At 39.8% G+C, this 60,871-nt stretch overlaps 3 protein-coding genes and 1 non-coding gene across 6 annotated transcripts in view; 1 reads left to right on the forward strand and 3 right to left on the reverse strand.

Annotated features, from left to right (window-relative positions):
- ppm1bb (protein phosphatase, Mg2+/Mn2+ dependent, 1Bb) overlaps positions 1-17,064 on the reverse strand; it is a 23,829-nt gene extending 6,765 nt beyond the window's left edge. For all 3 annotated transcript variants that reach the window (XM_078278497.1, XM_078278496.1, XM_078278498.1), the window contains exons 1-4: positions 16,679-17,064; positions 4,468-5,304; positions 1,546-1,663; positions 828-939 (exon numbers count right to left, since the gene is read on the reverse strand). In XM_078278497.1, the coding sequence (XP_078134623.1) occupies positions 828-939; positions 1,546-1,663; positions 4,468-5,292 (1,055 nt within the window). In that variant the 5' untranslated portion in view covers positions 5,293-5,304; positions 16,679-17,064. The remainder of the gene's footprint in view (positions 1-827; positions 940-1,545; positions 1,664-4,467; positions 5,305-16,678) is intronic.
- Positions 17,065-22,983: 5,919 nt separating this feature from the next.
- On the reverse strand, positions 22,984-23,077 carry trnai-uau (transfer RNA isoleucine (anticodon UAU)). The gene is made up of 2 exons: positions 23,040-23,077; positions 22,984-23,019 (listed from the first exon to the last, which is right to left on the reverse strand). It is a non-coding gene; the product is annotated as a tRNA-Ile (tRNA).
- Positions 23,078-26,154: 3,077 nt separating this feature from the next.
- On the reverse strand, positions 26,155-54,666 carry mta3 (metastasis associated 1 family, member 3). The gene is made up of 19 exons (XM_078279146.1): positions 54,397-54,666; positions 52,061-52,128; positions 50,011-50,104; positions 44,752-44,878; positions 43,531-43,594; positions 42,722-42,839; positions 41,762-41,864; positions 41,066-41,165; positions 40,766-40,954; positions 38,781-38,855; positions 37,526-37,584; positions 37,272-37,390; positions 36,274-36,431; positions 34,363-34,585; positions 32,548-32,640; positions 32,262-32,423; positions 31,668-31,699; positions 31,458-31,576; positions 26,155-26,341 (listed from the first exon to the last, which is right to left on the reverse strand). The coding sequence occupies exons 1-19, from the start codon at positions 54,422-54,424 to the stop codon at positions 26,170-26,172; spliced, it is 2,103 nt and encodes a 700-aa protein (XP_078135272.1). The 5' UTR covers positions 54,425-54,666; the 3' UTR covers positions 26,155-26,169.
- A 551-nt stretch (positions 54,667-55,217) lies between these two features.
- On the forward strand, positions 55,218-59,662 carry kcng3 (potassium voltage-gated channel, subfamily G, member 3). Its single transcript, XM_078279796.1, has 2 exons — positions 55,218-56,115; positions 57,404-59,662. The coding sequence occupies exons 1-2, from the start codon at positions 55,490-55,492 to the stop codon at positions 58,047-58,049; spliced, it is 1,272 nt and encodes a 423-aa protein (XP_078135922.1). The 5' UTR covers positions 55,218-55,489; the 3' UTR covers positions 58,050-59,662.
- Positions 59,663-60,871: the final 1,209 nt, after the last annotated feature.

Genomic DNA, 60,871 nt, shown 5'->3' on the forward strand with positions numbered 1-60,871 from the left:
TCTAGCAATTGTTTCAGTTCTATGTATGACAGTGCTTCTTGTGAACGTTAATAATAATCACGTTATCAGCGCTACATAAACAAAGTGATGAATTTTGGGTTGCTTTTCCAAGTCGCAAAATTCAACAATGACATCATAAAAAAAAATTAATCCAGGTGTGCCAACAACATTTTTTTGCCCAAAGCCTGTGCAATTTCATGAGAAATATGCATGGATAAATATTAAACCAATCATAAAACAGGTAAAAAGGCCATTCACACTTTGAATGAATTACCATTCACAGCCACTTCTGGTATTTTCTTTAAAGACGGCTTAAAAACATCTTTTTGAGCTGGCTTCTATCAGGCTATTCTTGAAAGTAATTTTAATACATCACAGTGTGGCTGTGGAAAGTTAGAACTGACATTTTTTGGCAAAGGGATAATTCAAGAAAATAATTGGCAATTTAATCGATAATGAAAATAATCTTTAGTAACAGCCCTATTTATCTGTTTTTTTGTCTTTTCATTGTATAATCTTTTTCTGTCTCTTATATCCTCTTTCAAAGCACTTGCAACTATGTTAAAAAAAAAGTGCTGTACAAATAAAGTTATTATTATTGTCAACTTGTGAAGTTAGAGATCAAACTTCCAGTTCAACACATCAAATCATAACTTGTGTGTACATTAGGATACAATATCCTGGTGGTAAATTATGCATTTACAAGTTTCTAAGCCATTACAAAATAATGTATGTGGATAGTCAAGTCCAATCATATTTTAACAGTACGTTGTGTGTGTAAAATGCAGTAAAATCATGTTAAATGTTGTTCCGGGCTTTGTATTTACTTGCTGGCCAGGCCGCCGCCAGGTGGAAGGTTGGGGATGTTCTCTGTGGCAATGCTCCTCAGGACAGACACCAGGTCAGGGACTCCCGCCTCCCCACAGTTCCCCAGTAGCTCTACGCACAAACACAAAGAGGACCATTGTCAGAGGTTATGTGGTATACTGAGGCAAGATTATAGTATTTTATACTCCAAGTTTAGGCGTTAAACCACAGAAATGACCCATAGTAGTGGAAACATTAGATACACCACTACCTGCCATTTGCAGCACCACGGTGTAGCAGACTGCTTTCAAATATTTGTACTACCTAAAGAATGTTTATTTTGGTTATGTACACAGAAACTGAGCACAGTATGTGGCCACTTGTTTCACTTAACCTTAAAAAGAAAGAAAGCATGGGAAAGTGGCTGGGCCAAAAGAACAGTGTGGGCATTAAACTACCACTTAACAGTTACATGTTTATAACAATCTACCACAAGTTTCAAATACAGCATATCAGCCAATGATAGTGTAAAGATAAACAGTATTGACAGATATTCTGTTCATCAAAAAACACTGATAATAGCTAATATGTTTAAGACTATAGCATTTTTAAAATCTTTGTAATCTATCTAATTTTAGATAAATGTAACTGTGATCTCCTGAATATCATGATAAATGCATACTGACTGGCTATTATGTTCGTATGTGTGAAGGTGTAGCGTGTTTTGCGTGTGCTGACCCTCAACACGGGTCTCCAGGTACTTATCCAATTCCTCTTCTTTCTTCACAGCCTCCTCTGATATCTTGGGAGCTCCGGGTAAACACACCACCACCACACTCATATTGTCCCTGCTCCCCTGCAGGACGAAATAAAGAGGCCATTTAAAACTATGTGGGACATAAGCTATATTTTGCTGTTAATAGTACAGGGATTTTGATGTTGTTGACTAAACTAATGATTACCAATTCTTTCTTCTTTTTTTTTAAAACCCCCCACCCAGACAAAAATCAAGAAAACATGACACAGTAACTACAATATTCAAGACCATTCAACAAAACAGTAACAAAATAGACCAACACCATGAGCCCATCATACACTGCTCTCCCCAGCACAAAGCTTCTTAGCCCTCCAGAAAGTCCAGGTACTTTCCCCATTTTCTAGTATAGACATCCAATCTGACAAACCGTTTATATGACTTTTTTTTTTCCCCCCCAAACGTCGCCACCCTAGCCATCTCACAAGCCCACAGAAACTTTATTAAACTGTAACTCAACTAAATCACAACCCTTAAAAATCAGCCGAGCAGTCATAAAGTTCATAATTCTTCAAAAATAAATTTTTCAAAAACTCTCTTTTGCATTTCTTTTCTTCGATTTCTTGTCAGTTATCGGCTGACATATACGCCGAGATCTATATATCTGCAATGAGCCAATTTCGGCCGATATATCAGCGGGCCAAAATATACTTTTGGACAATTTCAACATTTTTGACCTCTAGTAACGCAATGGAGCAGTTTTTCAATGAGTGGGTCCCTGTTCTGTTTCAGCACATGGTGGATGCAATACACAGTCCTGCCAGTGGTTTCAAATGATTCTACAGGCCTACAAATGGCAGTAACAGCCAAGATCTGCAGCAATTTGCCAGCAAATACAGCGGGGAAGAAGACTGCTAGCAAGTAAACAATGCAGGTCTCAAAAAAGAAAAGAAAAAAAATCGGCTTTACATGTTATATGAAGAAGGAAATGTATTCAACATGCTTGTTAGACCTTAACACAGTGAGTCTTGGTGAGTAACACTGAATGTAAACATAACTTTTGTTTGTTTACAAGAAAACATCTTTACCGTAACACTGCAGCTCCTGAGCCATTTTTCGAATTATAAAAAAGCTTGGGACTTGGAGACAACAGCAGACAACAACAAGCTAACATCTCTGCATGTTCTCATAGTTAAACACTTGGTTTTCTCCAGTACAGAAAAATGTTGGAAAAACAATTGTTGACATGTTGCTGACAAACACTTTTACCTTTTACACAGAAAGCTACTGGAAGACGATTCTAACTAATCATTTACGAATAAGTGTTGTGTCTTTTTTAAATGTTTAGGGCTTCAAATACTAATTGTTTTCTGGATTAATAGACTAATCGTTTGGTCTATTAAAAAAAGACAATTATCAAAATGTTTGCAGACTAATTCTCCGTTGATCGACTTATCGCTCTAAAATCTTTAATTATGAACTTAAAAACTTTTATGGAATGTATTCACTCTCAATAGGAGTATTATAGCAACAGAACAGCACAACCTCTGGCTGGAGGCCGTAGCCTGAACAGCAGACAGTATATTATTTGCAATCATAGGGCACACACTCACAGACAGTTACAGACAAGATAGAGCTGTGCCCCAAAACCAATGGATAGTCACCTTGTCATTACCTTGTAAAAGTCAATGTGGTCAGAGTAACTTTCTGTAAGTGTACAGTGTCACATACATTACAAAAAGCAATGGCAGCGGAGGAGATTTATGACAGCGTGTGTCTGTTACTTGAGATAACCCATCCAGTAAGGTAAAAATAACAAGGCTGCTGTACACTTGTTGGTTCTTGGAGTACTCAAGACACGAAATAGGCGATACATGGAAGGCAAAAGTCCAAGATGTGGAGTGGTGGATGAGTTCAGCTGAGGAAAAAAGTGCTTTTTCTTGGATCGATAGCTGAGAAGCTTGATGGGCAGGGACCGAATATAAAAGCAATAATACATTATTCATCATCTGATTTTTATGATCTCTCACTGTGAGATGTTAAGTTTTATTAAACAAACATTACATCATTTTGTTATCTTGTGATGCAGTTTTCCATAATTTATGTCAGTATTTTTTTGTGGGGTTTAGGGTTGCAAAATTCCCGGAATTTTCAAAGTTGGATCAACGGGAATTAATGGGAATAAACTGGATATTTTTAATATTGCTTGTTATAATTGTGTTAGTCTATAACAGGGAACTTAAAATGTAGTTGAAAAATAAATACATAACCCATTGCTATTATTAACCTGTGTGTTAATTGTATAGCCCACTAACCATAGTAAATCAAAATTTCCGCCCCTTTGCAACCCTAGGCAAGATTGGTTAGAAATGCATTTGATAAGCAGAAGAGCTATCTGAATCAGAATTGATGCAAACCACACACTAAAACTTCATTACCACCCACTTTATCAATACTAGTGAAGTATTAGTGAAACCAAAGACTTAACAGCTTTGACTATTCATTTGTGTCACAGTCATCAGAATGACTAGGCAAATTACTTAACTTACTTTTATTATTTGTCAGTCCACATAAGGTAATTGGCAGTTGAAATGTATATTTCGCAGAGCCTCTCTTTATACAGGCATGCAATTCGCCAATTCCCCAAATGGGAGTCTTATCAAGTATCATCATTAATACTCAAAATGATGTGTGATTAAATCAAATGTCATTATTCCTCTGACTGTCAAACTTTCTAGTCCTACTTGCAACACAGCTCTGTCCCATACACCACATTGGATTTCAACTATTTCATTGTCAAGTTAAATTTGGAATTTAGGTTCTATAGCTGTAAAATTAAAGACAAGCTGAAAAGAAGGAAAATATGCTTACACTCCAATGTACATGTGTGAGAAATAAAAGCTTACCTTATGCAGACAGGTGTCCACCACTGAGTTACAGACCTTTTCCAGGTCATCACACACCAGGAGTCGTGAGCGGACAAATTCACACAGCTCCTCGTTGGACATGACATCCCAGATTCCATCACATGCCAGCACCACAAACTCGTCTCCTTCGGCCGCCCGCTCCAACACACATACCTCGGGCTCAGGGCTCACCAGCTGCTCCGTGGGGCCTTTACCATGCACACATTTGTAGTCGTAGTCCCCCAGGGCCCGGGACACAGCCAGGGAGCCGTTTACCCTCTGGATCATGACTGAGCCGCCAGCGTTCTGGATGCGCTCCTTTTCACGGGGGTTGCAGGGCTTGTGGTCCTGGGTAGAGAAGCCCACCTTGGTGTCTCGACTCAGCACGGCCCTCGAGTCGCCGCAGTTAATGAAGTAGAGGTGGGTCGGGCTGAGCAACACGCACACGGCTGTTGATCCACTGCGGTCCAGGCCCTGCCGCAGGTCAGAGAAGCTGCGCATGTACTCGTCAATTGTTAGGAAGCCCGAGCGGATGCCGTCCTTCACACCCTCCACAGAGGCAGATCCTGAACTGAAGTCTTCTGACAAGATGTGTTCCAGCAAGTGGCCGGAGCAGTAGTTGGCCACCCGGGAGCCTGCATGACCATCGTAGACAGCAAAGAAGGACCAGTCGGTGAGTCCATGGGGGAGGCCCACCACAGCTGTGTGAGCGTCCTCCATCTCCACCCGCCAGCCCTGCATGGAGCTCAGGCCATAGCGCAGCCCATTGCCCTCACCGTGGGCACTATGCTTCTCCGTCTTCGGCTTGTCCAGGAATGCACCCATTGCTGCCTACAGCTGGAGATTAATCAAAGAAAGAAACAAAATTACAATTACACCATTCCCAGTAAGGACAAAGAATATCATTTATCCCTCACCAAGTCAGCCACTTTTATCCTAATGCACTACTGTACCATAGGTATGCTGCACAGAATTAGAATTAGAGCTAGACCAATAAATCAGCCAATATTATCCTATTGCAGATCAGTGCATATGTCAGTCCATAAGTAACAAAACATTGCAGTACAGAAACGCTAAACTAGGTTTGAGGTCATTTAGAAATAGTGTCACCAATCACCATTTGTCCAACACAATTCTAAAATGTCGCTCTTAGTATGTATCCCAATGCTTTAAAAATCAAATCTAAGGAATCCGTATCAAGAGGTTTGTGTGGCCAGGTAAGCTCAGTTGGTAGAGCAGGCGCACATATATATAGAGGTTTACCCCTCGACGCAGCGGCCGCAGGTTCGACTCCAACCTACGGCCCTTTGCTGCATGTTGTTCCCCCTCTCTCTCTCCTTTCATGTCTTCATCTGTCCTGTGGAAATAAAGGCCTAAAAATCCCCAAAAAATAATCTTAAAAATCATTTTTTTTAAAAAAGACCGTTTATGTATTTATGTTGAAAAAAAAAAGAAAAATCCATCAGTTAATATATTAACTATAGTTATATATATATATAAAATTATAGTTATTTTTTTAAGATTATTTTTGGGGGTTTTCCCGCCTTTATTTGATAGGACAGCTAGGTGAGAAAGGGGAGCAAGAAGGGGAAGACATGCAGGAAATTGTCACAGGTTGGATTCGATCCCTGGACCTCTGCGTTGAGGCATAAACCTCTCAGTATATGTGCGCTGGCTCTACCCACTGAGTCAACCCAGCCACAATTAATTATAGATTTCGAAACTCCCAAACATCGATCTTGTTCAGCCTGAAAAATTCAGTATGAGTCAGGCTATAATTATTAGAATATGTAATACCAATTCTAGTAGTTAATGTCAGTTATTGTGATTGTAAAAATAAGAACTCAGACGAGGAAGGAAGCATTATCGCAATTCTGTAGTTAACTTGATTTGTATTCATGATTTACATAAATTGAAAAAAAATGATTTTGAATTTTCCACGTATCTTATTACAAGCTTTCGTTTCCCATCATAAATCAGCGCACAGGTTGTTTTTCAATTCAATGTTTCAAACATAATGTGAGTGAAGCAAAACTGACTCCTCTTGTCAAATCACATATTTTATAGTTGGTAGAATAAAGCCATCTTTTGGGTGTCAGTAGTTTAGTAGGCTGCTTCATACTGTAATTACAGCATGTTTTAATGACTCAATGGATGGTGAGAGCCAGACAACAAGACAAAGATAGCAGAGGAGGCTCTGCAGAGTGAAGATTACACTGCAGCATTAAGCTTCTTTGAGCATTCATAGCCTCTTTCACTCCGAACACAAGGTAACTAATACTATTAGCTAACTTGTTGGCAGAATATAGAGTGTGACATTACTGAATCAGCAGGGTGTGAAACTCTCACCTGCAAAGATCTGAATGGGAATTAAATTTGTCTTTGGGGGACAGTTTTTGGCCTTTGCCTTTAACTAAACTTTGTCCATTCTGACCACCATACACTCTATCTGACCATGAACTAATCACAAGAAAAGGCTGAATACTAATGCCGATGCAGTCAGTCAGCATCTTTGGTCTGTTAGTGAGTTTCTGAGTGAGAATGTGTGTTAAAACAATTCATGGGTCTGTGTTGGTTCAGTTACTGGTGAGACAAAAAGCAACCCAGGTAGTTCAGTTTTAGTAACAGATCCATGAGTTTGAAGGCTTATCAGGTGCCAAAACACTCAGATTTTACTACACTGGAAAGTAATCATGGCGGCAATCGTTTTGTTTCATTTTTTTTTAACTGTAGAAATATATGGCAAGTCAAGTGAAGTAATGGCACTTGCATGTATTTGATTGACCAACGCAGTGCTTTGCATTTTGGACCGGCAAAGGTTGAGTCAGGTTTAACGTTTTACTGGACGACCCTGTGCCATTTTGTTACAAGCTACGAGCTAACAGAGCTAATGAAAGTGGTTGGTTAAAACATCTCCTAGTAGACAGTTTTGGCATTTGTAAAAAAAATTCAAAAATAACAGACATGTCTGTCTCATCGTCTAATAATTCAAGCTGCTCTGTGTTCATTTAGGGAGAAACCTTTCCAGAATTTTGAAGGTATGAAGGATTTGGTTGCTGAGTGAAAGAAAAATGTAATGAATCGCTTCTGAAATTAGTTGAAGTACAGAAGAATGAAACTTGAAAATAACATGGGATAACACTTCAAAATTGCTTTTGCAAGACCACTAACGTGGAAATGTTTGTAAAATATGTATATCTATCTATATATATATATAAAAAATAAGTAACAATTGTCAGTATCAGCCCTAAAAGGCCTGACTGGAGTTGTAGTATTCAGAAGGAAATTTAAAATGAGAACATAATATTTTACCTGATTCTACTGTACGAAAAGGCACAAAAAATTGCAATGTTGTATTTAAAAAAGAAATGTTTATATTATTTTGGACATTATGTCAGATATATTGTTTGTACTTATAAGTGTACATGAAGATAGTAGCAGCAGCTAATGCTCAACCGCCTTCCGCCATGGGCATTTTTGACCTGCACTATATTTTCCCATCATACCAATCAATTCTGACCTAAATGTCAGCAACTGCTGCAGTATAAAGCTACTTACAGTATGTATTGCCTGGCTGGTGTAGCGCTCATGAGATCTTGAAATCAATAAAAATCTAAGGCGCCTTAAGCACATCTTTTTTTTCCCTCCAACATATTGATTTCTCACTCTGCATTACCTCCCACATGAGCGCACACACTGCATGACAGGCATGTGCCCAAAAAAGGCTGATACATGCAAGGAGTGAGTGACAGCTGGTTTCAGAGGAACGTGTATGTATGTGTGTGCGTTTGTGTCTGCTCTGCGCATGTCTGCAGTGTCATAGTCTATGTGCGAGAAAAAGACGCTCTATAAATACGCCAGGCCAGTTTAGATTTCATGTACAGGGTGGGGCAGTGGGGCATGCCATTCAGATTTCTATTGCTTTGCTGCTACATGATTGTATGAACAGGATTCCCCCTATCAAACTCTCACCACCAGCTACTGCCACTCAGAAGTAGCCTATATGTTCATGTATGGTAATAAAGTGTTTTCACATAATGTGTGTGAAGGAAAGAGAAATCTGTTATGTTCACCAGCAGTGATTCTCTCTAAAAATAAAACAAACACACCGCCATTGCCTAGCAACCACCCACCCTGCAGGGCAAACATCCAGGCTAAGCTTCATTCAGCGACATCCCCCTCTCTATGTCTTTCTCTCATTCGCTCTAAAAGACACACATACACACAGCCGCCTGGTAGAGAGAGAAAAGGGGACTTGCATCATCCATCCATTAAAGCAGTCGCCGCAGCCAGACCCTGTAAGGAGTCAGACTGCAAGAACACATGCAGATACTATAAGATTTCTCTGGCTGACAATGGTACAATAGACTGCTGGCAAAAACATACACACACACAAAGAGAAAACCCTAGAAAATATCTCCAGAGGCATCAGACTGAAACCAGGAACTCTCAACCACTTCACCTCCGCAAAACTGCCGTCACCCGTGCTGGAACCACAGGTCAAAACCAACACCCCCTTATGCTAAGACGCGCGTCTGCCAAAAACCACTGGCTACGAAGAGGGAAGTAGAAGGTTGGGGATTACATAATTCTGCAGAGAGCCTGATTGCTGCTGTGAGAGCAGGCACACACACAAAACAGTCAATGCTATCCTGGAAGCAAGGTTAATATACAGGTTCCAGCAATATCCATGTGTACACATTAGAGATGCACCGATTACAACTTTCTAGGCTGATTTAGTTAGTTAGGCCAGCTGATACCGATTTTAGCCAATTCCGATTTCATTTTTTCTAACCACTTTACAGCACACAAATATTTATTTTCTATCTTTTCTTTAATAGAAAATGTTTTGCATAGAACATTTTTTAAATAGATAATTGATCGCTATAAAATACAACTATATAAATGACTCCTGGTGTGGGAAATTAACACACACACACACACACACCCCTAAAGTGCAATGTTACGGAAGAACCATTTCCTTCTTTTCACATCCAATATCCAACTAAACAAATGTGATATATTTAGCAAACTAAACTTCTGTATGTATGAAAACAGGGAAAACAGGTAATGGCAATAAAAAAAATAATATAAATATAGCCTTAATGCAGTATAAATATATTTCTCAAAAACACACACACAGGCCTGTTTGAACGTCAATAGTAACGTTACCTGAAAACAGCGTGTAGTTCCTTTTTTAGCAAGTTTGCTTTATGTGTCATTGTGCATAAATGTGAACACTACCGTTGCTGTCAATGGGCTTATCTGTTAACGTTAGCTACCGCCGGTAAACCTCGGAACAATCCAGCAAATAGACGGTACCCTAGAGTGCAGTTACCTGAAACAGATGATTTAACGTCACCGCTCATTTTACACACAGTTTAACAATAAAACTAAACTCTTTAAAGATTACTATGTTTTTAATGTTGGTTTTAAGCGGTATGCACCCCCACTAACCTGGAAAGCGTTTTAAACAGTATCGTTAATACAGCGTGTCGGAGGAATACAGCGTCTCTTTTTTTTGTTTACAGCGTCTCCTACAGCAGCCAGCGGGGCGTCAGAGGCAAAGGGACCACAGCGTTTGCTAACGTTAGCTTCTTGTCTCATCTGGGGTCTGATAAAGTCATCAAAGTCAGTGTGCCCAACGCTATTTTGTACTGTAGCTGTCATATTTCACGGGACCCGCGTGAGTGCGGTTTTCATGTTCCAGTTTTTCAGCCTCAGAGGGGAGAGAGAGAGCGGCTGATTGTTCGAGCCGTGTATAATTACGACTTTATGACATTTCATAAACGGCTGATTGAGCGGCAGTGCGCCGCTGCTAAATGCACACAGCAAAAACCCTGCATGTGCATGTGTGATGTTGCTGTTGCGCGATGTAAATCATGCGCCGCCCGAGTGCATTTGACCGGCATAAAATCGGCATATGGCAGTCTGACCGGCAGGTCGCCGGTCATGGCCGATGACGTGAAAATCGGCCAATTCCGGTCACCGGCCGGTCAATCGTTGCTTCTCTAGTACACATCAATGAATATGTTGCTATACACTGAGACTCACCCTGTAGGTTCATGCCCAACTCTCCAGACGATGTAATAATTGGGGATACAACAGATTGGTAAGTTAATTATATGATTTTGCGCCTGCATTAATTAAAGACCTTAAGTAAAGATAATAGAAATAAAAGGTCAATAATAATCAACTAAACCTTCCGACAAAATCCTTTCAAGTTTTAACAAACAGCTAGACATCTTTTCTGGGCTGTGCTGTTATCAGAACAAACTTAGTTGTGGGGGGGGGGGCGCCAACAAAGGACCGATCATGCACCACTAAAGGCCGAGCAAAGTAATTACACAGGGCCAACAGCCACCCCACTGCCTTCTCCCTAGCTTGGTACTACGTACTTTTTCAGCCGAAATTCCACTTTTACATTATTGCGTGTTTCCAATTTTTATTAAATTATGCATTTCTTCTAATTACGAGGCAAGGATTCATTTTGAGTTTGATGATTGTTGGCTACTTCACACAGCACTTTCACATCCAGACTGTGGAGGACAAAAGCAGTACGTTATTTTTCCGAAAAACCTGTGTTGACTTTAACCAATAGATTATTCCAGAAGGCTTGAAGGCTTAGCATTTTTCTACAACATCCCATGATTATCAACATATCCACCTGAAAAATATGACACGTTCAATTGGTAATTCTCCATTTTTATGGAGGTGAGGAGGACCACATGAATGCACCTTTAAACTAACCAACCCAGAATGGATTGTAGGATAGTGAGAGAGGACTGCAGAGATACACCGGGTCCTATTTCACAGCTGCATTTGGAGAAGGCTCCGAAACGGGACAGCCTCGTCGAACTGTTATGACGTATTCAGTCTTGAAATACGGACTTTGGAGCAGGCAACACTGAATTGGAACACCGCTCATGTTGTGCAATTCCTCCTGGTCTCCTGTGTAATGACTTCTACAGCCTCACCTTCCTATTGTGTCTATTGACTCCTGAAATTCATTAACATTTAACTCTGTCTTTTTATCTTAACTGACCTAGACTCTGATAGTGTCTCCTTTTTACATTTCTTTTATTACACACAGAATCAAAAAGGTGCAAAGATCCAACATGCAGAACGTAGACACACTTTATTGACCCTCCATTTCTTCATCTCCCCTTTGTGCGCTAATCTGCTGAGTGCTTCCAATGTCCAACTAACAACTCCTGGATCATACCAGTCAATGGTGATCACTCTTTACCACTTGCTGTCATGCATTTTTTGACAGCCAATAAGATTTTTAACTTTATGAGTGTGAGATGACAGAAAATGCTGTAAAACAAAGTTTGTGGATAAAACGTGACACTGGACAGGTGTAAAGGTGGTTCCGAAACTAGGGTGACATTGGTAAATCTCTGCAAACCTTAGTGACAAAATCATCAAAAGTGCACAACGTGGAGACCAACTACCAACAGGGTTGGGACGCTATGCTTTTGTCCTGATTCAATTCTTTCACGATACATGGGTACCGATGCGTATTGCGATTCAATAGTATTGATTGAGTATTGCAATTTTCTTTTCCCTCTTTAACAAAAAGGGTTAGGGGTTAAATAATACACTTTGAGAGACAACATATAATGAGACATTTCTAAAAATGAATTATTTTCTAAAAAGAATGCATATCACATGTCAGTCAGTCTGCCATTTATTTCATTTGTAAAGAAGTACATAACGTGTATTTTCTGCATTTTCTGCTTTCGGTCCGTTTTGCTGGAAATGGATATGATGTAGTCACCGTCAGTGAAAATATTTAGGTGAATCATTGGTAAAATAAAAATAAAAAATTGATTCTGGGGAAAAGAATGGATTTAAAAAATCCTCAAGATAAAATCACGATACGTGAATCAATTCCCCCCCCCCCCCCACACCCCTATCAACCAACACTTACAAACAACTTACAACTAAGTGAGACTCTGTCTAAGAGTGACATGGTACCACATGAAGGGAGAAACAATTAGGGCTGCAACTATTTTCATTATCAATATTATTGTTTTGATTAATTTATTATTCATGTAGTCTATGAGATGACAAAATATTTTATTTTCTATGGAGGGGCTTGTGAATTTGAACACTTTTCTATCAGTGACTGGTAGATGTTCACATTTTAAAAAGTTAATTTCCAACCCTGTGTAACAAAGGTTGTCTGAATCTGGACACTCCATAAAGATGAAACACAACTCAACTACAGCCATGGCAGCAGTTTCCTAAAATCTTTTATAAACCAAGAGTACCGACATTAACAAGTGACTTACAAGAAGATCTACGAACTAGGATACTATCAAGAAACCCAGCCAAGCTGTTAATCAAAAAGTATAAGTAACAGAAAAGAACAGGTATCAAGAAATATCTTCCATGCATATGAAGTTACTGATGGTAACTATTTATTAGGTCTGCAACTAGCGATTATTTTCATTATCGATTTATCTTCTCGATCAGTGTTTGGGTTTGTTTTTTTGCCATTTTTGCTTGAAAAATACTTCATTTAAAATTGTATCAAAAATAGTTGACATTTTCCATCAATCGACTCACTGCAGCTCTAACACATGATCTATCCTGTCTCTATTTTTTGTGTTGACGCAAACACAAATGCACATTTTTTTTCCAAGAGCGCCTTATTAATTAAAATATCGATATATGGCGCCAGCCAGGACATCGATATATTAACGTATCGATATTTTTTTCCAAAAATTTTTTTTCTAACCAGTGCAAATTCTTCCCCATTGTGTAGGACCAATGCGTGCTCTTATAGTGTTTTACATTTTTTAAAGCACCTTGTGACATCTAAAGTTCCCTCAGTGTACAGCCAATGCCTCCAAGATCTGTCAAACTCTAAAAGAAGCTTGTTGACAGTCTCAATCTCCCACTGACACTGTGTTTCATCTGCTCCTCAGTCTTTACACAGTGACTGCTGACTCAGATAAGATTATCAGCAATTGAACTCCTCCCGTATCAGGCTGGCAGGGCAGAAGCCCAACACCAAGTGATGTCATATACTGGTCACCTGGTCACCTTATTGCAATCTGATATACTGGAGAAGGTGAGTAGGGTGGCTGCTAGGCTGGATTTCAACTTTCAACAATACAAAATTGATGATGAAATGTGAATTTATCATAAGCCTTAGCTTAGATGACAAATCTCTGTAATATAGTAGGGCAAATTTAGAATGGCTTAACCATCTAAGATCATATACAATTCTTAAACTCTAAAAGGTAATAAAAAGAGATAGCAAAGTTGGTCTACTCGCACACACACACACACACCTTCACATTTTCAGCTTTACTTTCAACATAAAATCTTAGCAAACATTTTCTTTGCCATGGAACCAGGAGACATGCATCAGATGTTGGAGGAGTACTCTTTGCATTGCTGGTGAAGTGCCTGCCCATTAATAACGAAAGTCACAGTAGAACTTGCCATGATCTCGAGTATAAATAAAGGTTGAATGAATAAATTAATGAATTTTGAAAGCATAAGGGAACTCCTGTTTAGAATTAGGACTGGTAATAAGCCCTGGTTCCAACTTCAATAAATTTATATTGCAATATTGGAAAAATAAAAAATAAATACTAGTGATAAACCTATTAATCATCTCTAGTATTTATTTTTTACAGATCTAAAGTTGATGCAAACGGTGACTTACTTATCTGATCACATCGCAAACTATTTTGTAAAATACCTATATAAAGAACAGTATGCACGGTTCAAGAAGTTAGTAGCAGGAGTAAGCATCTTGCCACTGATTGCTCTCAAAACAAGAAATAAACAACAACGGAAACCCAAATTCAATGGCCATTTTTATCAATACATAATTGATTGTTGATCGCATGTGCTCATATAGGCCTGTACTGCAGTACATCTAAAGCAAAGTTAGGAGTTACCATCCAAGCCCATGTCTATTATCAGGGCAAACTGTGCCTATGGACCTGCCCCTCCCTACAATACATGCAATATACAGAAAACATTACAAAGACACAAACATATACTGTATAGCGGTTGACTTTACTGTACCATCAGTTGATTGATGGTGGAGCAAAGATAATCGCTTTATTATGTTTACGTCAACTGAGGCATTTATCACAAACTTGGAACTGTACAACTGCCAACGTGCTTGACCAGTTAAAAGGCAAAAGAACATGGTTTAAACTAAAACGGTTGTAGCTAATTATTTATTTATTTATTTATTTATATGTTTAGTTTGAGTTTCAATCTCTTGTTATCATAATTAATTTTACTGTTATTTTTGACAGTTTTCCAGCTCCACAATACCTACTGAGCATTATCAAAAAAGCAGTAATGCTATATATTGTTACATACCCAAGTATACAAGTTAATATTATACATTTCAGGTAAATAATGAGCAGCAGAGAATAGGTGAAGTGTTGGGAGGGGCAGTGCTGTTGCCGCAGTGAAACATGACTGGTTATAAACACCTTACCAGCTTGTGACTAACAACATTAAGTGTTATCTTCTCAGATTACATTTCATGTGTACTGGCTGGTTTAACAGGCTTCAACAAAGATAGCTAGACGTGGCAATGAGGGCTTGCGGTTATAATTACCTTCTAAGGTCACTGCATACATAACAGAACATACACTATCCAACTGACATTGCATGCATTCACGGTTAACTCTGGACATTAATATCTCAACATAGCTACTTATTGAAATAAATAGAACCAAGGCAGTTTGTTGTTGTGTGCTTTTTTAAATATGTTATATTGTTAGAAATACCATTAAGCTGCCAAGCTAACATTACATAGCTAACCATTGACACCTATATGACAAAGTCTGCTAAGCTGTCATTGGCTAGTTATAGCTAGTGTAACGTTAGCCTATACTAGTGTTTCTCAAATGGGGGCACTCGTAACCCTAGGGGTACTATGGAGAACTGCAGGGAGTACGTGATTTTTTTTTAATTCCTAAAATAATTATACTGTAAAACGAATTTATTTAGAGATGGATTCGAAACATGTGTTTTTTAATTACAAGGTTATTGTTTAGTAAATCAGACACAGATAGTGCAACGCAGTAATGTACATCTTCATATGGCCTTGTTTTCTACCACAGGGGGTACCTGACTGAAATAAATATTTCAAAGGGGGTACACTTTGATGTTGAAAAATGTTTGAGAACCACTGGCATATACCACGATAGATTAGCTCGCTTGGGACCACACTAAGAACTGGAGGCCAGTTAGTTGTTAGTAATTAGTGTTACTTTAAATTTGCTTCATTCAGAATTGGCTTGCTAACGTTTCTAAGTTACTTTGAAACAGCAGATGATGGGTCACGTTTTTTATATATATATATATATATATATATATATATATATATATATATATATATATATATATACATACACACACACACACACACACACATACATACAATGGTCTGTTTGAACACTATAGCTATTGCACAACATAATTTACTGGACAGGTATAATGTGTTTTTGAAACTAGGTTGACTTGGTAAATCTCTGCAGACCTTAGTGACAAAAATCATCAAAGTGCAGAACATAGAGAGCAACAAACAACACTTACAATTAAGTGAAAGTCTCAACGTGTGACATGGTAACGTCACCACATGAAGGGAGAGACAATTAGGGCTACAACTAATGATTGTTTTCATTATCAATATTATTGTTTTGATAAATAGATTCTTTATTTAGTCTATGACATAGTGTAAAAGGCCCATCACAAGGTCTGAGAGTCCAAGTTGACATATTCACATATGGGGTTTTGCCTATCCAAAACTTCATTTTAATTAACATAAAACACAGAAAAGCAGCAAAACCTAATATTTGAGAAGCTAGAATCAGAAAATGTCGGTTCGTTTCCTTCAGATGAAGGGTCAGGGTTTATTTTGACAATGGTCTGTTTGAACACTAACGTTATTGTACAACAAAATTTATTTAGCATGAACCGACTGACTCTTTTTGGAAATGCGTTTCTGTGTTAAATACCAATCCACTGACCACATGCTGAACTCCATTAACACTGCTCCCTCTACGGAAAGGCCTAGCTTGCTGGTGTGTTAATATGAGCTAACGTTAGCTAGCTTGCTAATGTTAACAGTTAGCTAGCTAGCTTGGTGCCAACGCAATTCCCCAGCTTTTCAAACTCAAGCTAATGACGTTAGCGCACATATTAGCATGCTACTTACGTTTTCCTGCTGTTGCGAATGTAGATCCAATCTTGATTATGTGCTGGATTCTGCTTTTGTGTGAAGATATGTCGGTAACCTAGCTATCTACGGAGCTAACGTTAGCTAGCTAGCTATGTTATGTTTCCTTATTTGACAAAAATAATCGAGATTGGCCTCAGATGAGCGGCGATAATTCCTTTCTCGGTGGTTCCCTGCTTGGACAGCGTTGAATTTTACGCATGTTTGACGCCAGTTCTGTCTCTCCCATAAAATGAAGACTATTCCGATCGTTCCAAAACAAATATGGACACTGAGAATTCGTTATATCATACAACACTCACAAATCTAGCACTTTCTTGAATTGAAAGGCCAGAGCTATCCTTCGACTTTGGGTGCTGAACAAGAGGAGGTGTTATTTTTGGCATATGCTCGGTGATTGGTTACAACGTCAAGACGAAACGTCGGTTAATTGGCTGCTGCTTCTGTCAATAAGCTCTGCCCCTGTCCAAAAATACATTCTCATTGGTCTATTACCGAAGTTCTATGATGCACAGGATCTGTAGAATTCACTAGTAACTTTTTTTTGACATTTTCATATGTATTGAGTAATGAGATTAAAAAACATGTTTATTTTTTGTACAGTTAATTTTATTAATGATGAAAATTCCACATTCACAAAAAGAAATGGGCGGACTCCAAACCAAACTTTGGACATTTGTATCTAGAACTGCATCAATATGGCAACACAAGAAGGCAATTAGGAGTAATTCTGTGTTTAATACATTTCTTATGGACCGATGATACATGAAAAATTCGAGCAACTAGAACATATTGTTATTTGATGAAAAGTTAAAGGTACAAACTTGTGTACACTAAAGCGTAATGTGAAAAGTTAACTACAACTCCCGATGGGCATTACTTCAAGAAACATCCAATTGCAGAGATCAAAATTCAGTTACATCGTGAGCATAGACTGTATATTAATAGGCATGCACATGTGTGACGTCACCCATTGGTTTGTGGAATGTGCTATCCATTGTCGAGTTTGCCGTTACGGGCATAGACGGTTAAAGAAGTGGACAAAGTGACGCCGTTGTTTTCTACGGAGACCAGTGAAGTATATTAGAAGCACTTTTCCGGTGATGGCTGAGCGTTACTGCGCAGCCTCCAACTGTCTGAAAGTTGGAAGTCTTCTGGTAGCTGTGCCAAGAGAAATCTCAATCATTCCCAATCTTGCAGAGACGGAGAGCCTAGGTATATGTAAGGAGACAACATGGGCAGAGGCTAATTATTGCTAACTAAAATGCTAGTTAACATATACGGTAATTCCTCTACTATGCAACAGTAAGTCGCTTGGTTATGACACAATCATTAGCCTATTTTTACAAAAACTGTTAGGGGGCCATAAAATGAGATACAAGGTAATGGAGCCTTTTATACATTGTCGTGTTTCTTTAGAAATAAACAATGGACAAATAGAGTCTTTAAACGCTTCAGATGTAAAGTTATTCGCTGTCAAAGTGACGTCAAAATGAATGGCAGTCAATGGAATGCTAACGGCGGGTGATGGCTTGTTAGCATCAAAATGGCGCCATAGGATCTATGGGTTGTTGACAGACGCTTAACCCCTTGACTGTACGGTAATTCCTCTACTATGCGACAGTAAGTCGCGTGGTAATGACACAATCGTTAGCCTATTTTTACAAAAACGTCTGCTACGTAGCCATAACATGAGATACAAGGTAATGGAGCCTTTTATACATTGTCGTGTTTCTTTAGAAATAAACAATGGACAAATAGAGTCTTTAAACGCTTCAGATGTAAAGTTATTTGAGGGAGGAGTGAGGGAGGAGCTGCTTACACTCTACGTTACGTTACACACTTTCACTGGCTATCACATCATAGCCACGCCCTAAAACACCCCCCTGCTTTATTGCTGATTTTAAAATCAACGAGACCATAATTCAAAAAATGAACATCATTCTGTGTTGCAGAAGACTTCAAACTAGCGATTGAGACCAACTCATTATGAAAATGTTTACTGAGGTAATAAATCAAGTGAGAAGTGGGTCACTTTCTCATAGACTTCTACAGAAACCGACCTCCTTTTGCAACCGCACGTGTCACCCCCTGCTGGAATTCAGATAGAATGCAGGTTTAAGGCACTAACGCATTTGCAGCATTTCCCGAACCGGATGCGTTGTCCATTAATATTAACAGTCTATGTGAGCTAAAGATTAAGGTGTAAAGAAAACTGAGAAACAGAGTTGAAATAATTACAGTAAAAGTGGTGGCCATAACATAACCTATAGAATTCTTACATTATATGGGAGACTCCCATGTTTCTTCACTGAAAAACCTTGAGAATATCAATAATAAGAAAAATCTGAAATGGGTATTCAAAATGGGAAACAATACTCCTTGAGTTTCAACTTCTCCTTCAAGCTCTCTTTTTGAATTCTTCACACGACATCGGCACTGCACAGCAGAGTGCAACACCATGAAAGCCTTTGTACAATTTGTGGCGTCGAGACTACAACGACTCGCAAAAGACACAGAGTTCTTATATCAGGGAGGCAGTGTGATGCTGCCAGAAAGGAGACCTTCAAATGAGTCCTTTCAGAACAGGTTAAACACTTTAGCCTACAGATAGTCAGGCAGGTTATTTTTATGTAGAGTAGCCTATACTGAACCCTTTACTCTGCAGTAAGGGAACAAAAAGATTACACACATTGTCAATTTTTACAGTAAGAAGCCTGGACCCATTCTTGTAAAATTCTATGTAAAGCATAAACATGACTACACGTATATAAAGATGTTTAATTGAAAAGTGAATGTGTGTGTGTGTGTGTGTGTGTGTGTGTGTGTGTGTGTGGTTGCCAGAAATGTAAAAGAAAAAGCATTCATGATAATCAATATATAATCTAAAATAATAATTCAACATTCTTTCTGAGAGTTAGATCTCTCATGTAATGTATGCTAAATATGAAGCTACAGCCAAGAGACAGTTAGCTTAGCATAAAGACTGCAAACAGGGGTACACAGCTAGCCTGGCTCTGTCCGACGGTAACGAAATCTGCCTACCAACCAGTGTTGGGAGTAACGGCGTTTAAGTATAACGGCGTTATTTTTTCGGTAACGGAGTAATCTAATTAATTACTTTTCCCATCGTTGCAACGCCGTTATCGTTACTGAGAACATAAAGTGGCGCGTTACTACAATTTGGTTGAATGAAGCGCGAGGTGTCAGGCTTTGGCTACACATCAGCTGCCTGGAGAGAGGGGTGGGGATGATGACACCGTTGCAAATGCGATGATGATTGGCTGGGTGGGCCCTGCTCACGCTGTCTCACTGCACGCTTTGACTACCACTAAACACAAGACAGCGACAATGGCGGCGAGCCAGGGAGATTCAAAGGTAGCGTTGTCGAACTGGAAGTACCGGCACTACTTCTCGCACATTGAAATTAAAGGCAAGAATGTTTATGTAACGTCCACGCTATGCCCAGGAAAAAATACTTTATCCACGTCTGCCTCAAGCAACTCGAATTTTATGAAGCACCTCACATCAACACATGCTAACACGACACTTGCTGCTGCTAACCCAACCCCAAGCCCAAATGCAGCTAGCGTGAGCTCCAGCGAATCTGTAAAACAAAAAAAAGAGGTAAAAATGGTTTTACAGAAATGATGTGTGGGAAAGAGCAAGCTAGCTGTTTCCCTCTGCTTCCAGTATTTATGCTACGTTAAGCTAGCCATTTCATAGCTGTCTAGATGGTATCGATCTTCTAACTTTTAGCAAGAAAGCTAAAGTTTCTTTCCAAAATGTTCCTTTAATTACTTCAAATAATTAATGAAGAATATGCCGGTTCCAGCGTTTTTAAATATAAAGGTTTGCTGCTTTAATATCACTTATCTTTTGGTTTGGGAATATTGGTCAAAGGAAAGGTGGCTGCACATGTGGACGGAAGCATCTGTCTTTGTGTGTGTGTGTGTGTGTGTGTGTGTGTGTGTGTGTGTGTGTGTGTGTGCGTTTGTGCGCGCGCGCGTATGTGAAGGGAAAGCAGGGCTTATCCGTTGTCATTTTGTGTTCTTCTCTCAGGATTAGACTTGTGTCTTATTAATGAAAAACTCATCAGATTTCAGAACAGTTCCCTAAGGAATCAAACAAGGTTATGAGACACAGGTCAGATTAAACACGTTTAAATACTGTGTGTGTGTGTGTGTGTGTGTGTGTGTGTGTGTGTGTGTGTGTGTCTGTGTCTGTCTGTGCGTGAGTCTGTGCGTGAGTGTGTGCGTGCGTGTTTCTGTCTGTGCTTGTGCACACGTGTGTGTGTGTGTGTGTGTGTGTGTGTGTGTGTGTGTGTGAGCATGTTACATACAGATAGAGAGTGTGAGTGAGCAGCAAAGTGGTTTTTAATTTTCCAAGATGGGGGATTATCACTGGCAGAATGTGATCATTCTGCTCTGATCGGGATGTTCAATCACAGCTTATCCCAAATATTAAACTCTCAGTCTTTTGTCCCCCTTCCCCTCAATCCCTCACCCACACACACAAACAAACACATTTCCACACGTACAGATGCTTGCGCCACAGCCTACAGTCAGGGCAGTGTGAGTGATTGTTCAGCCACCTGGTCACCTCAGGGGATGGGTGAGGAAGGGGGAGGATGAGGAGGAGTTGAGGGGTGGGGTGTCGTGGAGTCTCTGGTGGGGAGATGCTAGGCTTTAGCGTCTTATAGAGACAGCTGAGGAGAGTAAATTAAAAAAACTGTTTCGTCTAATCCGGAGCACCAAGAACAAGTGGCACACACTCCAAAATCTGATCCCTCATGTTTACATGGATGTGGATGAGCTTAAACCACACACATACACACATACGCACACACACACACACACACACACACACACACACACACACACACACACAACAACAACAACATTCCCTCAAATGATATGCACACATGCACTTACATGCATACATACCATACCACATATATTCCCTGCTGCTAAATACTCTGATTGTGTCCCGGGTCGGATAGAGGGAGAGAGGGAGGGAGGGAGGGGGAGGGCCGGGGGTGACACGAAGTACGAAGCCCTGATCTGCACTCTCATTTTCAGCCTGGAGATCTGCACCCAGGACATCTGGGTCACATCATTACTGCAATCTTCTGCTTGTTCATTCCCAGCTTTAAAGGGCTTAGAGTGACAGACCTGCATTCAAACATTCACACAAAGCACGCACACATCCAAGGACACAGATGCAGCATGTAACAGCCTAGAAGCTACAGTGAAATAAATCTAGTCTAAAAAAAAAAGATTGATGGTTTGGATCTTCAGTAACACAGATGTTAAGATGCGGTGAAGAAATTGAGCATTGTGCACAGGCTGTTTAAAGGTGTGTGTGTATGCCAAAGTAAAATATTTCTGGATGGCACGATTGAGAATGCCACTAAAATAAAATTGGTGAATAAAAATGATTATAAGAACGACCAGAGGTTGACTAGTGAAACACTGCTCTGCAGCATTCACCAGTCAACATGTTTCTTGAGAAACATAATTGCACCTCTGCAGTAAAGTTTGTTTTAGAGCTACAGAAGCTGTGGACTCTGTGGATGTCTGGTGCAGTTGCACCGCCCTCTAGTGGTGAAAAACTGGTTGCACAACAGAGTAGCAGTTCCCGCTGTCGACCGACAGGGGGCGCTGCTGAGCAACACACCTGCGAAGATGGAGGGAGACGACTAGAACTGTAAAAGAGCACTTTTTTCCACATAGTTTGTATGAAATGAAGATACAGATTATATTTTGCTTTGCTGTGTTTGTTTTTTTCCCCAATATGAACATTTTTAAATAGTTTATCTGTAGGTTTTAATGAATTCCAAGCGTTGATGATTTAACTGACAGTGTTGATGATTTAACTGACAATATAGTTATCACATTTTTATTTGATCCTTTCGCCAAGTAATATAATATATAGGCTAGGCCTATATTCGGCTGATATAGTTCTTGACATGGCAGTTACTTAAAAAAAATGAAAATTAGATTATACACTATATTATATTTCTATATTAGTGGAATATAGATTTACTTTTTACCAGGCTTGAATTATACCATATGCGAGTTCAGTTTTGTATGGCTGTTCAGTAATAATATCACAACACTTTGTTCACGTAAACACACTTGTTCATGTTGACAGAAACTACGAAGCCACTCGGTACACAAGTACAAGTAGTACTTGAATATACCATGTTATGGAGGGGATTACTGTGTTAATGCGCAGTACAGAAAGTCCCCTCATATGGCAGAGGGTTAATCTAAAAACTGTGCTCCAGGTGAGGCTCGAACTCACAACCTCGGCATTGCTCTGCTGTATACTGTCATATAAGTACCGCGCGCTAACCGATTGCGCCACTGGAGCTATGGCAAACACGGCCAGGAAATCAGTTTAAGAAAGAGCCGACTATCTGTGATTAAACAGTTATTTGTTATTTTGTTGAACTTTTGTTTTATTTTGACTGTATTTCTGTTTTGGAAAGCGTTGGACATAATGGAGACCGGAGAACTTCTAGGGACACCGATGATCACACGGAGTCTAGCAGACAACGTGCTGCGTTCATGTAACTATCACAAAGCTCAGACTTCCAATTTCCAAAGGAGTAACTATGCCGTTTGTGTTTTAGCTTTTTCTTGTTCGAAAGAATTAAAAAATTAAAAATTAAATAAAAATAATATTCTGTTAACCGCGTAAGTCACAGTTAGAAGGAAACTAATAATGAAACATAGCCTATATACCAGATACATGATGTTTGAGTCTTATTTTCGTGTTTATTTACTTTATTTATGTCAAAAAGTAAAACACATTGCTACATAAATGGATTATTTTGTAAGATTTGAATAACCCAAATAGGCTTCCCACAAAAAAGAAAATAGTAACTAAATGATCTGCCATTCATCATAACCAGTAGCAAAGTATTCTACCCAGGTTTAAATAAAAAGCAAAATCAATAAAAATAAAACAAAGGCGTAAAATTAAGACAAAAGTGAAAAAAAATGTGAGGAAAAAAGCAACTGGAAAATATAAGCTATAGACTGAATGAAAACATGGGTGATGCAAAATATGAAGAAAAACTCAGTTAATTTATGCCGTTCTTTTAAATTTCTGCTTTGCGTACCCAGGATTCAGCCCCTTAGTTAAGAAACTCATTATGGAAAATGAGTGTGCTCTCAACTTTCTGGCAACAGTTAGTGGGAGATCCTTTGCTGTTTCAACATGATGATGCCCCTGTGCACAAAGCCAGGTCCATAAAGAAATAGTTTTGCCACAAAGTTGAGAGCACACTCATTTTCCTTTGGTGTAAACTTGACTTGCCTGCACAGAGCCCTGACATCAACCCCATCCAACACCTTGTGGATGAACTGGAAGCAGGCTTTCTCACCCAACATCTGTGCCCGAGCTCACTAATGCTCTTGTGGCTGAATGAGAGTAAATCCCTGCAGCCAGATTCCAAAATCTTGTGGATTGTGGCATTTAAATGCCCATGGTTTTGGAATGACTTCAATGATCACATGTGTTTAGGTGTCCACTTTTGGTCACTGTACTTTACATACTGTGTAAAAGTGCAAGAGTCAAATGTGCAGCCGTTATAGATGACATGGTGAACATGTTAAATCTGCTGATGATTTTTTTCTCATCCCCTGCAGTAACTACATGCATATAGCTAAAAGACAAATCCAATTACAACGTGTCAACATGGTGGAAACAAAAACAAAGCAGTTGACTGTTGTCTCAACAAGCAGAGAGAAAGCAGCAAAGGGAAAAAAACACACACACACACACACACACACACACACACACACACACACACACATATGCCAAGTACCTTGAGGCAGGCTGTAAGCTTCCAAGAAACATTATTTATATCCAGAGAGCACCCCTCATTCCTCATCATTGTGTCAAATTACCAAATAACCTACTGTGGGGGTATTTTACGACACAGGCCACACTGTGTACCAGGCCATCTATTACACCCCCCCTCAAGAGCAACACAGAGAGAGGCAGAGAGACAAGTAGGTAGCTGGGAGATAGGGCAGGCTGTCAGGATGTAACACCATGAAATGACTCACTGAGACTGCACACCATAATCCGGCATTGTGTTGTTTTTTATTATTATTAGTATTATTCTCAGCATATTCATAATTCAACACATGACATACAGGAAACACTAACATAAACATTCTGAATGAAAGAGAAGAAATCCTCAGCGGAGGCTCTCACCTCAAGGACATGCTGCGGCGATGCCAGTTTTAAAACTCATAATTAAACACACCTAAAGGCTGGATGGGCAACTTTTTGAGGCAACGGCCTCTGGCAACATGCAGCAGAGAGAGAGACATGTCTAAAAACAGGATAAACTTGACTGATGGCTTTATAAGAACAATGAAAAAATTGAATATGAGCAAACAGCTGCTGGCAAAGTTGCTCTTCTTTGCCTCAAAATATTGCCGGTAGCCTACATCACAGCCTCAAGGAAGATATGACAGATCCATGCCCTTTCTGTTGCAAAGGAAGTGCTTTAGTACCCATGTCAGGGCTAGGTAGGTACAGTCGGCCATAGAAATAAGATGAGTAGATTTACAGTGCTTTAATGAGATATACAATATATAATACACTGGTTCATAAGGGAGGCTTTTGCTGTTTGATGTAAGCTAGCTCTCTATTTCTTTGCCTTGTTATATTTTCAGACCTGCAGATTTGTCATGAATAACTGACAGATTTTTGTGAAATAATGTCTCCAGATCATCATTTTTCAACACCAGCCTCAGCTCATTGATATAAACTTCAAGAAGAGCGTGAAGAAATGCAGGTAAAACACAATTCAAAGCAGCCGTTAAAAAGGGCTGCTAGTTCAGTCTACATATAGTGCATTTTCTTTTTAACGTCGGCGTTGGACATTTGCCTCTTCTTCATTGTTAAAAGAACCTCAGTCCCCACAAACACAATCCCACCCCATCCTAATCCAGCCCCATGCCCCCACCCAAAGTAACTTTATACAAACTGATAGAACTTCACATCAATTCACCATCGACACAAAAAAGTCACACAAAGTTCTGTCGTTAAGTCCATCCATAAAAATTAAGAACAGCACACGTCAACATTACCTCGCTCATTCATGTTGACATGATTGCACACACACACACACACACACGCACGCACGCACGCACGCACGCACGCACGCTCGCTCACTCACTCACATGCACCCAAATACAGTATTTACACATACAAACACATTCCCAGGATTAAAGACAGGCAGCACTTGCAGTCAGGTGTAAGTTTCTATTGCATCACGGCTCATGACATCCTTCTGTTGCCAAACAGACAGCTTGTTTAAGTGTTCAGGATTATAACAGCATTTTTAGCGGGAAAGGAATTTTAAGGAATAAAGATGGAGAATAGGAGGTGAGAATGTGTTAGTGTGTATGCAGCAGGGGTGTCAGAGGGTCCGTGTCGGGTTAGTCGTGGATGACGATGGGGCCTCGCATCCTCAGGCTGGGGTGAGGGTGCGGAGGGGCAAGGACGAGCCCCTGCGGCGGGCCCTGGGTGACCCTGCGCAGGGTAATCTGCTCACACGGCTGCCGACAAGCATGCCTCAGCTGGGAGCGGGACAGCAGCCGTCTGGCCCTCCTGGAGGGATGGAGACGAGACAGGACATAAGTGCAGAAGATACACTGATGCAAAGCTAATTTCAGTAAAAAATCCAGATTGGAAATTCATTCTTGACCTTGGAAACAGTAGTTAGTAGTAGTAAAAGTAACAGTATACAAAATAATCTTAAAAGTCTGCCAAACTACTGATTCCTAGGTCAGGAATGAATTTTTAATCTCAATTTTAAAGCCAACATGGACAAGAAGTCCGTAAAGCGCTCGGGCAAAATGGAAATTTGAATCTACAATTCAATGACGACCGGGCAACTTGTTCTGCCAAGAAGTTCTGTGTGATCGAAAGCTCCAGAACTGTTATTAAATAGACCTTGTGGTGAGATTGTTTTGTCAATCAAAATTTGTCATTCAGATCGTTTGGTTACCTTTTGACAGAGCCAGGCTAGCCGTTTCATCATGTTTCCAATCTTTGTGCTAAGCTAAGCTAAGCTAACCAGCTGCTGGCGTTAGCTTCATATTTAGCGTACAGCCATATAAATCTTCTCATCTAACTCTCTGCAAGAAAGCAAACAAGCCAAAATCAACTGCGTGCCTGTGATTTGGGAAATTTGTGAGTTTAGATTTAAGGTTTGACTTTTTCATTAATTTATTTTATAATACTTTCGCTTTCACAAGACTACTGTTTCTAACAGATTCATTTTTCATGATATGTTTTGAACATAATGTTTGATTGCTTGATATTTAAACAATACAGTCGTTATAGCCAATCATTTATGATTGCATCTACTGTATATGTTTCAGCAAGTTACAGTAGCTAAGCCTCTACTGTCTGAATACATTTATACGATGCTGACCACAGGCTTGATGCTTCGAGAACAGCCTGCAGTAAAAAGAATGCCAACACATGGAAACAATAATGAAACTGGCTTTGAGCTGTGGGCTTTATCAGACAGCTTATTTGTCATGTACGCTATTAGTTTAGAAGCAGTTTGACAATGATGCATGCAGAGCAGAATAGAATTACCATTACTGTTTTGAGGTAATACAGAAGTACTACAGCAGGATTTTCAGACTTATAAAGGAGGAGGTAATTTCTAGACTGCAGTGGGCTGTGACATGAAGGCTCTTTGGGGCACACTCACAAGTGGTGGACACAGCACTAATGGAATTCATTTGCAAATAAATGCGATATCACGCGAATATAACCACAACGTATAGATGACTCATGGTTTCCTTCGGGCGGTCAAGAAAACCACTTTCAGATTTAATGCATGGCACAGCCCTCGTCGTTTCTTCCTCATTTCCTGCTCCCTCAGCAGCACAGAGGATGTTTTTCTTGTGTTGTGAACAGGAAAACACATCAGATCCCTCCAGATCCCTGCTGTTGATAACATGAGCACTCATAAAGGCTCTGCGTACATTATGTGCCTGTGCATCCAAGTATAGTAAATAGATCCAAAAGTGCTTGTAAAACTCGTGCATATACACACACATTTTTCAAGTACAATGAACCCTGAGCAAAGCACAGACATACATAATGTCACTTAGTTAAAGCAGAATATAAACCAGAGAGGAAGAGAGCAAATTTAGCCATGGTGGCACATGATCGGTTCAGCTGGCCGCCAGGAGGAGGAAAGCAAACATTTAAATCCACACTTAAATATATCAAGCTGTCTCATTTACATTTCAGTTCATTTCAGTTGCTTTCTCCCGTTTTGTAATATTTCACATTCTTGATGCTTTGTCCTGCTTTTTTCTCTGTCCAAATACAACTCATCTCATATTAGGTACAGTCGTAGAAGAATCACACAGATGATTTACTTTAGAAAAAGTAACAATTCTACATACAATGTAAAAATACTCCATTAGAAGTAAAAGTCCTGCTTCGAAAATCCTACTTAGCTAATACATAAGTATTATCAGCAAAATATACTTTGAGTATCAAAAGTACTCATTCTGCAGAAAAAAAACGCTTCTGTGAATGATATATATAAATAGTTTGTTAAATACTGATGCATTGACGCATAAGCAGCAATAACTATTTTATGGTAGTTTGGTTCAGTGGTTCCCAACCTAGGGGTCAGCCCCTCCAAAGGGTCACAAGATAACTCTGAGGGGTCGTGAGATCATTAATAGGAGAGGAAAGAAGAAAAAACTAAGTTTTGTTGGATACATTTGTAGTCATTTTTGGACTTTTTTTCTAATCTTTGATTTTTTTTTGTAAAATATTGGATGATCTTACCATGTTTGGCCTCAAACTGAAAAGTATACAACCAGTAGTTGTATTTTATAATCGTATATGTTTCTTGATCTTAATCTACAAAGTTAGCTGTTATATAAATGTAATGACATATAAAGTACAATATTTCCCCTCTGAAGTGTAGTGGAGTAGAAGTATAAAGTAGCATATAATGGAAATACTCAAGCAAAGAACAGACACATTCAACTGTACTTAAGGGAAGTACTTGAGTAAATGTACTTGGCTACTTTCACACCAGCTTCATCATCAGGTCAAGATTTCAGTTTCTTCATACGTTCTTATGATCGTATTTTTGTCCTGTTTAGCAGTTTGAATAATGTGTAACCTATGCGAAGAAAAGTGTTAAATCTCTTTCTCTGTTTCTGTCTCTATTTGTCTCTCTTGCCTCCCTGAATATGTGGGAGTGATCTCCCACTCCTCTCTGCTCTGTGGCACACTGCATTCTTCATCACGCTGAGAAAGAGAAAGAGTGGGAGAAAGGAGAGGGGGAGAAAATTAAACTTCCGATCATCTCTCATTAGCAGCAGCCTTTCAGAGCAGATGTATTAATATCTTCAATTCAGAAAAGCATTCATTGTCTCCACTAGAAGAACAAATAACATTGTAATATAATAAATGGACAGTATTCAGAACATCTCTTGCATACACAAACACACAGCCATGTTGATCTTGGTGGTAAGTGAGTGATCCATATGAGTGCAGCCATGGTTAATGTGGTAATGATATTTCCACTCAGGGCCCAGCACTGCCTGGCTCCTCGCTGGTCCATCTGCACCAGTTAGCTACTCTAATTTTAGCCTTGATGATCAGAGGGCGGCTATAAAGACTGGGTGCCATGGCTCATACACAGGCTTAATGGAAGAACATCTTTCTCTTTCACATACAGACATGCAAACATTGACTCATTACGTGCATGTGTGTATGCGTGTGTGAGAATGTGTGTGTCTATGTATGTGTAAAATAGAAACTGATTTTCCATGTGTAAAATATAAATGCATGGTTATTCACTCATGTCTACAACAAATGTGTACTGAGTGTACAAGGAGAACCTGCTGGTTGGGGCTTTTGAGACATTTTCTTTAAATGCATTCTTTTCTAAATAAAATGCCTGTATTAAGCATTTATTTGTTTACATGAATTCCTGCAATTCATGGAGCAGTTCATTTTCATTTTCATTTGTTCAGAATCAACTGAATGCATCATCAAATCTTACATTTCTGCCTACAATTTCATTTGATTCAATTGAAAAAACAAAAATATATCAACAAATGCCGCATTTAACACTTAAAACTTTGAGTCTTATGAGTCTACAGCCATTCTAGCAGTTCTGTCAGGGTGTACTTAAGCACAGCAGTGCTTTAAGACATTGCTAACATCGACATGCAAACATACTTAAAATGACGATGCTTTCATGCTGATGTTTAGCAGGTATAATGATTACTAAGTTCACCATGTTTGTTCAGTGTTAGTATGCTAACATCTGCTAATTAACAACTTACACAAAGTACAGCTGATGCTTATGTAAATGTTATTAGTTTTGTGGGTATTTAGTAATGAACCAAAGTATTGGACAAATTAAAATATTGGCGATAGACAAAAAAGTTAATTGGTTGCCAAAGTTGTTACAATTCATGGGGGGAACAGGAATGTCTGTACTAAATGTCATGGCAATCCACTAATTGTTGCGACATTTCACCAAAGTCCCTAAATGTCAACCTCATTCTAGCGCTAGATGAAGATATCGGTTGAGTTATTAGGCTTCATCCATCGGGGCCATGAATGTCTGAACAAAACTTTATGGAAATTATTTCAAAAGTTGTTCAAGGCTGTAGGCAGGAGTTTTAAAATATTAAGGTCACGAGTCGAAGCCCAACCAACCCCCCCTGTCTATAAAATTGTAAAAATGTTTTTATTGTTTGGATTTTTCCTATTTTATCAATTATAATGTAACTGAGCATTCCTATGGTAGCCCAGCTGCTGCCCCCGAGACCCGACCCCAGATAAGCGGACGAAGATGGATGGTATTGTATTGTGTGTATATATATATATATATATATATATATATATATATATATATATATACAATTGTATATATAATACATACTGTATACATATTAGGCTCTGCAGTGAGTATCAGGCTGTGCTGTCTTAAATCTACTGAGCCCTCTGACAGGCGACACCATTCTCTAATGTACCTTTAAGCTGCCTCTAAAACCTACCCTCACCCTAGAAAAGAGCAGATAATTGGAGCTTATATGTACTTTGTATCTACTCAGCCTAAACTACAATGACGGGCCCAACTAGCATGATAGGCACCTTCATCTAAATGCCATGGCCCACTCAGATGTCCAACTACCATCACTGAATCCTGCAGAATTTCTTTTTTTATTGGCCTTAAAATACTGGAAATCAGACAAGAAAAAAAATAGAAAAAGAAAAAAGTTTTTAATAAAAATTCCCCAAGGTTGCTCAAACCCCCTAAGTTCCCAGAAAAACAGGCTATACATTTTTCTCTCTGATAAAAAATTCTTAATACATTTTGTCAACATTGGTGCTTTGGTGCTTTGATAGTGTTTCTTAGCTGTGTGAGCTGCATTAATGTTTTGTTGAAAAATAAACACTTTTATTAAAATCAATTTTAATTGATTTTGACTCTTCCCAGGCTGCCACTCTGTTTCAACTCAATGGGTCTGTCTGAATTTAGGCACACATGCATTGTGTTTTTGCGTTTGTGTGTGTGCACTACACAGCTGTCTGAGATCCCCACAGGACAAAATGAACAGCTCAAATCCTCTTATATGCTGTTGGCTCACTTGCTTTTCAACACACGCACACACACAGTCAGCCAATCAGAGGTCAGAAAAGTGTCACCTTTGCTTACCTGGTCTCCCGGGTGACAAGGAAGAAGCTGTCATCAGGGGCATCGATCCAGTTGGGGCGTCTCTTGCGGATCATCACTCCACCTCGGGTGTTTCCACTGCTGCTGCTGCGGCCGTTATGCTGCAAAAAGACAATTAAGTATCATTTTATTACAATGAGCGGTGATGAAGTTGTACATGAATTGTTAAAACAAAGAATATAAGACACCTACCAGGAGGGGTCCACCTGTGGTACCAGGGTTATCTGCAAAAATAAGAGAAAGATGCATTGTGGGAATATGTCACTTGTGAATAGTATTTATTACTTTATTACTTTTCCTTGTTAGAAGTGGTGCAACAAATGACTGTGTTTCAATTTCAGTAAAAATAGTGAAGTTACCAATAAAAAACAAAGTGTCAGACTGAAGTTGAATCATCCAAATTATCCAAATGACCCCCATCTGCTGATTCGTTTTCATTAGAATTAGTTGTCATTCTCTCCAAGGAGCTAGTTTAGATAAGAAATGGCAGAAAAGGTTATCAACTCCGGGTGTATTTCCACTAATTTGATTTTATCAAGCAAAAGGATGACAAGGACATTGGATATCAACACTGTTTGGTCCCCAAGGTTCACTCACATCATAAGTAACTCAGTTTAAAGCAAGACAGGACGCATTTTTTGTTTTTTTGTTGTTTTTTTTTTTTTTGGGGGGGGGGGGGTTACAGATTAAGTTGAGCAATAACACTATTTTGAAAAAAAAAACTCATAATTACTTTTGTGGAATTCAGCTGTTTTTTTTTAAAGAAATGTGTGACTGTGTGTGTACCTGAGCGTCTGTCCGGCTCAGTCCTGCTGTGGTGATGGTAGCTGCGTTTTCCCAGCATGCCGTGGGGGCCGTGTGGGAGAGAGGAGAGGAGGCGTCGAGGGGGAGGCGTCTGTAGGCCCGGGGTGCGGTGGGAGCGAGGGGTGTGGGCTGCCGGACGGGACTCTGGAAGAGACACCACACTGGAGCTGCATCAACTGGCTCCTATAGACTATCTGAATCATTTTTGAACTCATATTCCTTGATTTGACAGTACAATTTTACTGCTCAAACACAGATAATGATTTACCTAGAAACTGCAGAACACTGGTCAGAGTGCTCCTTTGGGCGGCTCTGGTTTTGGGTAGGCGAGTCCCCTGCCCTTCCGACACCCTTAACATGTCTAAACCAAACACACACACACATTTTACAAACCAGTGCAGTGTCTCTCAGATTGTATAATCTCCCTCTGCTCCCTCTATCTGAGAAACTGCTTAACATGTTCGCAGAATCATGCAAGTAAAAAACAAGGTTGAATTGTGATGAAATCAGTCCTGTCGAGAAAAAAAAAAACCTGTCAGGATGAAACCACTTTTCATGTTTAAAATGAATGATGCAGGAGTTGATTGAAGTGTTGCAAATCACTCTGCGGTGGTGATTTACTCTAATCTCTACCCACATGCACATACAGAAATGTAATTGCATGCTCACATGCACAAAAACATATTGTAAACACACATACATTAAAATATGAAGGTTTTATGACAGTAGGCACTGAAAGTTGACTCCATGCTGGGGTGGGGGGGGGGGGGGGGGGCGTGTCTTTATGGTTCCTCTGAGTGTGGTGGAGTTGATGGACAGAGAACACGGGACACATGAAGCACAAGGACTCGGAAGAGATGTTTTCAGGTGTGACTTTATTGGAGGTCTACTCTCACATTCACACAGTGATGAAAGAAAAGAGCAAAAAAGAGGTAGAAGGTGAGATGAGAATATTGCAACAGTTGTTAGAAAGTGAAGGACGAGGAGGCAAAGTAGAGGGGAGAAATGGCTCTGAATGGCAAAGCGAGAAGAGGCAACATGATGGATTCATATGTATATTGCATGATTTGAACACAGAACAGCTGAGTGGATGGTATGGCGAGGGACCATCCAAGAGGACATGGTCCAGTTGATGACTCTGAATGGGTAAGCCTGATCTCCATTGGGAGATGCAGCCAGCAGCAAAGAAGTCAAGAGCAGCTGGTTATTCTTTGTGACCAAAAAGGTCCTTACTTCGGCTTCAACCTTCCTTCTTTCAAGTTTTATCAGTCCAAATCCAACTAAAGCTCATTATCGACCCAAACACAATTCATTTTGTCTAACACACATGATTAACAGCATGAGAAAAAATGAGTGTGCAAAAAGGAACAAAAATGCCTTAAAAACACACTGAAGCTGAGTTTCAGTATTTACAATAAACATTCGTGGCTGAGACAACTAGTTCTGCCAGGACAGCAGAGTGGGCACGCCTGTACCAGGGGCGCCGTGCAAAATAGAGCTTCTCTTATTAAAATACACCTTCTCTACTGCTAACTTCAGCAAGTACACAGCTCAGACTAGATGAGCTCTAATGGATTACAGTCTACTTGGTAATGACAGGAGCAAATTGTTATTATGTGCGTTTTCAAAGTGTGTGCAGATGTGCTTGTGTAAAATAGCCCTGTTAAACCAATAAATCGGTGTGTTTAATTCCAACAATGACTTTGAGTTCACAGTGACCAAGAACTATAACAGATAAAGAAATAAAAATAAAATAAAAACACGAATGAAAAGATGATCAAACTCATCGTTATGAGGACAGGCAGTCTTTATTGGAAACAGGGGGTGGGAGAATACAAAAAACAAAATAATAACAATAATAATAAAAACAGAAAGAGAGACAGACGGGGGCAGAGATGGGAGTTGATGGTGGGGCAGTCAGGGTGATGAGAGTGAGTGTGAGTGTGAGAGTGTGTGTGTGTGTGTGTGTGTGTGTGTGTGTGTGTGTGTGTGTGTGTGTGTGTCAGTATGTCTGCATATGTTGCATTTTGTCTGCAGGTGTGTCCATGTAGCAGAAGTTAGGAGGAATTGAAAGAGCTCTTACACTCTGCCTTTATGGCCCCACAGTTAATGGGGACAAAGGGCCGGCGCGCGGCACGGCGCAGCCTGATGATGTCACGGCACATATGCCGGGCCAGCTTGGTGAGGCGGGTGGCCTGCAGCAGGAAAGCCTGCTTGGTCTTCATGGAGGACTTGGGGCTGCCGCTGTTTCGCATCGGCACCATGTGGTTGGACTGGCGAGGAGCATGACCCCGTGAGCGAGGCTCCTGGGAGAGAAGGAGGAACAGAGAAAAGGTCACTGAATACAGTTATACTGATGACAGTGAAGTTAAAAAACATTTTAGGTGCTTTAAAAACGGCTTTTAAAAAAAAAAAAAAGAAGAAAAAAAAGGCTGATTTTTCTTAATCAGCTTCTTACTATGAGTGATGTGGTCCTACAAGAACACAGAACCTTCTGTCAAAGTGGGAACGGTTTTGATTATTTTGCATGAGAGATTTCAGGATGTATATGTTTTTTTCCCCAAACTATTAACTTTGATTGTTGCTTATTTAGCCCCAAATATTTACTGTTGAATTCTTCAGATTTGAAACGTTTTTAGGGCCTTCAAAGCTTTAAAAACAGATGCTTGCCCAGCGTCCCAGTCCCTTTCCAGGCTTTTTTTTTCTTCCTGTTTGACCAGCCTCGACATCACAATTCATTTTATTTTGAAAGTGTGCTAATGTCAAAGAGTTATGAAAGCTGTAATTTTTAAATGCTTACATCTACGTGTTATACTTAATAACAAGGTAAACATTTTAGCACCACGAAGAGATGTTGACACCAATTTATATGACCAAAATACATTTAGTTCATTCATGAAAAACAAAAACGTGCAAGCCAAATGTTGCCAGTTTATTACAGTCCACCTAGCTTTGACAAATACAACAATAAATCCTATCCTCATTAAGGTTAATATGTTCAGTTTTTGTTGGAACTGTTATAGAGAGGTGTTAACTCAACTGTATTGTCATTTTGGAGGATGTCGTTTTGTTGATTCTAATATTTCATCCACCCTGTTTATGTCAATTAGGGCAACTACAGCGTCCAAAATGATCATAAAGTTGAATTAGCACCTTATTAAAAACAAAATATATTTACATAACCTTTCTGAAGGTGGGAATTGTTGCAGGGCTGTTGTATAAGAGTGTACAATTGTGGAATAAAAGTTGTGGCTACAATACACCTTTTTTTAACAGCAGGAAAAGCAAAGGTGTAACTAAATAATAATGTTATTAATGGCACGCAGGCTCGCTAACATTTTACAGGGATTCTTTAATCAAACACAGCCATCATTTATGTTATTTATTATACCTGTACAGACAACACGGTCGGCTTTGGGTCTCTGTAATGTGTCTTATGCAAATTAATCTCTTACAAAGAAAATCTGTAGACCAAAAACGGACCTCTAGATTAAAATGCTGTAATGGGCAAACATCAGCAGGAAAAAGGGTAGACTACGGTGTGGCAGCTGTGTAGCATTTTAATGCCAGTTGCAAATGAGAATTTGTTCTCAATAGTCTTACCTGGATAAATAAAGGTAAAAAAAAAACAAAAAAACATGAAATGCAGGTCAACGTTTTCATTCCAGTGCCATTTGTAGACCTATGGAAACTAAATCTTTTCACTGGTCAGTTTTCTTATTCGAAAAAATGATCCACACAGTTAACAGCTAATATGTGAGATAAAGTAAGTGATGTTTTGAGCACACTGAATAATTGATGTTTAATGACAGCTAATTGAGGACAGCTCTCATGTATACTGTAGATGTTAAACTTTATGGAGCTGCAGTTGTGTGAATTCGGAATTTGTTCTATATTTTATAAAAGCATCTCTAATACAGTATTTTGGGATATAAGCAAATCTCCCCCAGTACGCCCCATGTGCTTTACATCTGTGCCTTCTGACTTAGCTTACATTGGTTGCTGGACTGGGGGAGGTCCTCTCCTCTGGGACCTCTGCTCTGCTTGGCATCTTCAGGCCTCCGTACTTCTTCCAGTACATCCAGCAGGAAACACAAAGGCGGCACTGCATGTTTGGAGGCCCCCATGAGTACCATTGGGCTGACTGCATGGCTGTTAATGCAGAAAATGCATTAACAAAGGTTAGAAGAATTGCAGCAGAAAACTGGTTCAAAGATACTCAACATATTGATCTCTTCTTCCACTGTCTCAAGTCTTTCCTTAATGATTTTATCAATGTTTATAGATCCGATCAAATCACACTCATGCCTGCTATTGACTGATGAGATTAGTACGTTTTTGTGACTTATACAGACTCTGTCCGCACAAATGTAATGGTATGCAGTATGAAAGAAAGTATATAGCATAGTGGGTTATTGTTTGGATTTTGTTGCTGTTGCTCATCCGTTCGGTTTATTATTGAAGCAAGACATTAATCCACAATATATTGAAATCAACAATGAGTGACTGCCATAGACACTCAAATTCATTTATCAATTCCGAGATATTTTGTGATTCTCATTTTGCTCTGCTCACAAGTCGATGGGTTGCCGTTTGGATTCTACTACTACAAACATATCACTTTCTGTTGCGGCTTCACATTCAAAGCTCTCTGCCAGTCAAACCGCTTTATCTTACTAGTGAGTGAGTGCTAGCTCCCTGGCACACTTCTTCTGACAGAAAACCAGTTTGTGCGTTTAAGGTAGAAAATGCTGTTCAGTGGCAAAAAAAAATTGTCCAAACAAAATATTGATAAAAGATGTTTGCTAAAATCACATCATAGCAAAACTGCCAAATATTCAGTTTGCAGCTTCTTATGCTTCTTAAGGATTTGCAGTTTTCTCTGTGTTTTATCATTGTTAATTAAATATTTTGGCAATTTAAAGACATCACACCTTAAGAAATTGCCAAGTTAGATTAGTGACACCTGCCAGCTCAACACACACAACTCACTATAGCAGCTCTCGCAGGCTCTGCCCCCGCTTGCTGCATGGTAGGCCCCAGGGCCCGCTCCATTCACTGTCGCCATCTTGCCATTAGTCACTGAGATCTGGTTGGGGTTGGGCTTGTTACTGTCAAGAGAGAAGAACAGGAGGATATTTAAGAAACTGACTGCAGCTCTTTAAATCAAAACATAAATTATGCATGAAAAAACACAGCTACAGTAATAATACCAACATCTATAAATGTCAAATGACATGACTTACTATGTGGGGATATAAACCTGCTTCAGTTTGCTCTCTGCCTCCGCTGCCTTCAGTCTCTTCTGCTCAGAGACAAACACAGTGGATTGATTTGTTAATAACAAAAAGAAATCAACTGCTCTGTTTGATAAAAATCCTCTGAGACAGTTTGACACCTTTCAAAATTAACTCTGATAGGCATTACGATGATAATCAATAAATGTGTGAATTCCTTTTTTAAAAAGGTGTCGTTTTCTTTGTTCTTGACAGTTTGCAGTCCCCTACTGAAAAACCCATGGGCATGAAAAGTTAACCCTTCAGACCGGTTTGTAAGAAAAACAGTTTAAATTCACGTTTTAAATTTGGCTGATGCTTTTATCCAAAGTGACCTCTTCTCTCAGAGCTGTGTACCTTCAACCCTTGCTTTACTTCAGTCAGTGTTACACATAACAAGATGAGTTAATGTGTCATGGGACGTACTCCTCAGCATGTAGAAACAGCTGTGTAATTTGTTTTTGTGGCTCTGAGACCTAACATTTCGAACAGAAATCTTTGCTTTAAAAACGGGGAGGTGCATGGAGTTTCAAAGTTAAGGGCACTTAAAGGCAGTGAAGGTCCAATGAAAGATGCTGAATTGCATAATGGGTAGGGCTGGGTTGACCGATACCAACAGAGTACTTCATTTGATACCCATCATGTACAGTAAATGGAAGCATCTTAGCACGCTGAACTGCCAACTCCGTCAAATACACCATGCTTGACTTCACCACACCAAAGACTGTATGGGTTGTAGCAGCTGCGGTAGTAGGCCAATCACACATTGGAATAAAAATCGAGAAAAAAAAGGTTGGGGTGATTGGCTGCGAGCAAAACCACACACATTTTCTTTTTTTTATATATCTGGGTACAAAAAGGATCGAATGCAGGTATGGTTTGACTGGAGAAGTTTCAATACTACTTGGTACTGGGATACTACGGTCGATACGAAAAACGTATACACTTAAGACATAGAGGCAGGATAAAAAAATCTTAAAAGAAAATGTACAAACTGTTTTGTTTGTTCTCATGTAAACGTAAAAAATTTTTACGAGCTAGGTTTCAAGGATGCACACAATGTGTTTTATGCCAAAACACTAAATGTTTTGTTTGTAGAACATTTTACAGGGCACTTTTAAGCCTTGTACTCAAAAGGTAAAACAAAATGAAATTCTTACCATCACAGCAAGAAGCCATTAAAACATATTTTTTTACTGGTTTGCAAATACTGATTGAGTCTCACCTGTTGCACATATCTGTCTGTGGTCTTCCACATGTAGTAGTACTCTATGATGCTAGTCAGAGACTTCCATGGCAGCTTCACAAAAGGAAATAATGAAGAAATGTGGAGAGAGGGGACGAGAAAGAGAGACAGAGAACAAATTAATGATATTAATATCTCATGTTCTTGCCATCTGGGTGAGAAAGCCTTCATATATATTCATGAGCAAGAGACATCGTGACCACAGAGGCTGAAAGCCCCAGAGCCCCATACCAAAACACGCACACACACACAGTGATTCACACATTTAATAAGTATTCATGAGCACCTGGTGCCCCTGCAGACACCCCCCCGCTTACACCCATATCCTGCTTTTATTGTACAGTACAGGTAGATGGTGGGAAGGAAAGTTCAATAGAAATAGTCACCCCCTGTAACCATGGAAGGCGGCTGTTAAAATTGGTAATTTTGTCATTCACAGAACAGTGACCGTGGTCATCTTGAATTCATAAAGATTACAATGAATTCCCATTGTGACAAGTTTTTGCTGAGGAGGAAGAACGTATCAAAACGTCCATAGAAACTTCTAAAATCACTCCTGCAGCACAATCAAACTTCTCCACTTTGCATCAATGTGCTAAGTAAGTTTCAAAAAAAGCCATATTTCCCCCTAAAATACAGCTAAACATACACAATTTCTGCTTTTTACTTTGGTCACTGGTGATTATGTTTGCTTAAGTTTCATACACGCTGCCCACCACGTGAGCTGTTTTTCAACCGACCTACATGAGCAGTATTAACATATGAATTAAAGCTGACCGCAGCTGTCATCGATTAAGAAATTGAACTACCAGCACTGAACAGCCACCTTTCAAGCCTTAAACTTTTCTCTGGAAAAAAGGAAAATACCTTATTTAGCCAACACAAAAAACACTATAAAATGGGACCAAGATCAATAGATGGTGTAATAAACTGAATGTACATGTTATTTACTAACTAAAAAGTACATTTAGCGTTGAGTTACTTTTTAAAGAAACAACAGATAATGAATGTTCTGAACTCTTTAAACTAGATGTTGAGAAATGTAGCACATTTTTGCTGTTCTTCTTGTCTCATCTTCTCATGAAGAGAAATAAATTGTATTATTCTGACATTCAGTTTTAGTGTCCAGGGGGGAAAAGATTAGCCATATTTAGGGCTGACTGAGCTACCTAAAACTTGTAAAATAATGCAAAATAACAACATAAAACACCTTAACACCCAATACAAAAAAACTTAAAATTACTCATGTAAACATAACATAAAAATATTTTAGGATTTGTTTGATGTCAAGAGTTTGGGCCCAGTAATATACTAAAGGGTGCAATGGATCACAAAAGTCACGGTTGGGATCATGGTTTTGAGTAACGGATTGGAACAATTTTCGGATCAGCACAAAAAAGGAGGGGACAATATTTTGGTTTAAATGCGATTGACTCTCGTAAAACACAGCACTTTCAAGCCGGGGAGCTTTCCCGGGGAACATAAAGGACTTTCACCCTGGAAATGAGTGTTCCTTGGGAGTGTTCTGGTGAACTGTTGTCCCTGTATAACGCTGTAATGTCCGCCGAAACGACCGGCAGTTTGCGTGCCCTGTACCCGGCTCAAAGCCCCGTATTCTCGGGTAACTCAACTACCAACTGCCGATGATATGACAGAAATGTAGCCGGCGTCACGACTTTTCGAGTTCCTCCGCTTCTCCCGTAGCCATGACCATATCTATTGACTGCTTTTAACATGCTCCTTTTACATGAACATACAACGGATTTTAACATGCACCGTTCACGTGAACAGAAAATTGCATTGCCTGTATCTTTTCACGGCAACCCTCCATAGAGATTTAGCAGCCTACTTGAAGTAACAGAAACAGTAACAATTTATTTCACACTATTATTATTGTTGTTCAACTCCGGACCACGGATCAACTATGGTCCGTTACACCACTATTATATACACATTACACTTACAAAGTCTTGTCGAATGTCGTTGAAGTCTTTTCCGTATTTTTCTAGTGCCTCTTCAAACATGGCAGCTTCCGAGGCGCTCCACTCCTCCATCTCATCCCTGCAGAGCACCGGGCCGCCCGCTGGGACCAGTACACTCAGGGCACTAGACAGGTCGTAATTATGACGATGCAACGTGTCCATCGCATGGAACTGCAACAAATGGACACAGAGAGGGTGTTACAAACTAGCAGTATCATTTAAGTCACGATCAGGTACTGCAGGGTGAGTAAGTGTGTGAGCGTGTGTGTGTGTCCAACTCACCAGTGTGATATCTCGTGAGGCAGCAGCTGCACTCATGTGTAAGCTTGGCTGTCTAACCGAGCTGCTGCAGTCCAACGCTCGAGCAAAGGTCCCAACCGCCCTGAAAAATTACACAGAAACACAAACAAACTTGCAGAATATATATGTATATTAAAAAAAAAAAAAAAAAACCCAGTGAGATTCATGTACCATTTCACTACTGCATAATTACAAATCCTCGTCACAAGGGCTCATTGTTTTTGTTTATTGCTTTACAGATAAATAACCAGGCACAGCGCTGAATATATTTACAGTTAATAGGAAGCAAAAAAATTATGTGCCATCACAAATGAGCTGATCATGACTCTATCACAACAAATGGTTAGACTAAAGTTTCAAAACTTTAAACAAAAATCTTTGTCTACTTTTATTACAAATTTCATCCATTTTTATTTCCAAAATAAACTGCGATAAATTCACATATTTTTTTCGAAGAATAAGAAATGAAAATAATGAGCCATACTTTGGAGCTTTCCCTCAAACAACAACAATATGAATATCATCCACAAACAGAGGCCCTGAATGATGAAGCTTCTCTGCAGTGAGAGTTTTAATACTCTTAATACTTAATACAAATTGTTCCATTCATTCCATTTGCTGTACACTGGAGGTTCATAACATCCTGTAACTGTAGACATCAGAGGTGAAAGGTCTTACCGTGCCACCACTAGGAATTGGTCTATCTGTTTGCTGGTAAGTGGACACTCTGGATACCACAGCTTCTCTTCCAGCTTGGACTGGTCCCTGTCATCTGCCTCACCTGCAGGACACACAGAGGCAACAGCTTACAGACAGCCTAGGAGCTTGAGGCCGAAGGTGAAGGAAGTGAAGAATAATTTGGGTATTGCGAGATAATCATGACCATCAACCCACGAGATTGCTCTACCTTTTTTGGTAGAGCTAGTTGTTTAATCTGTACACAATCTGCTTCTATCTGTAAATGTCCACATACATATAATGGTTCTGGACAGAAGAGGGTGTTTTTGTTGGTTTCTTCCACTATTAACTTTGTATGTTCGCTTTAATGTACAGTAGCTCCATCTTATTGTCCAGTACGGTCAAATACAAAGACCTTTAGCTCGACAACTTTAAAGATGGCAAAAAGTAGCAAAATTACAACCCTAAAATCTCTAATGTGCATGCTGAACACACATTTTACAACTTTTGTTTACACTAGCAAGTCATTTTTTTACTTTTCCCCACTTTTCTGGAATATTGACTTTAGTTACCATTAATACTTGGTAATATTTTCAAGCTGCATGTGTGAAATCATGCTGCAATATCAACCGTTCATGTCAACTGGGGGCACTCTATAATCAAGGTGTCACTCGTATGTTTTAACTCCAACTAAACCTCCTTTTACTTTTCTTCAACAATGATAAAAAGCAGCTATTGTCTCCATTATTAGAACAAAGCCTGCATATTCTCATTGCTCCACAGACGAACCTGCCTTTCCCCACTGTAACCCTTTGAGAACTATCTCACACACACACACACACACACACACACACACACACACACACACACACACACACACGAGGTGTGTATCCATTTTGACACGGTTGTAAACAACAAAGCCAGTAGGTGTAATTAAATAAATCATGCTTTCTGACTGACCCTCTTGTAGCATTTCAGGTACATCCGCCTGAAAGCGTGGCCCCACTCTGATCTCTCCTTTGTCGGCCAGCAGGGTCTTCTGTGTTGGGTCGTACACCAGTGAGTAGAAAAATGTATCCTGAAAAGAACAACACAATAATCAGCCTCCACATTTTAAGCTACCGGGGTTTTACAAAGGTTCTAATGTCAAACTTCTCCATTCTAAATTTGAACCTTAAACTTGACTCCCAGTGTGAAATACTGATGAAAGAGCTGCAAGAAATTCTGCAGGTAAACCTGTAAATCCCAACTGTTGAGTAAAAGAATAATCTTTACTGTAATCTCTGCAAAAACAGTAATAGGCCAAAAAGGTGAAGTTTTAGTGGCAAATGAAGATAAATGCTGCAACTGAAAAATGTGCCTTTTCTAGAGCTGAAACGAATTAACAATTAGCCAATCGACTGAAAAACAATATGCAACTATTTTAATAACCAAATAGTCCTAATATACTTTACTTCTAGCATCTAAAATATTTGAGGATTTGCTTATTTCTTTGCATGTTGCATGTTATAATAAATGTAAACATTTTAGTCTCTTCTTTGTTGGACCAAACGAGTAATCTGACATCATCACCTTGGGTGTTAAAAAAAATTCACTATTTTCTTACATTCTATGGACTAAAGGATAAATCAAGAAAACAATCAGCTAATTGACAATGAAAGTAATTGTTAGCTGCAGCCATAGACCTTAGAAAAAAACGTATGACTAGACCTGCTATGAAACTAGCAAAAACCAGTAGGAGATGACAAGTTTTCTGTTCTCTGGCTCACCTCTTTGTCAAGGTATGAAAGAACAGCTTCAGTCTCGTTCAATAATGCGACACTGCACTTCCCCCTAATAGGGAGAGAGAGAGGGAACAAGCACCATGTAACACAGACACAGGAAGTGAGCAACACTCAATTTGTCTGTTCATGGCTGGATGAGTGACTATCCATGGGCAGTGCCTGCAGATGGTTGGTGTGTGTGTGTGTGTGTGTGTGTGTGTGTGTGTGTGTGTGTGTGTGTGTGTGTGTGTGTGTGTGTGTGTGTGTGTGTGTGTGTGTGTGTGTGTGTGTGTGTGTGTGTGTGTGTGTGTGTGTGTGATGGAAATTAACTTTTTAGTTCACCTTTTGTTACTGTAGCTGGTGGATTCCAAAATCTACCAGCCACTCACCTATTTTACCAGCCACTTTCTTGTTTTTAACCGGCAAGTGTTTAACTGCATGTGAAAAATAATAATAACACAAGATCTACAATAATCAAGCATGTTTATTTCATAAGGTAAAGTCTTAAGGACAAATAAAAACATCCTCTCCTTCTCCCTCTCAGAAGTTACATTTAATGAGTTGGGCAGATTAAACAAAAAACAAAAACATTCCTCCACCCATCCTCCTCCCCAGTCCCATTCTGATCTTTCACTGGTTTATCTTTCACCATGTACTTTATCAGATCATACTAGAACAGGAGTAACACCAAAAAGAAGAGAAACTACCACATTGGGCAGTGGCGTTACAACTTAAAGTCCCACTCCAGACACTTTTTAAAGTATGTAAACTACTCTGTTATGACCAATATTTTTGTTTAACAAGGTCTGAAAGGGGGCTGGTAGCACATCCAACCTTTCTGGAATTCTGGATCCTGGCCCCACCCATCTTGCTCATGCTTGGTCGAGACTCGTTCTGTGACTATATTCTAACATCTACCTCAGGTTGACTGGTAAAAGAGCAGCGTGTGTCTAGATGACTAAAACCATTGGAGATTCAGCCATGTCTTACGCGGGGTTCAGACAGGAGGAGACGGGATGGCTGTCTCGCGGTGCTCCGCAACACAGCCACCTGCTCGGGCAGCCCGTTTGCGGAGCTCTGCGAGCTCGTGGTCTGCAACTACTACTTTTATTTACCCGCCACTGTGGCTGGTAAATTGAGCAAATTCAAATTTCCATCCCTGGTGTGTGTGTGTGTGTGTGTGTGTGTGTGTGTGTGTGTGTGTGTGTGTGTGTCTTTGTACAGTACCTGATGTGTGTCGCAGGTAGACTCTCATACTGCCGGGAGAGGAAGAGCTCTCTGTGGCGAAGCTGGTGTTTCTGTTTTTCTGTTAGGTCTGTCTCTGTCGGGCTCTCCTTCTCTTCTTCCAACTCCTCTGCAAAAGGCACACATGAGAGAAAATGACACCAGCAAACATATTAGAAAAGGCACTGATGTTAAACATCCATGTATCACAGAAGCAATTTGAAGAAAAATGACAAGAAACATGACAGTGGCTTACCCGTGACAGATAACAGACCAACACATCATCAAAGTCACAAATGGTTTCAGACAAATTCATCCATTTATCTCCAAGGATTCATAAAACACCACTTCATATTTGTTATAACTGTGCTGTCCTCAAATCTAATACAATAGGCTGGTAAAATGGCTCTTGAGGGCTTTGCAATCACAAACTATTGCTGCCATCAATTAACAACGCCCAAGCTATTATGCTCAGGACTATTACCAGAAATTTAATTTAATTTTTTTTAGGAACAGTGTTCGCCCATAAATACTGGATTAGCTCCAGCCGAGTCAGCACAGGGCCCCGTTTCAGAAAGCAGGTTTAGTGAAAACTCTGAGTTTGTTAACCCTGAGAGGAGGGAAACTCTGGGTTTTCTGTTTCAGAAAGAGAGGTAACTTAACCTCAGAGTCAGTTACTATGGTAACTGAGCCAGTGAACCTAACCTGGTCGGGAGCAGGTTTTCTTCAAGAAACCTCGAGTTTCTCTCAGTCTCCTCCATCTGACACAGCGCTCTTTCATTTCCTCATTCATTCATTCTGTATCAAGCGCATTTTAGCGAAGTTTGTCATCGGCATGAATAAAAAAACAGTGTTGGTTTACTAACCATGTTAGGCAGACTATAAAACGTTTTTCTTAAAACATGGCATTTCCTTTTGTCGCCGATCCCCTTGATGAAGAAGCTGCTTTACTTCGCAGGGTGTTATATGTCGGGAGATGATATTGAAGCCCCGACATTTTAATTTTCAGCTAAGTTCCTATTTGAGCGGTATCGTTTTTCTTCCCAGTCTGTTATGCAGCCTAGGCTGCATAACCTTAATTCTTTACAACATTGGTGATGCGGAGCATTTTAGTAAAGCCACTGTATAGCAAAGCACCGTCAGAAGAGTGTGACTCGCTCTGAAACGTGTTTTAAACGCTTTTGTAGTGTTCCCTGGACACAAACTAGTAAGAGCCATTAAAAATATGTTCCACATGATTGCAGGTGAATGAGGTAAACCCTTTGAAATAAAAGATTATGAATTATAATTCTGTTAATGATGGTGCTGCTGAGTGGGTTTAGTAGGTGTAGTACTTTTTCGCCCGCAGTATTGCACCTAAATGAAATAGATTATAGGTTCAATATCATTTCACCAGTAATATAAGGGCTATAGCCTACTTATGATTAAATATGATATACACTATATTGGAATATACGCATTTACTCTAGCAGCACTTTTTCTCCCACGCAAATTCTCGCTTTTTTGCAGCAGCCGCTGTGTTGTTTTTTTAACTCACTGTATGTGCGAATGAGTATTTCCACAGACCCGTTTGTTTGTGGTTGTTACCATGGTGAATCGTAGTATCATGGCTCCACTCATACTGCCTTTTTATTGTGGTGGTGCACGCGCGTGAACCTACTGAGTTGACTGAACCAACTCAAATCAGCTGTTCTGGAACCAAAGAGTTTCCCATCTCAGGGTAAATCAACTCAGAGTTCAGGGTTAGACTCAGAGTTTGTTAAACCTCCTTCCTGAAATGGGGCCCATGACATGCAGCAGAAACACATTTAAGTCAGTGCACCGTGCAGGCATATACTTAGACAAACAGAGATCTATTATAACACTGTTTTCACTCTCTAGTATTGGCACTGATACAGATTCAAATCATTAGAACATCCTACAGATCCCCCATTTCCACCTCTGCATCCATGGCCAATTGTTGCGTGAAGTGGACACAACCTCGCTGTTTTCTGATCTGTTCTTTTTCTCGGTATCTATATCTGTAACAGATTGATATTTTTGTATCTTAAACTTGTAGATAGTAACCTCCACCAAGGTTATATTTTGTTTTGTCAGTTTGTTTGTTAGTCTGTCAGCAGGATTACAAAACAATTACTGGCCCAATTTTTATGACACTTGATGGAAGAGTGTTGCATGGGCCAAGGAAGAGCCCAATACATTTTGGAGCTAATCTAAAAACACTAATTATTTTCACTGTCGTTAACATGGTCAGATAGGGTATTTGTGCTGCATTCAAATGGTGTCGAAGTAATCGGAAAAATTAGTTCCCGACTGGGAAAAATCACACTGCAGTAACATTGTGAGATAGGGCATGCCTTGGCGGAGGTCTGCGCTCTTAGAGTGCCTTTCTAGTTTGACTTTGTAGTTTGGTTTTAAGTGCAGACATGTCAGCTTTGACTCCTACAAACTCTGCACATTGTGCTTCATTTCTGTAAATCAGATTGTGCCTGTCCTTTTGTTTTCCTCCTAAACTAATCCAAGCCATACTTTTTTTTTGTGTGGTAGGCAGTGCTAAATCTTATTATTGTTTCTATCTTTTCTGCTGAGCATCTGGTAGACGACTGACTGCAATAGCTTGTGAAATTGGCACAGTGCTGCGATAAGTGCATATGTCCCTGCAAACTTTTAGATTTCTATTTTTGTGCTTAGGGTTGCTTATGTTTAAAGAGTCAAGCCAAATGAGTAAAATTGGTTATCCACAACCAGTTTGACCACACAGAATAGTATTTAGCCACGCAAGACATTCCTCTTTCCTATCAGTGTTGATTCTCAGTCAAGTAAACTTTATTCTTCACTGGGTCTCCTGCTGCTAACTCAATCAGCTCAGTCTTCCTCCTCGAAGATGTGAGATTGCTTTGGCAGAGTTTTTATATATATATATATATATATATATATATATATATATATATATATATATATATATATACATACACACACATATATATACATACATATATACACACACACATTGTTGATCACTTTCTGTGTTAATTGTAACCAAAGGACAACGTTAAACATCACTGGGAACAGGTGTTGTTGTACTAACAACACTTTCCTTTTCCTTCATTCTTCTCCTCATAGGTGCACTCCAATTCACTCCCTTCCAGTAATAAGTAATTGAGAAATAAATGTGATATATAAATAGCGGCATATTTTCATCCTAGAGCACCTGTTCATGTGACTAAATGGTTGCACACCTGAAAAATAATAATCATATTGACAGTAAATGTTACTATGTGCACAGGATGTGCTAAGTGGAAAACTGACATTCAGCAGAAAGCCCATAATGACATTTTCATTCACCGAGGTTGGCTGAAAATGCATATGAAAACCATACAGTTTCAGACTGCTGCGTAATGTCCGTCCATTACTTACGAATTGATCAACAATTTTAATAATAGAGTCATTGTGTCATTTATCAAGAAAAGATACCAAATTCACAGATTCTCAAATTTGTAAATACATTTGTGTAAGGCTGCAATTAACAATTATATATAAGGGGCTGTCAATCGATAAAAAAATTAAATTTGGATTAATCACGATTGTCCAGAGTTAACTCGCAATGAATTGCAAATTAAAAATTTTCATCTGTTCTGAATGTACTTTAAAAAAAGAGATACTTTTCAATTTTTTAATGCTCTTATCAACATGGGAGTGGACAAACATGCTTGCTTTTTGCAAACGTTTATTCTTATTGCATCAATCCAAAACAATGACAAATACCGTCTAGAATATTCTCCAGAATAACCTCAAAGGTACTGTATGCTCAAAAAATATGCTGAAGCATACTATGGCAAATTCAAGCCCATCAACTAACAACAGATGGGCATATTGACCTGACTGTAACATTACTTGGTAATAATAAGTCAATGTAGTGTCCCACTTGACACTTGTAAAGGTGAACTAAACCTCCCATTTTTTGAAGCAGCTCAAAACAAAACAATGGACATTGTGCATTATATTACAATGCTTGGTCAGCAAGTGGTATTTGGCGTACTATGGTGGTAACTCAATTCATATCGACAGTACAAACTAATAACTTTAGTCTTGTCGAGAGAACCATCTGGAAGGGCTTTGGAACTGAACTTTCCATTCAAAAGACCTTTTTCTTTATCCATTTCTGCTCAAGGTTTGTTAATGCTAGCAATCCAAAACACAAGTGCTGCAGCGCTTCCTGATTTCCTTAACTATGGAGCAGCCCGAAGGCCCATATCACAGAAAGCTTTTGCACTAATCGCGCACCCAAAAATTTGTGGCATTAAAAGGAATCTGCGTTACATTATTATCGCGTTAACTTTGACAGCCCTAATGAATATACGTTATCGATAAATCTGCAGAATATTTTCTCGATTGATCGATTAAACCAAAGATATTCTATTTACAATGACAAAACAGAGAAAAAACAGAATAGCTTTACATTTCTGAAGTTAAAACCAGCAAATGTAGCATTTTTGCATAAAAAGACTTAAAAGAAAAAAACTGATGATCCAAATTGTTGCCAACTAATTTTCTGTTGATCAACTAACTAATCGACTAATAATTTCAGCTCTACATTTGAGTTTGATGTATATTAATATACAGATTCTGAAGAAATTGTATTGTCTCTTACAAAACTGAATTGCTTGAAAGGAATTTTCATTCACGTGACACCTGAAAAAAACAAACAAAGCCGATTTCGTCATATGAGCTCCAGACAATGTCCAAAATTGCCCTTTTACACATGTAGCACACAATAGGAGATTATCTGTGCCAGATATGACTGGATAAAGCGTTAAGGGGGCAGGGCATGACGCAGATTACACCGCAGTCACATAGCCAGTTCGTCATAAACAACAGAGTCTCTTGCCATTCATTGGGTTTGTCTGGGGATTTCAGCGTCAGCTGTTACCAACACAAATTGCCTAAACTTGTTGTCTCTTCAGTTAGACATTTTCGTTGGGAATCTTTGTGTAAATCACCCTTCTTCTTTACCCACAGATGGTTTTTTTCCGGTTTCGCGCCAGTTGCATGAGCCACCTGCTTTATTCACACATGGGCTCAATCGGACAATATACAGACATTGTACTAGGGAGCTGGCAGGCTAAAGTCCGTTTAATTTTACGTCGAACTCATTCGAACATTAGCCTTCCCACATACAGCGCCTTTGGGTAATGTGATCATTTCAGGGTTGCAGTGCATGTGTTAAAGGGGCTTTATTGTGTGACAGGAGTTACTACTCACTTGCATGTTTGTCTGCAAGCTGGATGAGGCTGTGGGAGATGTCTCTTCTTCTGTAGAAACAAACCACCTTGGCCTCCACGTTCCCACTGGCCGTCTGAAACAGAGAGAGTAGAGAGATCCAGGTTGACTGAAAGCAGTAGCAACACCTCCCTGCACAGACCTCTACTTTCCCAAGAGACCTGGCTACTTTGTGTACTCGTCAAGCTATGCTGATATGACAGGCTGACCATTCAGATGATTGAATGATTGTCTCGCTGGATAATTAGGCTGACAGGCTCAAAGTCAAAATTATGTGACTGATGAAAACTGCTTCCAACTTCTGATGCTTTTCTAGGAAGCTTGTAAGTAAGAGCAGATGTATTTAATGAGTGTTCGCCTGAAGAATATGGACAAAATAACAGGAACACCTCATAATATATTGCAATACATGCCCCACCACCAAAAGCTATGGCCACAAAAATGTAAAATCTCAGAAATCAAGTTGAATTAACCATTATCTGTTCCTGTAATTTTGTCCACCCATTAATCACTTATGTACTAATGTTCAGCCTCAATATGTTTTTCTCAGGCTGATACTGACCAGTCTGACATCTTCCCACCCGCATTATCTGATACTGGCATGCGTTTATCTGAGTATCTTAGTGCACATGCAACACAGGAAAAGCGTTTCTAACAAAAGTTAGCTTTGGTCTGTTCTTAACTGACAGGTGACAGACCTCTAGGTAATAAGTTAAAACAGGAAACTCTACAAATGATCAACCATTGGCAGAAAACAAACGTCAGACCACGTTGCCTTTCAAAGCTGGTATGAGCTGATCTTTAATTCAAAGCTATCTGAGCTCCTGAGATGTCCATTTCAGTAACCTCCCCCATCTACACATACACTCCCACAGGTGTGTCCTGGGATATCAACAGCAGTTAGGAGACTGAAATCGAATTACAAACACTTCTAGTTACTTAAGGCTAGAAGTGCACATCAGGTTACGGTGTAGGGTCCGTATCTCCACGTACGTACCTACGGCATCGATTTAACGCAGAAGCATAAATTGGCTTTTGTGCATTGCCAATGCCACTATCAGCATGTGGTTGTTGTTATACGTTCTGTCCACTAGAGGGATTTCAAAAATTAGCTTACGCCATGGTGTAATGCATTTCTGGCACACATTCATTTATATACAGTGTATTATTGTCAACCACAAGCACACAACGACAAACCCAAATCAACAGAGAACCCTGTAATGAAACATTTTCACATTATAACAAGTGTAGTGAAGCGGCTCTGTTGTAAATGCTAACGGTACTCGGTCTGCACATTGACAGCTTGTTTGAACGCACAGCCGAAACGATATGTCATAAACAAAGTAACATTAGTGTTAGCCACCATGCTAATGGCATTGATACCTTTGCCAAATGGTGCTGTCACCACTTTTTAGCAGTTTATAAGCAACTTGTTTATTGCAGATTGTCACGTTAATGAGAATACAGCTTTTGGAAGTTAATATATGAAGTCGAAGCGGACTCTGACAGCTGATAGGCAGATAACATTAACATTAGCTGTCTCCATGAAGCTCCCAGCTGAGCTTCTATAACTCCTGTCACAGTTAGGAAAGAAGAACGAGCTAATTAAACATAGGCATTATAATTCAGTGGATGTTAATTTTTATTTCACGTAAAAACAGTATTTCCGATCCTACCTTTGATTCCAAGCCGCAGCCTGTCACTCCCTCTTTACTAATGTTACTCTGTCTCTACCGTAACGTTAGCTTTGTGCCCAAAGATCTCACAATGCCTTGTGTTGCTCACTCCCACTAACTTTATTGTTCATCAGATCGTTCCAACAGCCCTAACACACACACACACACACACACACACACACACACACACACACACACACACACACACACACACACACACACACACACACACACACACACACACACACACACACACACACACACGGGATAGGAACAGGGAAGAATCCTAGCTATTCACCCTCAGGCAAAAAAACAGCATAAACACACACAAAAGTGACACACAAACACTTTAGTACCTTGTTGAGTTCTTCTATCCGCCGGATAAGGTAAGGGTTACTGGAGGAGTTCTCAAAGAATACATAATCTGCAACAGAAAACACACACTGATCACTTCTTTGTAACGATAGATTCGCCAAGACCAAGTAAAAAATTATACACAGTGGTCACTTTATCACGTGCACCTGAAAAATCAAATGTAATCCAATAAACAGCTCACCTTTACAAAAGATAATTATCTTCAGTTTTGATTGAAACAGTCAAAGAGATATTTATTTAACTAATATGTTTACCACTAAGGTTGTAGTTTGCAGTAGTGTTGAACTGGACTGCATTGTATTGAGAGGAGTTTGGCCCACCCCATTTACAAACACAAGAGAGGGTTTCACCACCAATCTCTGAATGTGTTACCAAGTTTACCATTACAATCCTCCTAAATGTAGAATGTGTGGCAGATCTGTTGTATTGGATTGCATTCAATTATATAAGTGTACCTAGAAAAGTGACCAGGTAGTGAACTTCCATCTACACATGCAACCACTATCCTATTCCCAGTTCACAAACAAAAAAAAAAGTAAGCAGAGGAACTGGAAACTGGCAAGTACAGTACTGTAGTGTTCTTTCTCAATTTGTTTTTAAATATAACATTGATAATTTAATGGTTCACCACTACAGTGGGGCCAAAACTAGAAGCATGAGTGGACGAAAGTCAGAACTATCAGCAATTGTTCTAAACTGGGTAATTAGCGTACACCACAAAGAACATCAGATTAAGTTAAACAGGTCATGGCAATTATATGTGTACTGCAAGGTCTTCACAGCCTTTGAGACAGGCAACTAGACTGTTATGATTTTGTAAGATAAATACATTCAGGGAAGGGATATATTTAAGTCATAACTGCTGATTTTCCACAGCTCATCAACAAAATCTGCATAAACATTTTTACCTAGCCTGAGGAGACAGAAACCCAGACTGATTAAACTCTACCTGATGAGAATATATAGTAACTTTAAAAAAGTTTAGTCCATGTTTCATGCTGCATTCAAGTGCTGTCTGAAATATTGTAATCACTATGTTCCAAGCACATACATAAGCCAGTGAAGAGGTAAATATGTCGAAGTTGTCATTTGACATTAGGTCAGTGCATATAAATACAACAGTTGTCTACCTCTGGAATCAAAATGGTTATCCCCAGAGTGATATTGTTGTAACAGAATAAATTCCAGTCCCAACATGTAGGCCTATATTCTTCTATTTGAGCTGACATTGTTGCACAAATTAGGACTAACTATAAAGAGGCAACATTTCCAAAAGACTAGTTTCAAGACAGATGTTATTATTTCATAAATACATAAACTCCAATGCACTAACAAGCTTTAAGGTCTAGGAGCTGCAGTTTCCAAAGAGCACGTGAAGGCAGCAGAACTGCAGCTGAGGTGACCATATGGACAACAAACGTTACATTGATACGTTGTAAAGACACTGCTACTCCAGTCAGTGATACACTGTTGCCAATAATATCACCTGTGCAAAGATGCTTAATGTTAATGTGTCAACCACATATTCCATTTAAGATGAATCACATTCGTCATGTAGCTAGATGAAAAGTAGGTTACGTGTGAATAAAAGTGTAACGTTAGGCTTTAATCCAACCCGACACAACGACGCCATGAATCGAGACAATTTGATGTTGAATTCCAGTACACTGCTAACAAGCTATCAAGTGAAGCCAATTTGCTAATTAATTGCGCTTGTTGTAACTGTATGTGAACAGTGTGGCAATACATTGAGTCTAATGTTACCAAGATTGTTGATGCGTTCCTCTAATAATGTAGAAAGAGCGCCACAGCTGCAATAATGCTAATCAGTGAAGCCATTGCTAGTGCTAACGTTAGCTCAATAAGGACTCGTACTAATGGCTGCATGCCAGAAGAGGCAAATACAAAGGCAGGCTCAGACAACCCGTGGTAACATTTTAACAAGCTTTTAAACACATGTCTAGCCGAGAGGTCCAACCGCGTATCAGTTACCCGTATCCCCGGTCTAACTATCCGAAAACCAAAGACCAACAAAGGTGCCGACAATTGAAATATATTTACATTGTAAGCTAGCCATTTAGCAAGCTCGCGGCTAGCTGTTGTGGCCACGACAGACGCGAGGCCTGACCCATTTTGAATCCCAAATATTTACAAATTCTCACCTTCCTGCTCCAACTTAATGCATCTCTATAAGTAAAGCACAGCCGCATCTCACTATTAGATGCAAACAAACTAGAATAACGCCACATAATCCCTAAGGGATGCAAAACTGGAAGGGTTTCAGTTTGATAAAAAAGATCCACATTGACATACATACCTCCGACCCGGTACATGTTGGCCGCCATTTCTGCCCTCCCGGAGTGTTAACGTAAACCATAAACTAAGAGAAATAGAATAAATTAATAAAAACAATAAAACCCAGTATCTTAAAAGGTAAAGGGTGCGATAAATTATGATCGTCGAGACTCCGGATGTGTACCCAAGCGGGAGAATTTTTGGCAAATCAACCCCCCCTCCTCCTCTAGGATTCACAGTACCCTTTACAATACAGTGAACTCTCGGCAGCCAAAAGAAGTCAGATCAACCCGAAAAACCACTGGCTGGTGACGTTGAGAGGGGGGCCGCGCACGCGCGCGCGCGCACACACACACACACACGGCACGGACACACGCACTTACACATGTACTGTTACCTTTACAAATCATACTTATTTGAAATAAACAACGTGTGCGTAATTTATTCCAAATGCAACCATCATTGTAATATAGCCTATATTTAGCAAGTGACGATAACACTTAGGCTACCCATATAACCTGGCTACTTAATATTATTAGCCTATGTAGAAATCTTACAGGGATACTGGGAGAAGTCATTAAACGTTCTTAACATAATGTAAGAGTTGTCATGTGCACAATAATTCAAGTGAAGCAATCGATCAATTAAATTTGTCAGTGGTCATACAAATAGGCTATGTCTATAAAAAAATCCAAATAAAATGGATACACTGTAAGATTCACTTAGCCTATCAATATTTGTACTATTTTATATCTGTGGAAACAGTCTCTACTTTGGAGTTAATGTGTGTAAAATAACGTTTTGTGTCTCCGTGTATGAGTTTCTGTTTCAGTGCGTGCGTGCGTCCGTGCGCGCACATGTGACATCATTGATGGGATTGGCTCACCCTGACTGGGGTGGAGAGTCTCTTATACAGGCTACAGGGGGATAAGAGGAGTGAGGGACAGAGGGGATAGTTTCCATCAGCCACTGAGCTCAGCACAGGTCCAGCTCCACTCAGTCCCAGCCACGCCCTGGGGGACAGGGGACTGTTGTCCCCCAAGTGTCCAAACTACTATGATGGAAGGGACAATGGACTGCGAAGATGCGTTTTAGTTGGGTTACAGGTTGACAAGATGAAGTTCGGGAAGAGTATCTGCGTACTCAACGTAGGGGGAACCCGGTACGCCTTCACCCGCGAGGTGATTAAGGATTTCCCTCTCCGACGCGTCAGCCGCCTGCATGCATGCGCAACCGAGAAAGAGGTTCTTGAACTGTGCGATGACTACGACAGGGACCGGAATGAGTTTTTCTTTGACCGCCACGCGCAGGCTTTCGTGTTCATCATGCTCTACGTGCGCTCTGGTAAACTCCGCTTTGTCCCCGGAGTGTGTGAGCTGTCCTTCTACACAGAGATGCTCTACTGGGGACTGGAGAGCGCGCACCTGGACTCCTGCTGCCAGAAACGCCTGGACGACAGGATGTCCGAGATCGGATTGGACACTCTGTCCCAAGTGGACGTCGGAGTGTCGGGGGATGAGTCCCAGAGCTCGGGCGAGCCGGTGCAACGGACTGCGCTCACCGGTCGCGCTAAATGGCTCGAGAAGATGCGCAAGACATTCGAGGAGCCCAACTCTTCGCTTTTGGCGCAGCTTTTGGCTTCAGTGTCTGTGATCTTTGTGCTCGTTTCTATGATCATGCTGTGTGCTAGCACACTGCCGGACTGGGATACAGCCAAGAGAACTACTGTGGAGGAGCACAGGTAGGCGATAGTCAGTTAAGTTTAGAGGAATAACAGGGAACCTTCGTGAAGATGCTGCTAAATGTTTAAGCGCAATATGTGTCGATACAAGTGAGACTGTGCTTTAAAATCTGGTGCGTAAAAGTCAGTATCCCATCGTTTTGAGCCTAAATATGTTTTAAAATGGTAAAAGATGTTTTCTTCTACCATTTAAGTGTCAAAAATCAACATTTACTTTGAAGCAATATATTTGAACCATGATAGAAAACACTCATTAGTTAAATATAGGGACTTTGTCCTTGTGTTTAGTGAATTGACTCCTCTTTTAGGTCAATACAGCCCAATGACAGCACATTTCAGGCAGGACATTAAACATTAGGATCTTTACATGTCAGACAAGCAAACCCCCAAGGAAGCCAATCAATAAACAATCCATATTATCTACAAAAAGTGTGGTGTTAATGCATAGAACACCCTGTCTTCCTCCATGTGCCTCTTCCTTCCTCTTCACAATTGATTTTGGCTTGGTTAGTTTACACTGCACAGTACACAAGAAGAACAAACACATCAGATACATAATATTCCAGTAGATAATGATTTGAAAGTAGAAAGTGTACTGAGGGATTATATGTTATGGGAAGCAAACAGAAAGTAATTAAACCAGTAATCACCTTTTATATCTTCTTATTTTGGCTTCAGTTTTTGGATGTAAGGTGAAAGAGTGCACCTCTTTTTCCACATTATTTTTGCACAGCCTGTACTCTCGAAAGCCTGAGGCAGTTTTTTTTCTATATAAGGCTGGGTTATGTTCACTCTGGCTGGACATAGTTTTGGATCGGTCACAGTGGTTAGGTAATCTCAAAAAGTGTAGTTTATACTGGGGGTCAACATTATTCCGATTTAGGCTCTGTGGTATTTGCTTGGCCTCACTGCATCAAATACAAGCACCACCTCATTCTAATTCAGTTTGATTGCCTTTGCTGTTCTAATCAATGGGGTAATCATGTGCTTGCTTATGTCACAGTCTCTCTTTGAGGGTTTTTAACCCCCCCCCCCTCTCTGCAGTTTCCCGGCAATTTTCTTCTGTCCTTACTATCCTCCTGTCTTTGATTACTTGTGTCAACCCGGAATTGCGTCAGATGTCCTTATTTCCCTTAATTTATATCACCCCTGCTTTGCTTCCTTTTTCCTCACATTTACTGATTGTCAAACAGCGTCTCATATTATCCATATCTCTCTGTAGTTTCTTTGCCATTTCCTGGTTACAGTCAGTTCTGCTCATTTTTCTCCTTTCCTCTCTCCTCCATAGGATAGTGGAGGCAGTGTGTATTGGCTGGTTTACAGCAGAGTGCATAATGCGCTTTCTGGTGGCCAGAAGCAAGTTAGACTTCCTACGCCGGCCGCTGAACATCATCGACGTGATTGCCATCACCCCCTACTATGTCACAATGGTTATGGCCCGGGCAGGGATGCCGGGTGCCGGGCTCGGGGTTGCTGGGGTGATACTGCGTGTGCTGAGGATGATGCGAGTGTTCTGGCTAATGAAGCTGGCCAGACACTTTCTCGGCCTCCAGACACTGGGGCTGACGCTCACGCGGTGCTACCGGGAGATGGTCATGCTGATGGTGTTTGTCTTCGTCGCCATGGCAATATACAGTGCTTTGGCCCAGCTGCTGGAGCACGGCTTGGACTTGGGAAGCCAGAACCCGGATTACGCCAGCATCCCAGCAGCCGCCTGGTGGGTCATCATTTCCATGACGACAGTGGGGTACGGGGATGTGTACCCTGTGACAGTTGGGGGACGGGTGCTTGGGGGAATGTGTGTAGTGAGCGGCATTGTTCTCTTGGCACTGCCCATCACATTCATCTACCACAGTTTTGTACAGTGCTACCAAGAACTTAAACTCCGCTCTGCCAGGTACGCACGCAGCCTGTCAGTGGAGATGCTGCAATGAATGTGCATTTATATCAAAACACCTTTGGCCCTGCTTACATCAGAAAGAAACTCAACAAACCAGTAGACCTGCTGATCCTATTGTGAAATAGTGATCCATTTTATGCCCTGCTCTGTTTCCTGCCTGAGCTAACCCTGTTTTTTTATTTGGCCTGTCTAGTTCCAGCCTGTTGTGTTTATGATCTCCAATTATCGTCTTCAACCAGTATGCTCTGCGCCCATCTCCTTAACAACATCACTTGGACAGAAGAATAGGAATACACAAATAATTATTTATTAAACACACACAGGCGCAGTCAATCCAGTTTTGACAGCGGCTGCTGTTTACACTGTATTCCCATGGTTACAACATTGGCAGAGACGGCTGCATCCAGTGTGTGTGTGTGTGTGTGTGTGTGTGTGTGTGTGTGTGTGTGTGTGTGTGTGTGTGTGTGTGTGTGTGTGTGTGTGTGTGTGTATGTTTGTCAGCCTTTCACTATGTCTTATAGCACCCAGGTGGTACAAGTTACACAAGATTGATGTGTGACCTAGATGCATTCTGTTAAAACTGTGAAATATAGACATGAAGTGAACAAGTGAGTGTAAAGTGGGGATGCAGAAGGGGTATACAGAGGGCTTAGTTGTGTAGGAGGTGCCAGTGATAATGAAATATGGAGACAGGTCATCGAGGACTACAAGGTGGCAGACAAATGACGGGTTGACAGATATGATTGAATGTGAAATGGAGGATAAAAGATTCTGGGACAACAATGACAGAGATGACAAAATGTGGAACAACCCTGAGCACAAACAATGAATAGACTGAGAATGTGTTGCTTCTCCATTTGTGAGTGAATGTAAGGCAATTTGTATTTCTTTGTCTCCAAGGCAACCTCCATCCTCCAAAATGCCAATCATAATCGTGGTGGCTCTTGTGTGCACACAAATAGGCCACATCCACGCACACAACTCCTTGCTGTTACGCAGCATTTTTGCAATTATTGGAAAAATTGCATCACAGAATTCATTGAAATAAAAATAAAAATTTAAAAATAAATTACCATGATGGTTCTGACAGTCATTATTCAGACATGTTTCCACTGTCCATGGTTTGCCAAGATAATATGATTTGTTGATCCAAATAAACAAGTCAACACCTCTCCCACACAACAGTCTTTCTCTGCATCTCCTCTCCTCTTCCTCCTGTTGCCATCTTTTTACACACACACACACACACACACACACACACACACACACACATCAAGACCATGCTCTTTTGTTGCACAAATTAAACAATTAAGGAGTCCTTTAATTATCTGTCGGTCCTTGAATCTAAAGTCTACATTGTTTATTTCCTCAAAGACTTTGCAGCCTTGTATGAGTTTAATATTGTAGACAGTACATATCCCACTATCGTTGTTGTACTGTTATCAATGTGTTTTTTAAGTTGTCACAAATATGACAGGTAATCAATATTTTACCACCTTGCCTACAATTTTCAAGCTCACGTGGCATAGCTTGTACTGACTTTTGGCCAGGCCTGATTGAAACCATCAATCAAAACTTTTTCATCAGTATACCACGAACTTGTAATTAATGTGATTATTGTATGAGCTTTATAATAAAACTTCTGTGAGAAAAATGTCTTTGAATGTGTAATTGTTTATTACAAATCAAAATAGTAAAATGTAAGTGTTATCAGATTCCTAACTTTAAATAACCTTCTAAATTACAGTAACTAAAATAATTAATGCCAGAAAAAAAGTGATTAATGGATAAGGCATTTTTGGCAGATGGAGCTTGATAATTCAAAAGTCTTGATGTCATGACATACTATTTACACCTCACATCCTGCAGGCAGTGGAACATATTATTCAGTGTGAGGAACACCTGAGCCCATTGGCAAGGACATTCAGTGCACTAATCAGATTCACACTGGGGTGAATATTGTGCCACAGTCTAGTTCACAAAGTACTGTTGTAAGAGTAAATAGACTGAATCACAAACTGCTGTCGCTATATTCTCAGGGTTCAGACTTTTTAATGTTGCACATCTGTCAATGAGCTCTGAAGGCTGGTTTCATGTATTCTCAATCAGCTCAAAGACACATGGGTGACACATTAAAGGAAAAATACATACAGTTAGGTGTTATAGGTGTTACACCACAAGTTACCAGAAAAGCTTCAGTGCTCCTTTACATATATTCTCCCTCAGTTGGTGTTTTGATGATGGTGGTGGAGTTAACTGTCCAAAATTGGTGTTCAGTTTGGTCAAACTTTGTATTACCACTCATTTAATTGATTTTTTTGTCAGCCCCTCTCTATGTGTAAATGTCTTTTTGATGTTAAAAACCAAATTGACTTACTCAGGCACAGTGCTTTAATCGAAATGCTAACAGCAGCATGCTCACAATGACAATGCTAACATGCTGATGTTTAGCAGATACATACCGTAGTCAACCATTGTCACCATCTTAGAATAAAATTAAACACACGTTTGCTGATAAGAACTGAACACAAAGTGAGGTTGATGGGAATTTCATTAGTTTTGCAGGAATTTGGTCTGAAACTAAATGTGAATTTTAATCTGCTGGTGGCGCTGAAGGAAAAGTCAGAGGATTACCAAAGTCAGTAAGATTTATGTTCTCGGGACCATACATATTAGTACCAAATTGTATGGCAATCCATCCCATAGATGTTGAGATATTTTAGCCCAGACTAAAGTGGTAGCCGGACAGTCCAGTCGTTCATTTCGTCTCCGAGGACATTCTGGACTTGAAACATTTTCAAAGCTCTTTTTGTAACACAGTACAAAACATGCAGTGAATACAAGTCAACTCATGGA

This window comes from Sander vitreus, chromosome 21, assembly GCF_031162955.1.
Source record: "Sander vitreus isolate 19-12246 chromosome 21, sanVit1, whole genome shotgun sequence".
In the NCBI taxonomy this organism is placed as follows: Eukaryota; Metazoa; Chordata; class Actinopteri; order Perciformes; family Percidae; genus Sander; species Sander vitreus.

What these genes read in the sequence shown, in the direction of transcription:
- kcng3 (XM_078279796.1), top strand. Translation starts at nt 55,490, where the DNA reads ATGAAGTTCGGGAAGAGTATCTGCGTACTCAACGTAGGGGGAACCCGG. An exon ending in ACTACTGTGGAGGAGCACAG is followed by an intron (nt 56,116 to 57,403) that starts GTAGGCGATAGT and finishes TCTCCTCCATAG; the next exon opens with GATAGTGGAGGCAGTGTGTA.
- mta3 (XM_078279146.1), bottom strand. Translation starts at nt 54,424, where the DNA reads ATGGCGGCCAACATGTACCGGGTCGGAG. An exon ending in GGATAGAAGAACTCAACAAG is followed by an intron (nt 50,105 to 52,060) that starts GTACTAAAGTGT and finishes TCTCTGTTTCAG; the next exon opens with ACGGCCAGTGGGAACGTGGA. An exon ending in AGCCTGCGAGAGCTGCTATA is followed by an intron (nt 36,432 to 37,271) that starts GTGAGTTGTGTG and finishes CTGCATTAACAG; the next exon opens with CCATGCAGTCAGCCCAATGG.